This window comes from Macaca fascicularis, chromosome 3, assembly GCF_037993035.2.
Source record: "Macaca fascicularis isolate 582-1 chromosome 3, T2T-MFA8v1.1".
NCBI lineage: Eukaryota > Metazoa > Chordata > Mammalia > Primates > Cercopithecidae > Macaca > Macaca fascicularis.
The window spans coordinates 169,226,843-169,296,823 of record NC_088377.1 but is presented as its reverse complement, the minus strand read 5'-3'; the positions used below and the strand labels follow the sequence as shown (position 1 = coordinate 169,296,823).

The 69,981-nt window shown below is 46.4% G+C and overlaps 4 protein-coding genes across 4 annotated transcripts; 2 read left to right on the top strand and 2 right to left on the bottom strand.

Moving 5' to 3' along the window:
• Positions 1 to 6,912: 6,912 nt before the first annotated feature.
• On the top strand, positions 6,913 to 11,164 carry PAX4 (paired box 4). Its single transcript, XM_015448006.3, has 9 exons — positions 6,913 to 7,050; positions 7,356 to 7,571; positions 7,891 to 7,966; positions 8,570 to 8,695; positions 8,920 to 9,002; positions 9,363 to 9,432; positions 10,230 to 10,285; positions 10,552 to 10,693; positions 11,022 to 11,164. Exons 1-9 carry the CDS (start codon positions 6,931 to 6,933, stop codon positions 11,162 to 11,164), a joined length of 1,032 nt encoding a protein of 343 aa, XP_015303492.3. The 5' UTR covers positions 6,913 to 6,930.
• Positions 11,165 to 20,576: 9,412 nt separating this feature from the next.
• On the bottom strand, positions 20,577 to 30,429 carry FSCN3 (fascin actin-bundling protein 3). The gene is made up of 7 exons (XM_005550681.3): positions 28,153 to 30,429; positions 26,393 to 27,089; positions 25,941 to 26,059; positions 23,799 to 23,958; positions 22,822 to 22,992; positions 21,977 to 22,182; positions 20,577 to 20,751 (listed from the first exon to the last, which is right to left on the bottom strand). Exons 1-6 carry the CDS (start codon positions 28,294 to 28,296, stop codon positions 21,977 to 21,979), a joined length of 1,497 nt encoding a protein of 498 aa, XP_005550738.2. The 5' UTR covers positions 28,297 to 30,429; the 3' UTR covers positions 20,577 to 20,751.
• Positions 30,430 to 30,444: 15 nt separating this feature from the next.
• On the bottom strand, positions 30,445 to 33,711 carry ARF5 (ARF GTPase 5). The gene is made up of 6 exons (XM_015447255.2): positions 33,556 to 33,711; positions 32,957 to 33,037; positions 32,523 to 32,632; positions 31,986 to 32,057; positions 31,050 to 31,175; positions 30,445 to 30,928 (listed from the first exon to the last, which is right to left on the bottom strand). Exons 1-6 carry the CDS (start codon positions 33,620 to 33,622, stop codon positions 30,842 to 30,844), a joined length of 543 nt encoding a protein of 180 aa, XP_015302741.1. The 5' UTR covers positions 33,623 to 33,711; the 3' UTR covers positions 30,445 to 30,841.
• A 2,805-nt stretch (positions 33,712 to 36,516) lies between these two features.
• Positions 36,517 to 41,513, top strand: GCC1 (GRIP and coiled-coil domain containing 1). The gene is made up of 2 exons (XM_005550679.3): positions 36,517 to 37,952; positions 38,830 to 41,513. Exons 1-2 carry the CDS (start codon positions 36,921 to 36,923, stop codon positions 40,123 to 40,125), a joined length of 2,328 nt encoding a protein of 775 aa, XP_005550736.1. The 5' UTR covers positions 36,517 to 36,920; the 3' UTR covers positions 40,126 to 41,513.
• Positions 41,514 to 69,981: the final 28,468 nt, after the last annotated feature.

Below are 69,981 nucleotides of genomic sequence, written 5' to 3'. Positions count from 1 at the left end.
CATCTTGCAGTTGCAGAGAGTAAAGAAGTGCAAAAAAAAAAAAAAAAAAAAAAAAAAAAAAAAATCCCCAAAAGACCCCAAACTCAAGAAACAAACAAAAAATTCAAACCCTACCATAATGGGGACATGCCAAAGGACACAGGAGTCAACTGAAAGGGTTCCCAATTGTCAAACCTGGAATAATTTGATCAACAAAATAAAGTAATATATTGTATTATAACACTCCAAAATAAAACACATTTCCTTAGAATAAAATAAGTCCATATTGATATAAATACATGAGAGAAAAAAGGGAAATCTCCCCAGCAGAAGAAATCTGAATGATTTATGCAGACACTCCACTGTCAAGTAAGTGGAGCATAACTCCTCACTCCTTAAGTGTGAGCTGTGCACAATGACTTCCTTCAGAAAAGTACCATTAGGAAAGGGGGACATAGTAATGTTAGTGAACAGATCTGAAATACACTACCTTAGCCAGGTGCTCAAGATCACCATCAACAGTGATAGATATACCATGTTGATAGTATGTACCCTTAACGCGATGTGATGACTCAGGAGTTGACCCCAAAGCCCCAGGTATGATGTGATGAAAATGATACTTTACCTCTTCAGTCTTCTTCTCCCAAATCCATAACCCCAGCCTAATCATGAGAAAAGCATAGATCCTGGTTGAGGGACATTCCACAAATACCTGACTCCTCAAAACTGTCCAAGTCATCAAAAACAAGCAAAGTCTGAGAAACTGTCACGGCCAAGAGGAGCCCCAGACATGACGGTTAATGGAAAGCAGGCTCCTGGATGGGATCCTGGAATAGAAAAAGAACATTTGGGTAAAACAGAAAATCTGAAGATAGAATGGGCTTTAGGTAAGAATAACATATTTACCATTAGTTTATTAATTATAATAAATGTACCATACCAATGTAAGACGTTAATAATAACAGGAATCTGGTGTGGGGCATATGGGAACTGTCTGTACTATCTTTGAAGTGTCTCTGTAAATCTAAAACTCCTAAAAAATAAGATTCATTGAAATAATGTTTACTTAAAAACAAACATCCCAGAGTCAAACCATAGAGGTCTTTAAAAAAAAAAAAGAAAAAGAAAAAAGAAAGAAAATGAAAGAAGAACAAACTGCAGCTGCCTCCCCAGATCTTCCACCCCATGCAAAGTGGGGCACAGTGGGGTGAGGAAAGCTTCTGGGAGCGCAGAGCTGGCAGATCTCATGGAACAGACGAACTTCAGGTTTCCAGTTTCCAGTTATCAGCGTGAGTGTGAACATTGCAGCCCTGAAGCAGCACCTTCCCCACACAGGCAGGGTTGATGCACAGGCCGACCCGAGGAGGAACTCTCCAAGGGCGGTCAGAGGTGCACGGTGGCTGCAGGTCCTGGTGGCTCTGGGCTGAACTCTGCACAGCCTGCCCTTCACTTCCCCACAGACTTCCTCCTGGCCTCCTTAGGCCCTAGGCTCTAGCCCCTGAACAACCTAGCTCTGTTGGGAGTTAGTCTGGGGAAGTGCAGATTCAACATCCCGCCTCATCTACCCTAGTCCTGAGAGAAATATGAGGCAAGATTGAGCTCAGAGTTTAGAGGCTCATGGTGAAAAAGAGGGGGAAAGGGAGGGCTCTTCTGTGCCCCCAGTTCAAAGTCACGGTTGGGAGGGTGTGCGCCTTCCTCCCTCCTTGGGGCGTTCCGAGGGAGGGATCCGGGTGCTAGCCTCCTAGAAGCTGAGCAGGAGACTGCAGGGATTTGCGGGGAGGGAGTTTTGGTGTCAGAGCAGGGGCTGGGCTGGGAGAGTAGGGTAACTGCATAAAGCTTTACGGGGGTGGCGCGACTTTAGCGTGAGGGTCTGAAGTTTAGAATTTTCAGGGAACTCGAAGAGCCCCCGTGTTTTTGTAGCAAGGAAATCACTTTGACTTTAAGGTGGGAGGCACAGGCCGCCAGAGAGCTGTTTTGGACAGGTGGCGCGTGCGCTCTGGAAAGCTGAGGGCTGGCAGGAGACGGCGCTTTCCGGATACAGAGAAGGGGCCCAGGATCCCACAGCCTACGAAAATGCACCATAGGGAGGGGTGGAAACAGCCTAGAGCTGGTGTTACCTCCCACAACAGGTGCCTAGAGCCCAAGACGAGGTGTCAGACCAACGACAGCGGGTCTCTGCGCTGGCCGCGCCCAGTCCTCTCCAGCTTTACGCACGGGCTTGTCTCGCCCTCTGGTCCCTTGAGGAAGGCAGGGGAACTCCAGCCGCCTCTCCTGAGGACAGGACTTTCCCTACAGACACGGAACTTTCTACCAGGGACTCCTAAGGGCAGAAGAAGCCAGCGATCAGGGCTCTACATCAGGGCGAGGGAAAGGCTGGAATGGCCATGGCTGGCCCCGGAGAGGGGCGCACAGCCTGTTGGCGGGTGGCAAGACCTTTGAGTTAATGTATAATTGTGAGCAGATGGCGGGGGCTGGCGGCAGCCCGGGGCCTGGGCCCAGCTAATGAGGGACAATTAGCCCCAAACCCGGTGGGGGTAGTTGAGAGAGTCAGACAGTCAAGGCAGATATTTGCTCCTCAAACAGTCTAGCGCGCTGGGCAGAGGGCTGAGTGGCAGAGCCTTTGGGCTCGCTAGGCCCCCCTGCCAGGGCCCTTTACCACTTTTCCCTCCCCCATCACCTCTGGGTCGAAAGCCTCTGTTTGTTCAGACCCAAGAGCGCGTCATAAAGGCGGAGGGAGAGGGTAGTTTATGGGGTAAATCGCTGCCACCACCATCTGCCAGGGCTTGTCCCTGTTCCCCCTGATACCCCTATCTCCACCCTCATGCAGCTGTCTATAGGAATAGCCGGTCAGGACATGAGCCCGGAGCCCTTAGATGCAGGGGCAGATCTAGGGGGGAGGGATGAGGCAGGAATTGGGGACTAAGAGCAGGGCTACCACAGGTCTTCCTGGGGACCTCTTCCCACCCAGGCATGGCTAAGTAGAGTGACCAGCAGTCCCCAGCTGCCCGGGAATGGAATGGGCTGTAAGGACACTTGGGCAAATGCTGTCCTGCCCGAGGTCCTGAAATCACCCTCTGCAGTCTCCCCTGTACCCCAAGACCAGCCTGAGGATGCCGGAGGAGGGTGGAAGAGGAAGAGAGTATGTGTCAGGGTGAAGTGGAAAACTCACTTATGTGGTATTTGGCCTTTGAGAGCAAGAGTTCCCAACCTTAGGATCAAGCTGAATGCACAACAACCACTTTCATCCCTAGAACTTCAAAACATTTACCCATGAAATAAGTCTTCCATTCTTTGATTTCTGGGTCTAGTCCTATTGCCCTACACCCTGCTTACTTCCAGTCTGACTTTTGCAATGGCTTCAAAGACTCTGAGGTGTGGAATGGACCCAAAGACCATCTGCCCAAGACCCTGATGACTGGCAACAAAACTTCCATGCACTAGAGGCTGTGTTTCACTTCCAGCATCCCACTCCACAGGCACCACCTGCCCAGCTACCGATGCCTCTTGCCTCGCCAATGACCCAGATAACCTGTGGTGTCTTTTGTGGAAACAACAGTGCCATTACTAACTTAGAGTGTAAATGCACCAAATCCCTAACAAAATGGAGTCTGATAACATCTAAAGAGGGAAGAAGGAAAACCCTGCTGCAAGTCTTCTTATAAACACCCATATGCATCTCTGACTATCCCGAGGCTCACTTCCACCACCACTACCATTGTCAGTGTTCTTAAGTCCAGGATCCTCCATTTCCAGGCAAGAATTCACCCTTGGTGTCACCTCAGTCAAGGAGTCAATTGGAGAATTGGTGAGGATACTCTCTGGGGACAGCTGGTGCTAAGCGACACACACTCTTCACACTCTTCTCCATTCACTCTCATTATCTCAGAGTGCTAGGAGCCAACTCAGTCAGTATTTAGGCAATAGTCTGTATACTCATTTATCTTTTATAGCAACACACATAACTCAGGAGTTGACCCCAAAGTGCAGGCACGTGCATTCTGGCTGGGAAGGTGTGTTGGTGTTTTGGGAAGGCATCTTTTGTTTCTGTACATTCAAAGCCTTAAGGACACAACCTGAAGTTCCCCATCTTCCATGCCCAGCATACCCTTCAGGAGTACTGGTGCTTGTGTGGGTGCACTTTTGCCTGCATGAGAATGGCTCTGTCCCTGCTTCAGGGTGGTAGGTGGACACAAAGTGGGCTCTGAGGATTCCCCATGGAAGGACACAGTGGGTCATTGGCTGTGGTTTGCCCTGCCTCAGGGCTGGTGTCAGTCAGCCCATGCACACCTCCCTCCTCCTCTCTCCTCTGCTCATGGCCTGTGACATCATTGGCTACTCCCAGAAGGCTGCCCTCTGCTCTTGAGCACGGGCTCTCTGTAGCTCTGGACCCCCTGGCAGCACTGAAGCAGGAGCAGAGTGGAGGCTGTGACCAAGACCAGACCATCACCACCCCTGAAGCCTGCAGGGGTCTCAGAAGTTGAGACTCCCACTGAAGCTCCCACCTCATTTCCTCCACAAAGGTAGTTCACCTGCAGGCTCATTGTCTGCCCTGCCCCTTATGCTGTCTCCATGCCTCTGTGTGGCCAAACCCAACTTCTCTCCCACTCTGTCTTTGTGGCTACCACCCTCCTGCCCCTTCCACCCGCTTTCCTGTTTTTCCATCTTGCAAGCACCAGTTATTTTTTCAGGCATATTAGTATGAATGTTGGGAATGTGTGGTGTGGCTATTGGGAATGGGGTTTCTGTTTGTGAGTTGGGACATAATGATTTAGGTTTGAAGATTATTTAGGTTTGGATACTGAACCTGCATCCCTACTGCTCCTTTGAATTCTGGTCATGTAGAACTGAATCCTATCAAGGATTTAGGGTTTGGCTGATATTTTGAGCTCCTTCACCTGTCTTGCCACAGCCCTTTACAGTCCCTGCTTGACTCTCCTCTCTCCATTGTTTTTGAGGCAATTGCACAAACATGAAGCAGGGGCGGGAGCAGAGAAAGAGAGCCCAGGATTAGGAGCCAGAAATTGTAGCCTCTGGTGAGGAACTGACTTCTGAACCTTGAGTTTTATTCTCTGGACAGCCCCTGACTTGTGGGAATGCCAATCTGTGCCTCAGTTTTCTCTTTGGAAAACCTCTGCCTTACTTCCCAACCTTTTGGAAAGATGAGAATTTGAAGGGGTCTGTGCCTCCACCTACCTAGAAACAAGTGAGTAAAAGCCAATTTAGCTACTGAACTTAATAAGTAGACTCTGGATTCCAAACTCCTTGTAATTCTTTGTTTCACCAGAGCTAGTCTCCTTTCTCCAGTTGCTCTGTAATCTGTTGGAGAGCAAAGACTTTACCCTTTTCTGTTTACTGCCTTCATCCTGAACGACCAGCAATGTGCTCATGCTTCATATCTTATTCAGCATATAACTGCAGATGAATTAACTGAGCCCAGATGGCACACTTATTACAAGAAAATTCTATGCATAAGTTGTTCCTTGGGGTGACCTCCAGCACTACCAGGGTTCCAGGCATGAAAGGAGGCATCTTCAACTCCCATTCATTACTGATGAAAGTAGAAGAGGTATGGTGGCCTGTGGGACCTGTGTCCCTTGCTGCTCAGAGACTCTCTTGGGCTCATGACGGTTTCTGTATTCATCAGCAGACAGTCCTCTCCTGCTTCCCGTTCCCTTCAATATGTCTTTGGTAAATGTTAGTTGAATGAATGAGTGTCTGATACCATAAAGGTGGTCTCTGAAATTGAAGCTTCACTTTGAGATCTAGAACTCTTCCGAGTTAACAGGAATGAACAATCTCAGCAGGTTAGAGATGCTAAGAGATGTGCGTCCTAGGAGAAGCCGGCTCTTCAGGCATGTTCATCTCTATGCCCAGTGTGTAGGACGAGAGCCTCAATGCCTGGGGGGTAGAGCTGAGTCCCAGTTTCTTCAGAGCTTCCTGGAGAGTATAAAAAAACAGGAGCAAGTCTTTCTGAAGTGCAGCATTTGGCTGGGCATTTTGGAGAGCCCAAATGAGGACTGCCTAACAGTGAAGGTGGACCCCTGAACTTGAGGACCCCAGAATCTCTGGCTCAGGTGTGTCATCCAGGGCTGAGAAACTTAGCAGCAGTTGGAGACAACAGCTGTCCATTTGGAAAGGGGAAAGCTTGAGCCTTTGAAAGCATCATCCCTTTCTACCTCCCCAACCTTTTGTAATGAATGTGTGGGAAATGAGAACCCTCTCAATCCTCCCAGCCCCTTATCAGGACTTCAAGAAAGATCCAGTCCTCAGCCAACCTGCAGTGTTTTAGTTTTTATCACACAAAGGTTTAAATTAAAGGAATTAGAATTTTCTAATTTTAGCCAACTCACTGAAAAATTTTAGAAACCTGACCCTCTATCACAAAACACTACCTCCCAGGACCATTTCAAGCAAAAGACCTCACCCAAATAACCCCCCGTTATTGCAGAGAGCCCCCAAGCTGAAAAAGGAGCTCCTAGAAGGAACTTCCCTTCCAAGGCTACTTTGCTGGAGTCTCATCCTTCCGAGGAGGGTCAGCCTGGAGCATGCAGCAGGACGGTGAGGAGCCTGGGGGAAGTGGGAAGACACGGAGGACGACAGAGACAGGGGAAGACCTCAGGGCTTTGCTTCCATCAACTGTTTCATCTGCCATTGGCCAATGTTCTGGAGAAGTTTTTTCCAGCCCCTCACTTCCTGCCCTGTCCTGCTTCCCTTAGATCAGGAGAGTCAGAGGTTATGGGCAAGGAACAAAGACTCACCCATGAGCCAGCTCTCAAAGAAAGTGGCTTGCGTTGACAGCCTGGGGGCAGCAAGGATGCAGTCTCCCAGGAGAGGATGCACTCAGCGTTGGGAAGCCAGGCTGGAGGGGCCTGAGTGACCCTCTCCGCATGTGGGCAGGGCAGTGGGAGGTGGTGTGTGGATACCTCTCTCTCACGCCCAGGGATCAGCAGCATGAACCAGCTTGGGGGGCTCTTTGTGAATGGCCGGCCCCTGCCTCTGGATACCCGGCAGCAGATTGTGCGGCTAGCAGTCCGTGGAATGCGGCCCTGTGACATCTCACGGAGCCTTAAGGTAATGGGCCAGCATCTTTACCCAGTGATGGGGACAGGAAGCAGGGAGAAAGGGCTCCTCTGAAGGCAAGAGCCTGGGGCTGTTGCAGGCTCTGAGGGCTTTTGGGACTTGGGTCACTTCCTGGCAGACCCTCTTGGAGGTTGAAAAGGGGAACTTCAGACCCTCAAAGGTGAGGCTGGACTCCCAACTCCATGGCCTGGTCCAGTAAGTCTTGGCTTTGTCTTGTAGCCTCCTCCTGTCCCAGGGACACTCTCCCTCCTTCTGCCCATTGTGCCTCACCTGTCCCTGCTTCTCACCTGACTCAGGTATCTAACGGCTGTGTGAGCAAGATCCTAGGGCGTTATTACCGCACGGGTGTCTTGGAGCCCAAGGGCATTGGGGGAAGCAAGCCACGGCTGGCTACACCCCCTGTGGTGGCTCGAATTGCCCAGCTGAAGGGTGAGTGTCCAGCTCTTTTTGCCTGGGAAATCCAACGCCAGCTTTGTGCTGAAGGGCTTTGCACCCAGGACAAGACTCCCAGCGTAAGTACCCTTCCCTTCCAACAATGGGGCTGGAAAACAGGCTTTCTGGGGAGACAAATAGCCTTTCTTATTTGGCAATGAGGGCATCCCAGGCTGGTGACAGGGCTCCTGGGCTCTTCTGACCCATACGTTTTTCTTTTGAAAAGTGGTGGTAATAAGATAATTGGGAAGGAGAAAGCATAGAGAGGGAGATGAGGCTGCCCTTAGGAACAATGTGTGGGTGGAGACAGACAGGAAAAAGGATATTAAGGGGAATGTCCTCAGGGTATAGCCCTGGGTCTGAGCACCATCTCTCCACTCAACACCCCGACACTCCTAGGTCTCCTCCATCAACCGAGTCCTGCGGGCGCTACAGGAGGACCAGGGACTACCGTGGACACAGCTCAGGTCACCAGGTGAGTCTTGGAGTTGTCCCCAGGGCTAATCAGAGCCGAATCTCCAACATTTTATGGTTCTCAAAGCCTTTTCTCGTTCTTTCTTGGATCATCTTCACAACAACCCAATAAGGAGGACCAGGCAGTGAGTCTTATTCTCTCCCAGCAGAAGAAAATTGACATCCAGAAAAGTGAAGTGACTTACCCAAGGTCACCAGCTAGTTGATGGCAGGCCCTGGAACAGAACCCAGGTCCCCCAGCCCCTGGATTCACAGGATCTATTGAAGAAGAGGCAGGACTGAGTTTCATACCCTCCCTCTGCTCTGTGCATAGCTTCTTAGAGCATCATTCATGTTCTTTGGGACCACACACACCTGGCCCAAGCCTGCTACTGGTCCCTCCAAAGCCCCGCACATTAAGCATACACCCCACCATGGTATTGAGAACCCTTTCCACCAAGTGACCCTGCAGTGACCTCTAAGTAACTGTGAATGCCCCGCCAACTTGGCTCTGCTCTTCTACCCATGGTGAGACACCCAGCTGCAGCCCCAGGGACTTAGGGACCCCATCTGACCAGAGGAATCAGCATCGCAAACCACCACAGACTGTTGTCTTCCTTTTCAGCTGTTTTGGCTCCAGCTCTCCTCACTCCCCACAGTGGCTCTGAGACTCCCCGGGGTCCCCACCCAGGGACCGGCCACCGGAATCGGACTATCTTCTCCCCAAGCCAAGCAGAGGCACTGGAGAAAGGTGCTGGGCTGGGGCAGATGGAGGGTCAGAGAGTCCTTGGTGTGACACAGGGACAGTGGCCCTGAGGTCTGTGGGCAAAGGCTGAGAGGTGCAGGCTGTGAGTGACCCTGCCTTGAGGAGGAAGGTAGTTTGGGATTGTAGCAGGTGGGGAGTGTTGCCTGAGGGGAGACCCATGTCTTGCTCCTCTCCCGGTGCCCTTACTTTGTGACCCTCAATCTCCACAGAGTTCCAGCGTGGGCAGTATCCTGATTCAGTGGCCCGTGGAAAGCTGGCTGCTGCCACCTCTCTGCCTGAGGACACTGTGAGGGTGAGTGAGCTCTGCAACACTGTGCACAAACCACAAGGAAGAAGAGTCTGTGCTGGCCAGGGCTTTGGGTTCCAATGAGGTGGAGAGGGGAGGTGAGAAGGTGGAAACAAACTTGTTTGGAGCAACAGTCAGAGACGAGACCCTCCTTGTTCACCTTCTGCTGATTGCTCTCCTCTCTTCCCCAACCCAAACCTTTGAGTTGAGGAAGGGGCCAGACAGCAAAAGCTAGAGCATGGAGGGAGGATGTCAGGCCCAAGGAAGGGCCAACATTCTGAGTTCGGGCTAGGAATATGTGGTGAGATCAGCAGGTGACAGGCAGCGTAAAGTACATCCAGCTGCATTGTCCCTGTCCTCGCTCAGGTCTGGTTTTCCAACAGAAGAGCCAAATGGCGCCGGCAAGAGAAGCTCAAGTGGGAAATGCAGCTGCCAGGTGATTTCTCTACACCATCATCCATCTGCCTGCTCATTCATCTATCCATCCATCCATCCAGCCAGCCAGCCAGCCATCCCCCATTCATCCATCCATTTATCCATCCACCCATGTATCCATCCATCCATCCATCTGTCTATCCACACATCCATTCATCCATGCATCATCCACCCAGCCATCCACCCAGGTACCCATTTATCCACTCATCTATCCATGCATCCATCCCTCCATCCATCCATCCATTTATCCATCCACCCATCTATCCATCCATCCAACCAGCCAGCCAGTCACCCACCCACCTGCTCACCCACCTATCTACCTATCCATTTATCCATCCATCAATCCACCCATTCATCCATGCATCTCCCCATGCATCCATCCATGCATCTGCTCATGCATTCATCCATTCATCCGCTCATGCATCCATCCACCCACTCATGCATCCATGCATCCATCAATTCATCTTTCCATTAATCTATGTATCCATCCACCCATCCATCCAACATTTACTCAGCATCTCCCAAGTGCCAGACCATGTGCCAGATGCTGGGCACACACAGTCCCCGTTCTTAAGGCTGCACTGTCCCCAGTACCATCACTGGAATTTAATCATTCTTCTCCAGTTTCCCAAGGACCTGTCTTGGGGAAGAGGACAGTTTTGGGTTAAAATATCCATCTCCTCCCACCCCTTCTAGAAGTGGTTGTTTCCTGGCATCCAACCTTCCTGCCTGTCACCACACTCCTCCCGTACCCGGCCCCAATTCCTCCTTCTGAGTGGATTCACTCTTATTTTATAGGTGCTTCCCAGGGGCTGACTGTACCAAGAGTTGCCCCAGGAATCATCTCTGCACAGGTACTCGGGAGGAGAGGGGAGTCTGTGCCGTGGGAAGACTGAAGGGCTCACGGGCTCTCCCATTTCTGGCCTGAGTCAGGATCTCTGGCTCTCTAGGGCCCCACAGAGTCCATGTTGAGAAAGTACTATCCCCAAAGTCTACTATGTGAACAGTGCCTTCTGCTGTTGTGCAGGATACAACCTGGGTGGCAGGCAGCTCTGGGGTCCCGGCGTTCTCTACTGGAGGCATCACTGGAAGCTGAGGTTCTTCTCTTGCTTTCTTTTAGCAGTCCCCTGGCAGTGTGCCCACAGCAGTCCTGCCTGCCCTAGAACCGCTGGGTCCTTCCTGCTATCAGCTGTGCTGGGCAACAGCACCAGACAGGTGTCTGAGTGACACCCCACCTAAAGCCTGTCTCAAGCCCTGCTGGGGTAAGAATTCAGGCCAGGCCTCAGTCCTGCAGGATGTGGGGGAGGGCTGACTGATCCAACCTCCAGGAGAGCATGGATCTCCACTGGGGGTCATCAAAGGAACTTCAATACAGCTTTTCTTATTCTATGCATGGTACACAAAGTTAGGGAGACTAGTAACCCTTGAGTCTATGGTATCACTGACAGCCATAGCAGGTAAGGGTGTGAGATTGGGATTCAAGTGTGTATATGCAGGATGGGAAACTGATGTCTCAGTCTCTCTCCCACAGCGACTTTGAGAGGTGGGATGGGAACAATAACCCCAAGCTCTCTCTATTTGTCCCCACAGGCCACTTGCCCCCACAGCCGAATTCCCTGGACTCAGGACTGCTTTGCCTTCCTTGCCCTTCCTCCCACTGTCCCCTGGCCAGTCTTAGTGGCTGTGAGGCCCTGCTCTGGCCTGGCTGCCCACTACTGTATGGCTTGGAATGAGGCAGGAATGGGAAGGAGATGGCATAGGGAGGATCTAATACCATCCTGCCCATTGTCCTTACCATCTTGCCCATATAGACTGTGGCTCCTTCCTCTTTCCTGTGATTGCTCCCTCCTGTGTGGACCTTGCCTGGCCCTGCCTCGATGCCTCTCTGGCATATTACCTGATTGGAGGGGCTGGTGAAGCAACACCCACCCACTTCTCACACTGGCCTTAAGAGGCCTCCACTCAGCAGTAATAAAAGCAGTTTTTATTAGCAGTAGTTCTGTTGTCCATCATGTTTTCCCTGTGAGCACCCCTATGCCCACTCTAATATTTAACAATTATAGACAGTTTGCCCTATCATTTATTTACATCTACGTATCTTATCCTCCAACCTATGCATGTATGTATGTATGTGTGTAGGCTATATATGTATCTAAACAATGTATTTGTCAATGCATCAATTTATCTACTCTATTATGTATGTATCTATATGTGTATTATATATGTATCTATCTTGGTGTTTGGGGGCTCGTATGTCTACGTGTATGCACAAGTGTGTGTGTGCACACACACACACACACTGATATTATATCATGGCATTTTATTCCTAAATCTTCCAGCATGCATCCCCAAAAAACAAGAAACTTGTCTTACATAATCACAATATTATATCCGCATCTAAGAAAATTTACTGTAACTCCTTAATCTAAGAAAATAGACATTCATTCCCTAATTGCATATGTATTTTTGTCATAGCAGCAAGCAGAGTGAAATGCCATTTTTCATATTTTGCTTTCCATTTATATGTGCTTCATTTATACATGCTCCAGGGGCATGTTTGCTTCGTTCTTTGGGCAGTGAGTTCTAAATCTTCTCAATTCTGTCCCTTCAAATAAGGTCTAGGCCCTTCCTGAGAAGTCTCAGGATGTGGAGAAACGGAGGAATATGGGGGAAAGGAGGTGAAGAATGGGATATTCGAAAGGAGGATAGGCTTATCCTTCCAAGTTCTTTCCCTTTTGAAAAGCAGGGAATGGATAATGATGGTGCAATGCTGGTGGAGGTGGGGGGGTGTTGTTTACTTCTATCTGGGATAGGTACTGATCCAGAAGATGTCATTCAAGAGGCCTCTTCATTATCAAATACCGTGCTGTGCTGAGCTGTGCTGTTCTGAGCTGTGCTGTTAAATAAGTAGCCACCAACCACATGTGGCTATTTAAATGTAATTCACATTAAAAAGAAGAAGAAGAAGAAGAAGAAGAAGAAGAAGAAGAAGAAGAAGAAGAAGAAGAAGAAGAAGAAGAAGAAGAAGAAAAACAATGCAGTTCTTCACTCACACTAGCCACTTTCCAAATGCCCAATAGTTACATGTGGCTTGTAAAGACTATAGAGCATTTCAGTCATTGCAGAAAGTTCTATGGGACTGCACAGCTCTAGAATGAAATTTTGAGGGTAATAGAGCACATCCTGCCCCTGTCTTGCCTTCTCTACTTTCCAGCTGGAGGTCCTGCTAGGCAGAACAGAAAGAGATGAGGTTGACAATCTGCACAGTGCAGTCTGAGAACAAGCATTCATTCACTTCAACGACAGGACCGACATCGGTCACTGAAGGAGCTGTCTCAACTGAGGCCTCATGGTTGTGATGGTAGTGGCAGCCCATCTTGAGTCACTGCTGTGAAGATGCTGGCTTCAGAGGGGGAAGCACGGCTGGGGTTGTGCACTCTGCAGGGACAGCGGGAACCCGGAACAGGCAGGAGCCATGCCCCCAACAAAGTTGGCAGGGTGGGAGCCCAGTGCTCCTGGACACAGCTGCAGCTGCCTAGCCATAGATCCAAACCCAGGCATCCCTGCATTCTCAGGGGCCCAGGAAGCCCCTGCCCCACAGGCTCAGAAGTGCCTGTTCCTACTCCCTGTCTTCTCCTTGCCCCCAGAGCCCACTCGGGTGTGGAGTAAAGTTGTGGCTGCACCTGGGTGCTGTCACGACCTGGCTGGGTGTGTGCATGCTCTGGGTGGTACAGAGACACACCAGCCCCCCTACCACCTTGGCCCCCTCCAGACTTTGGGTGCCAACAAGTGCAGGAGAAAGGCCAGAGGGAGGGGACCGAGGGCATCTTGGTGTGGGCCTGCAGGCACCCCTTAGGACAAACAGCCTGGGTGCCATGGATAGCATGTTGATAGTGGGAGGCAGGCAGTTTCCTAGATGGAAAGGGGCAAGTCCCCAGTGAAACCCCAGTTTTAAGCCAGGAATGGCCTGAAGCCTGGGGGCCAGGCTGCCAGTTCTGGGTGAAGTAGGAGGCCCAGAGTGAGGACTTCACTGATGACCCTTTGGCCAATCGGATGGTGCTTTTTCCAGACCTACCCATGGCCACCTATGGACCAGTCAGCACACACTCCTCTCTTCTGAGCCCATAAAAACCCCAAGACTCAGCCAGAGTCACACAGACATCGGGACTACCAGCTATGGGAAGGAGCTACCCATTTCAGGTGTCCTCAACTATTTGGAATGACCTGCCAGCAGAAAGGAGCTACCTACTTCCTGTTCTGGAAAGGAGCTGTTCTGTTGCTCAGTGAAGCTCCTCTCTACCTTGCTTACCCTCCAGTTGTCCACATACCTCATTCTTCCTGGACATGGGACAAAAACTCCAGATCCACCAAATGGTGGGACTGAAAGAGCTGTAACACAAACAGAACTGAAACACTCACACACACACTCTCACCATGTTGTGGGTGATGAGAAAGAGAGAAGAGCTGTGGCCCTTCAGGGACCCCAGACCTAGGGGCTCCCCAGGCCAGGGCTGTGATACCCTCTTTGGGGCCCTGCAGTTCCTGGCATCTCCAAGCTTCCAGGCACCACTGCATTCTCCAGCACCTGCAGTGGATGCTGCTTGTGGTCCTGCTGAAGCCTTGCACAGAGCCGGCATCTGTACCAGCACCTGGAGCTGCCTGCCCCCCACAGCCAGGATGTCTGACTGTGCACAGTGGCTACACCCCCCACTTGTTCACATAACCCTCACTGCTCCACTCCTGGCTCACTCTGGGCAGGTGTGGGATCCAGGACAGTAGTACAAGCTGAGTGCAGCCTGCCACGCCGAGTTTGTGGAATGAGCCCAGCAGCCTGAGCAAAACTCAGGCAAAGGCACCACCAACCACAGAGGTTTCCAGCCAGAAAAGCAACACCTGAAGTATCCTGTGACAGTTGGCCATGTGGGGAACAGGGCATAAGATTGTGTGTGTGTGTGTGTGTGTGTGTGTGTGTGTGCCCATGCATCTGAATGTGTACAGTATTCCCCCCTTTATCCATGGTTTTGCTTTTTGGGTTTCAGTTACTTGTGATTAACTGCAGTCTGAAGATATTAAATAGAAAATTCCAGAAATAAGCAACCCATTGATTTTAAGTTGCATGTCATTCTGAGTAGCTTGAGAAGTCTTGTATCTCCATGTTGTCTGTGCTACCTGCTCACTAGTCAGTGGCAGTCTTGATTATCAGATAATTGTCTTGGCATTGCAGTGCTTGTGTTCATGTAACCCTTATTTTACTTAATAATGGCCCCAAAGTGCAAGAGTAGTGATAGTGGCATTTGTGATAATCATTCTATTTTATTATTAGTTATTGTTTACTTCTTACTGTGCCTAATTTACAAATTAAACTTTAGGTGTGTATGTATAGGAAGAAAGAGTGTATGTATGATATGGTACTACCTGTGGTTTCAGGTATATGCTGGAAGTCTTAGAACACATCCCCTGCAGGTAGCTGGGGGGATTAGAATGCTGAGGGAGAGATTCGGCATTAAATGACCTCCAAGGTCCTATCGCTCTGAAGAGTGTATCCCACTGCACATATGTGGATATGAAATTTCAAGGTTAATAGAGCACTATCTTTTTTTTTTTTTTTTTTTTGAAACAGGTTATTTCTCTGTTGCCCAGGCTGGAGTGCAGTGGTACAACCTCAGTTCACTGCAGCCTCAACCTCCGGGCTCAAGCAATCCTTCTGTCTCAGCCTCCCAAGTAGCTGGGAGTATAGGAGCACACCACCATGCCCGGCTAATTGTTTTGTTTTTCGTAGAGACAAAGTCTCCCTGTGTTGCCGAGGCTGGTCTTTAACTCCTGGGCTCTAGTGATCCTCCTGCCTTGGCCTCCCAAGGATTAAAGGCGTGAGCCACTGCATCCAGCAAGTGGCCTATTCTTAATGCTTTCTAGGAAAGGAAATGCCCTGAACTCCAGTGTTCTACTTTTCACTTACCTCACCTATTACTGGACTGAAATTTAAAAAAAATTCTTTTATATCTCTTGAGGGGTGATATAATTACAAAAGATAAAATCATTTTCCTCTATCCAAACTGAATCTCTCTCATGTTCCAGTTTCAGCCTTCTGTTGTCAACAGATTTAAAAATCATTCATTCATTATGGTATGGGGCAAATTTTCCAAAGTGGGGAATAGGCAGCACTGTTGGTATTTAAGAACACTTCAGGAGGCGTGTGTATGTTGATTCAAATAATATTGAGTCAGAAGTGAGAAAATTATTCCCTTTTCAACCCCCTTTCAATTCTGATTGTATCAAGGAGAAAGTTTCACTTTGGTCCTAGTCTTTGGTGTCACTTTAACAGTTGTTGGCCGGGCGTGGTGGCTCATACCTGTAATCCCAACACTTTGGGAGGCGAGGTGGGCTGATCACTTGAGGTCAGGAATTTGAGACCAGCTTGGCCAACATGGTGAAACCCCATCTCTACTAAAAATACAAAAATTAGCTGGGCATGGTGGCAGGAGCCTGTGGTCCCAGCTACGTGGGAGGCTGAGGCAGAAGAATTGCTTGAACCTGGGAGGCGAAGGTTGTAGTGAGCCCAGATCGTGCCACAGCACTCCAGCCTGGGTGGAGTCAAAAAAAATAAAAATAAAAAAGTTCTTCATCTCTTTTATTAGTAAAGGGTAAAGGGAAAAGGAACCTCAGGCTCTGAGCCTTGGGCAGGGAAGAAAAGTTTAACTAGGATTTGGTATCATCACTTTATTTTCATTACACAAGTGCACCTCATTTTAGTGCACTTTGACTTTGCTTTAGTGCATTTCACAGATACTGCTTTTTTATTTTTATATTTTATTAAACAAATTGAAGGTTTGAGGCAAGTCTGTTGGTACCACTTTCCTAAGAGCATGTGCTCACTTTGTGTCTCCATGTCACATTTTGGTAATTTGGTAATTCTTGCAGTATTTCAAACTTTTTCATTGTTATCTGTTATGGTAATCTGTGATTAATGATCTTCGATGTTACTATTGTAATTGTTTTGGGGCGCCACAACTCACATCCATATAAAATGGTGAACTTGGCTGGGCTTGGTGGTTCACGCCTGTAACCTAGTACTTTGGGAGGCTGAGGCAGGTGGATCACCTGAGGTCAGGAGTTTGAGACCAACCTGGCCAACATGGTGAAACCCCATCTCTACTAAAAATACAAAAATTAGCTGGGTGTGTCGGCACATGCCTATAATCCCAGCTACTTGGGAGGCTGAGGCAGGAGAATCCCTTGAACCCAGGAGGTGGAGGTTGCAGTGAGCTGAGATTGCACCACTATACTCCAGTCTGGGTGACAGAGCGAGACTTTGCCTAAAATAATAAAATAAAATAAAATAAAATAAAATAAAATAAAATAAAATAAAATGGTGAGCTTAACTGATAAATGTGATGTGTGTTCTGACTGCTCCAGGGACTGGTCCTTCCCACTTCTCCCTCCCTCTCCTCGGGCCTTCCTAATCCCTAAGACAACAATATTGAAATTAGGCCAATGAATAACCCCACAATTCCCTCTTAGTGTTCAAGAAAGGACAGCCACACATCTCTCCCTTTAAAGCAAAATCTACAAATGATGAAGCTTAGTGAGGAAGACCTGCTGAGAGCTAAGATAGGTGGAAAGCGAGGCCTCCTTTGCCAAACAGTTATTAGCAAATTGTGAATGCAAAAGAAAAGTTCTTGAAGGAAATTAAAAGGGCTACTCCAGTGAACACACAAATGATAAGAAAGTGAAATAGCGTTATTGCTGACAGGAGAAAGTTTTAGTGGCCTGGATAGATCAAACCAACCACAACACTCTCTTAAGCCAAAGCCTAATCCAGAGCAAGGCCCTAAACTCTCTTCAATTCTATGAAGCTGAGAGAAGTGAGGAAGCTGCAGAAGAAAAGTTTGAAGCTAACAGAGGTTGGCTCATGAGGCTTAAGGGAAGAAGCCATCTCCATAACATAAAAGTGCAAAGTGAAGCAGCCAATGTTGATATATTATAGAAGCTGCAGCAAGAGCCAGAAGATCCAGCTAAGATCACTGATGAAGGTGGCCATACGAAACAACAGATTTCAATATAGATAAAACAGGCTTCTATTAGAGGATGCCATCTGAACTTTTACAACTACACAGAAGTCAATGCTTGTTTCAAAGTTTCAACAGACAGCTGTTGACTCTCTTGTGAGGGGCCACTGCAGCTGGTGACTTTAAGTGGAAGCCAGGGCTCATTTATCATTCTGAACATCCTAGGGCCCTGCAGAATAATGCTAAATCTACTCTGCCTGTGCTCTGTAAATGGAACAGCAAAGCTTGGCTGACAGCACATCTGTTCACAGTGTGGTTTACGGAATATTTTAAGCCAGCTATTGAGATCTACTGCTCAGAAAAAAATATTTATTTTAAAATATTACTGCTCATTGACAATGCCTTAATTGAGAGGTCACCCAAGAGCTCTGATGGCAATATATAAGGAGACTAATGTTGTTTTCACGCCTGCTGTCCTAACATCCATCCTGCAGCCTGCAGATCAAGGAGTAATTTTGACTTTCAAGTCTTATTATTTAAGAAATACATTTTATACAGTTATACCTGCCTTATATTAGTGATTCCTCTGATGGATCCAAGCAAAGTAAATTGAAAACCTTCTGAAATGGATTCATCACTCTAGATGCCCATTAAGAACATTCATGATTCATGGGAGAAGGTCAAAATGTTAATAGTAACAGGATTTTGGAAGAAGTTTATTCCAACCCTTATGGATGACTTTGAAGAATTCAGCACTTCATTGGAGGAAATCACTGGAGATGTGGTGAAACAGCAAGAGAACTAGAATTAGAAGTGGAGCCTGAAGATGAGACTGAATTGCTATAATCTTGTGATAAAACTTGAACTGGTAAGGAGTTGTTTCTTATGGATGAACAAAGAAAGTGTTTTTTTGCTTTTTGTTTTTTGTTTTTTGAGGCAGAGTCTTGCTCTGTCATCCAGGCTGGAGTGCAGTGGTGCTATCCCGGCTCACTGCAAGCTCCGTCTCCTGGGTTCACACTATTCTCCTGCCTCAGCCTCCTGGGTAGCTGGGACTACAGGCGCCCGCCACCATGCCTGGCTAACTTTTTGTATTTTTTGTAGACACAGGGTTTCACCGTGTTCGCCAGGATGGTCTGGATCTCCTGACCTCGTGATCCACCCACCTCGGACTCCCAAAGTGTGAGGATTACAGGTGTGAGCCACCACGCCTGGCCAGAAAGTGGTTTCTTGAGATGGAATCTACTCCTGGTGAAGATGCTGTGAACATTGCTGAAACGACAATGGAAGATTTAGAACATTACATAAACTTAATTGACAAAACAGCAACAAGGTTTGAGAGGATTTATTCCGATTTTTAAAGAAGTTCTGCTGTGGGCCAAATGCTATCAAACAGCATCACATGCTACAGAGAAATCTTCCGTGAAAGAAAGAATCAATCAATGCAGCAAACTTTATTGTCGTATTTTACGAAATCACCACAGCTACCCCAACCTTCAGCAACCACCACCTTGATCAGTCAGCAACCATCAACATAAAGGCAAGATCCTCCACTGGCAAAAAGATTATGACTCACTGAAGGTTCAAATGATCATTAGCCTTTTTTTTTTTTTTTGAGATGGAGTATCGCTCTTTTGCCCAGGTTGGAGTGTAATGGCACCATCTCAGCTCACTGCAACCTCTGCCTCCTGGGTTCAAGTGATTCTCTTGCCTCAGCCTCCCAAGTAGCTGGGGTTACAGGCATCTGCCACCACACCCAGCTAATTTTTTGTATTTTTAGTAGAGACGGGATTTCAACCATGTTGGCCAGGCTGGTTTTGAACTCCTGACCTTAAGTGATCTGCCTGCCTAGGTCTCCCTAATGCCTAACGTTAGGATTACAGGCGTGAGCCACTGCGCCCGGATGATCATTAGTATTTTTTAGCAATAAAATATTTTAAAATTAAGGTATGTACATTGTTTTTAAGACATAATGCTATTACATACTTAATAGACTACAGTATAGTGTAAGCATAATTTTTACATGTCTGGGGAAACCAAAAAATTTGTGTGACTTGTTTTATTGCCATATTTGTTTTATCACAGTGGTCTGGAACTGAACCCACAATATCTCTGAGGTATACTTGTATTTATTTTTATACTCATTTTCCACTTAAGGTAAGTGATTCTGGTTTTCCATTTTATGATAGTGAAAAAATATTCCTTTCTAAATAAATGTATTTAAGAGTCTATGTCAATAAGAACATTAATAGGGCAGATGGTAGGTAGATGAAGGCCAAAATCACAAAGACAGTGTAAGAATGACAGACATTTTGGAAATCCTGCTTTGATTGAAAGAATGGTGGACATTAGAGTTAGATTTGAGTCAGAAGTCTAGCTGTGTTGTGATTAGTCATGAGACCCTGGGCAAATAACTTTTGCTATCTGCGAAAGGTAAGAAGTCTGCCGGGTGTGGTGGCTCATGCCTATAATCCCAGGACTTTGGGAGGCCGAGGCGGGTGGATCACCTGAGGTCAAGAGTTCGAGACCAGGTTGGCCAACATGACGAAACCCTGTCTCTACTAAAAATACAACCAAGAAAAGTAGCTGGATGTGGTGGCAGGCGCCTGTAATCCCAGCTACTTGGGAGACTGAGGCAGGAGAATTGCTGGACCCCAGGAGGCGGAGGTTGCAGTGGGCCAAGATCATGCCACTGCCACTGCACTCCAGCCTGGGCGACTGAGCAAGAATTTGTCTCAAAAAAAAAAAAGTAAGAAGTGATGGAGGAAGTACCCACTTCACTGGAAAAAAGGTAATGATGGGTGGGCTAAGTTGGATAAATCGTGGTAGGAGGAGGTAAAGCGGCCTATACAGGCATAAGGTGTTATTACCATTATCCTGTGCCCACAGGATTAACAATCTTTCCTTTTTACCAAAAAGATATTTAAAGTCATAACTGGATTCTAAACCCTTCAGGGCAATGCTGGCTGCTCACGGGTTCACTGGAAAAAGTCTAGCAGTTCTGGACAGGGACAGGGAGGATCAGTGGAAGAACTGCTTGCCATTTGGTCTCTCCTGGATAGAACTTAGAGCAGCCTGGGGCCTCTGTTTCAACCCTCATCCAGACCCCTACTCTATACTGAGTCAGATGCACACAAGGATCTTGGGGGTGGCCTGTTGTGATGTATTGTTGCATAAAACAGGTGTTTTGCTAAACTGGGTAGGAAGAGTTGTAACAGATATTCTTCTCTTGGATCTTGACTCTGGGGTTCCTGTTCCATTTAGTGTAGTAGTTTTTCTTGGAGGATTTGGATTTTGGTAGGTGACATCCCATTGACCTGGAGAGGAAAGAGGAAATATAAATGGTCAGCAATCAAGTTAGTCATTTGCTGATCTCTGGCTTTTAGAATACTGGGTAAGATCCTGTGGGAGGAAAGAGAATAAAGTGATTTATCCCATTCTTGATGAGGGATCCACCCTAGATATATGTGAAGTTAACTTACAGGAAGAAGCTCTTGATTCCAGGTCTGCATGATGTCAAAAACAAAGCACTTTGCACAATAAGTCAGGAAAGTGAGGTCCATTAGGAAGGGACAGGACTAAGAGCAACAAGGTGCCCTGAAGAGTGTGAAAAGGGAATGATGGAAGGGAAGCAGCATGTTATAAAAGCAAACAGAGTGCAAATGAGATTGGATGTTAGAGATGAGATTGGATGGATGGATCTGGCAGCAGGAGGAGCCGTAGGCTTCGGGGGAGCCGTAGAAGCAGTGCTTCTGGAGAAAAGCCTGGAGCCAAGCGGTGGCAATGATAATTAAGAAGGAGCAAGCATGCAAGAGGCATTGTTAAAGAAGTAGCCAAGAATTTGCAGGGCTTGATGAAGGAAGTGAAAGAAAGAGTAGAGAGATGGTGCTGAGCTCTTGAGCCTGAGCATTTGGGAGGAGGAAATGCCCAAGATGGTCCTGGGAAAGGCAGGAAAACAGGATCACCTTAGGAAGGGAAGATGAGCAGGCTGATATCAACTATGTTGATTTTTAGGAACTGTCAGGATGAAGTCAAGTCAACTGTCTATCAGGAGGTTGGAGAGACATGACATTAGAGGTCAGGAGAAGGGTCGGAGCTGAGGACAAATATTCAAGAACTCCAGGGGTCCAAGAGGTAGGGATAGAAAGTGCAAAGGATAGAAAGCACATCTTTTTTTTACCTACATATATGATCAAAGTCGTCCATTTTCCCTAAAAAGAGAGTGAAATTCTGCATCTTAATGAAGATAGAGATGTACAAGAATACCTCACCCTGTCCCCTCCAGGCATGCTTGCAAGCCCACGAGTCAGTGTGGCATAGCAGTGGGAAACTGTCTCCCCTCTCTAGCAAACCCAGGTTTATAAGCTCTCAAGAAATGGCACAGATTTGGAATAAATGTCTGGAGTTGATCAAATTATGGGACAGACGTCAGCCTGGGAGTGCATTTTGGTCTTCCCATCATATGCCTCCCCACCCATCTCCCATCTCCTCTTGCCCCATGGCTTCTGCTCCCCTAGCCCCTTACCTCTTCTTCTCCCTTACCTAAAATTCCCAGATACACTCTTTGGTAATGTCTTCGCTGTCTGCCAACAGGGTGCCGCTTTGGTCGGCTCGCATGTAGAAGCCATTGGGGGCCAGTACGGTGAGTAAGTTGCTCCCCTGAAGCTCGATACAGAAGTTGAGGGCAAACTTGCCCCAAGGGCGAAAGGTACCAAAGGATGTTATTGACCAGAAGGATCCCCCCTGTGCTGGAGAAGGAAGAGCTCAGGTTGGTAGGCCATTCATAGGGGAGTCCTCCAGCAATCTAGCCTTGGAGGGGCTTCGTGGAGGCATGCCACCCTCCCCTGGCTGCCCCATCCTGCCTGCATTGGCAGGTCCTTCTTCGGAAATGCAGGAGGGCCAATAGGGATTCCACTGCTGTCTGTTCTGCCAACCCACCTGGGGCTTTGAAGTGTGAAAACAAACAGAGATCCTGTTTTTCCTTTTTTTTTTTTTTTTTTTTTTGAGATGGATTCTCGCTTTATGCCCAGGCTGGAATACAGTGGCGCAATCTCGGCTCACTGCAAACTCCGCCTGTGCCATTCCTCCTGCCTCAGCCTCCCGAGTAGCTGGCACTACAGGCGCCCACCACCACACCTGGCTAGTTTTTTGTATTTTTAGTAGAGATGGGGTTTCACCGTGTTAGCCAGGATGGTCTCGATCTCCTGACCTCATGATCCACCCGCCTCGGCCTCCCAAAGTGCTGGGATCACAGGCGTGAGCCACTGTGCCCGGCCTGTTTTTCCTTTTATAATGAGAGGCCCTGGGTGGCAGGCCCTGAAGTCTGAGCTGGGGCTAAGGCAGGGACTAGACTGTGAACTCTCAGGCGGGCAAGAGGAGCCACTCACCCTGGAAGTGGTAGATACCCTGTTGGCAGGGTAGTAGGTGAATGCGGTCGGGCTGATCCTGGTTGCACTGTATGAGGTCATGGCCTGATGAGGAGCCCACATAGCCATAACGACCTCGCAATACAAGGAAGGGGCGATTGGCAAATAAAATCCCAAATTCCTCATTTGGGCCTGAAAGAAATAGGAAGGATTATCTGGATGGGCTGCCTTTAGGTGTTTTTCCCAGTGGAAGCAGGAGTGGGGGACACTAATTGCAGAAGGGTGTGGTCAATATTTTAACACTGAATGAACACCTACTATGTGTCAGATCTTACACTAGGTGCTTGTGAAATGCTTGTGAGAGCACCTAGCACATGCGAAACCCAAGAAGCTTTAATATTCTTCCTTCCTTTGAGGTGTGTTGATGTGTTTAATCCTCACAACAATTCTGTGAGGCCGCAGAATTGTAGACAATGAAATGTCCATTTTTATAGACGACAAAACTGAGGCTCAAGGAGGTGCTTTGCTCAAGTGATGACAAAAATTCAGTGACTGAATGAGTACAGACCCAAATCTTCTGACCCCGACTCTAGTGTTTTATTTTTTTGTTTTTGTTTTTTTCCTTTTTTGAGATGGAGTCTCACTCTGTTGCCCAGGCTGGAGTGCAGTGACACGATCTTGGCTCACTGCAACCTCCACCTCCCAGGTTCAAGCGATTCTCCTGCCTCAGCCTCCTGAGTAGCTGGGGTTACAGGTATGCACCACCACGTCTGGCTAGTTTTTGTATTTTCAGTAGAGATGGGGTTTCACCATGTTGGTCAGGCTGGTCTCAAACTTCTAACCTTGTGATCCACCCACCTCAGCCTCCCATAGTGCTGGGATTACAAGCGTGAGCCACCACACCCGGCCTTCAGTGTTCTTTTTAACCATCATATTCCACCTCCCTCTAAAGTTCTCCGTGACTTGGAATCATCTGGCAGGAAGGCTGCTCCACTCACCTGGAAGGGTAGCATTGGCCATCAGCAGGCCATTGGGTGCAATGCCCAGGAAGCGCCCCCTGCAGGACTGCAGGATGATCCTGCCACAGTTCCAGTGCATTCGGAAGAACGTGTCAGACTCCAGGGGGTGCCCATCAGCCATCACTGCCCTGTGGCGCCTCTGGAAAGAATGTCAGGAACAGAGATGAGGAGTAAGGACCGACAATCTCAGCTTTCTAGGAATAAAACCAGTTTTATTCCTAGACTCTCTTTCCCACATCCCACCTATCAGCCTTTTTCATGCTCCCAGAGTTGATGAGAATCCTTTTGGAAGATGTACTGTGGCCTCAGCTCTCCCCGTTCCCCCAGTCTGTGCTGTCTCCCAGAGCACAGCATAAAAACTAGGTCAGGATATCACAGGGAGAGAAATAAACCTCAGTCTTGACTCCAAAATCATTTTGAAGTAGATCATAGGCATAAAAGTGAAAGGTAAACTATGAAACATCTAGAAGAATACATAAGAGAAGTTCTTTGCAAGTTTGGGGTAGGCAATGGTTTCTTGGGACAAGAAAAGCAGTAACCATTTTAAAAAACTGATAAACTGAACTTCACTGAAATTAAAAACTTGCTTCTCAAAAGAACCATTAAACAAATAAAAAGGCAAGCCCCAGGTTGGGAGAAAACTTTTGCAATACATATATTTGGCAAAGGACTTGGATTTAGAATACATAAAGAACTCTTACAACTCATTAATAAGACAAACAACCCAGTAACAAATAGCAAAGGATCTGAACAGATACGTTGCAGAGAAGATATACAAATGGCCAATGAGCACATGAAAATGGGCACGGTGGCTCATACCTGTTATCCCAGCACTTTGGGAGGCTGAGGTGGGCAGATCATGAGGTCAGGAGTTCGAGACCAGCCTGGCCAACGTAGTGAAACCCCATCTCTACTAAAAATACAAAAAATTAGCCGGGCACGGTTGTGCATGCTTGTAGTCCCAGCTACTCGGGAGGTTGAGGTAGAAGAATCTCTTGAACCCGGGAAGTGGAACTTGTGGTGAGCTGAGACTGAGCCATTGCACTCCAGTCCAGGTGACAGAGTGAGACTTTGCCTCAAAAAAAAAAAAAAATTCTAAACCTTACTAATTATAAGGTAAATATGAATTAAATCCATAAATTACGTACCCACTAGAGTGGCTAAAATAGAAAAGATAGATAATCCAAAAGCCGGCTTTACTGTTGGTGAGGATATGGAATTCTTAGAACCCTCACACATTATTGACAAGAATGTAAAATAGTATAGTCACTTTAGAAAACTGACATTTTCTTATAAAGTTAAGCACATATCTATTATACAACCTAGTAATTCCACTCCTACATATTTACCCAAGATAAATGAAAATGTATGTTCACAAAAAGACTTGTACATGAATGCTTATAGCAACTTTATTCCTAATAGCCCAGACTAGAAACAACCCAAGTGTTCATCAACAAGTGAATAGATAAACAAATCACATTTATGAGCAGCATTATAGAATACCATTCGGCAATAAAAAGGAATGAACTACTGATACACGAACATTATGAACGAATCTTAAAAACATTGTGCCAAGCAGAAGAAACATATGTACCATACATACTGTATGTTTCCATTTATCAGAAATGCTAAAGTAGGTAGGCAAATCTAATTCACAGAGACAGAACACAGATCAGTGGTAGCTGGGAGAGGGAGGGCAAGGGTGGAGGGAAACTGCAAAGAAACAAGAGGAAATTCTGTGGCGTTGAAAATATTCTCTCACTTGTGATATGCTTATGGCATGGTTGCATGGATGGATACATTTGTCAAAACTTACTGAATTTTACACTTAATAGGTGCATTTTATTTATAAAACATACATAATATGCATATTCGTATACAATATACATAATTTATACATATGTGTATTATATAATTTACATACATGCAAATTATACCTTAATACAGTTGATTTTTTTTTTTTTTAAAAAGGAGGCCCCATTGGGTAAAAATGAATGTTTATCGACACGTGCCTCCACAGCCCACATCATCCTCTCACCATTTGCCTTGAAAAAGAAGGAAGTCTAGGCAGGGAGAGCTCAGAGCTTAAGGTTTCTCTTGCTCAGGAAGCCAAGGTCTCACCTGGGCTAGGTAGTAGCCATTGGCTGAACGAAGCTGCACAGTGGGGCTCTCACTGTCACATTCAAACTGGAACAAGGACATTGGGGTTAAGCGCTCAGAAGCAGCACGCACCTCATCATCTGCAGAAGAAGCGCATGTCAGTAAAGCCTCACCCTCAGTCTTGGCCCCTTCTCCATGTTTTATGACCAGGGCTTCTGTCCCTCCTTTTTCCCTTCTCAACCTTCATCACTTTCTGTTGGACCATGGTAGGTCTGCACAAGACCCAGGCAACTTTCCCCTAAATCCCATACCCATGCTTTTCTGTCCTTCTCGACGGCACAAAAGATCCCCTTGGGACCCCAGGATCTTCCTTATTAGCAGACTCAAAAATCTATGCTGATCCCAAACACATTTTCCTCTTTTCAACAGCCAGCCCTTCCTCTCTCCACCGCTGTGTTGGGCCCAGCACTTACCGTAGATGACTGAAATGAACCGCCGAGTCTTTGACCTGAGTCTCACCCAGGTTGGGCAGTGCTGTAGGATGAACCACTCCTCACCCCTCACGGGGTTGCAACCCAGGCCCAAGAGCAGATGCGTGCCCTGTGGATATAACATGCCTCCTTCTCCATCACACAGTGCCACAAGCCCTCCAGGCCGCACTTGCATGTGAAAAGCTGTCTGTGATGAGGGTTGGGAGAACAGCCGGTCTACATGGGACAAAAAGTGGTGTGTAGAGGTCTCCAGGTGGTAGCATCCATCTCGAAAATGCAACAGGAAGCCACACTCCTCCAGGCAGGGAACTGCTGCATCCACCCAGATGCGGCCCATAGTGGGGTCAGCCCGGGCATAGCAGCGGTGGATGGGGCTGTAGAGGATCACGTGGACATGGAGGGCTGGTCGGGGGGTCCACATGTGGTAAGCTGAGAGGACCCGGGAAGTGCAAAACACGTCCTTGCCATTGGACTCCAGATAACGACCAGAAATTAGGCACTGGAGGGTCCACTTGCTGTTCCGGTGGAAACGCAATAGAAAGCACCCATGGTGGCTGGTCCTTGGGCGGCCATAACACATAGTGCCATCACACTCACACAGCAGGTAGAGGCCCTGCACACTCTTTAGTCGTACCACGGCCTGTGTCTCATGCTCATTGCTCACCAGGATCTCCCAGGTCTGGAGGCATCAGGAAGGAGAGGAGGGAAATCAGTGTCAACAAGTTACCAGACCAAGGAGCCCTGCAACTGTCATGGCTGGCATCATCCTGGCACCTTCATCAGCACCAACCACCTGCCCTTCCACATCAGCCCTGGTGTCTCCTTGCTGTCAGCTCTTCCACTTTCCCAATCTCCCCTCATCAAAAGATCTCTGGGCCCTTCCAACCCTGCAGCCAGATGGCAAGATCCAAAGATAAGTTCTTGATGTCCACCTCCTTCAGCTAACAGAAGGTAAACTTCCCTCCTTTCTTAATCCCGCTCTTCAATATCTAATTTTTAAAGAAATGCTTTGGTATAAGTCTTACTTTTTTCTTCCTCACTGTTGTCCACAGAGAGCACCCTTAGCCAATAACTCCATCCCCAAATGTTGCCTTCCAGCATAGCAAGACAGAAGCAAAAGCTCTTATAGGCAGGCCCTGGCTCCAGGGATGAAGATGGGAGCACGAACAGTTCAGATGCAACTGCCTGGTTCAGCTGTGATCAACCTTGTTATAAAAGGAAGAACTTCTCCCCTGCCTCACTCTGGCACCCATCCCAGAGGTGCCTACATTCCTCTCTAGAATGAAGACCAACACTGCTAGGGCTTCTGGAGTTCCCCTTTCTCAAACCACAACCAGAACAGAAACATAGGCTTTGCAATAACTCCACTGGTCCAACTTCCCCTGGATGCCCACAATTCTGCTTTCCCACCTGGGCTCTCCACTTCTCTTCTTTATGACACAACCACACTGTGCTGGGATGGGGAATAGGGGACAGTTAGAGCAGGACAAGGCAGCGAGGGCAAGGCTGAGGCTTCTTTTTGTGGAATAAGTTGAGAGGTGGGAGATGGGGCAATGGGGTCTGTGAACAAAAGCCTGGAGTAGAAAAGTCTCAGGGCTGGCAATGGCAGAACCTAGGAAAGTGATTAGGTTGAGAGTACATCCCACTTTCATATACAGGCAAGTGCATATACACACACACACACACACACAGACAGCTTGGCCACTCAGAAAACTGGTTACAGTATAGGTTTGCTTTGTCACCTGTCTCCTGCCCAAACTCTTCGCAGTTGCAGTGACTGTATTCTTGCATGCCTCAAAGGTGAGGTAAGTTCCTGCCCAGCTGATGAGCCCAACCCTTAGGTCCTCAGCCTTGGGATGTCTGTGTATCCACTCCATCTCATCCATGGGGCCGACACCACAGGTGATGACTCCGTCCGGCCCAGCCCTCCCCCCCGTAGTGAGGTTCCACAGGCCATAGGGCCTGTAGTACCCACCAGATGTTCCCAGAGAGAACTTCCCAGGCAGAGGCTGGCCTGGGGCCCAGCACCTCTGTGACCCGGGAGCATTGTGACTGTGAGGGCAGCCTCTTATCCCACTGTAGTGGGGAAAGGGCCCTTGCCCAGCAGCATTAATCCACGGCCTAGAGGAGGCGGGTCCAGAGCCTCCGGTGTTTGTCTTCCTATTCCCCTCTGGGCACCGAGGTAGGCTGAGCTGAGACCAGGATCTGGAACTTCAACCTGTGAATTTAGGCAAGTTTTCCCCTTTCTTTACCTCTGTTTCTCATTCTAACAACAGGATAGAAATCAACCTCTTTCCTCCCAAGGAAGTGGGTTCTGCCTGGCTTCCTTGCAGCTCAGGTATTTTGTTAAGTAAAAGATATCTAAGAAAAATCTATCAACTTTTATGGCCCTTAAGAGGATGAGGTCAAAATGTTCCAGATGTTGCTTTGCAGGGAGTATGAGGAAACCCTAGTTAATCAGCTGACATCAAATAACACATATTCATCACAAAGGCTGGCTCAGGACCTGGGTAAGGAGAAGTGCATAGGTGGAGAGAGCACCAAGCAGCCCTCCTCAACCCCAGCTGCTCTGCTGGTGGGTAGGACAGCTGACTGGGCAGACAGAGCTCCTGCAAGGATATCTTTCCCCTTCAAAGAATCTCCGAGTTATAGTCTCTTGGACTCACTTCCTGCAAAGCTTGAGGAGAAAACCCAGCTCAGAACCTGGAAAAAGTGACATGAAGGAAAAAGTGACATGAAGGAAAAAGTGACATGAAAGAAAAAGAAAGGCAAAAAGAAGTGATGATGAGTTCTGCCTAAGCCTGGCTAGGATTCAAGGAAAAATGGGCAGTCAATCACACTTGGAGAATAGGCCACTCTCCTGGTTCCTTTTTTTGAGACAGGGTCTTGCTCTGCTAGCTAGGTTGGAGTGCATCTCAGTTGACCGCAGCCTTGATCTCCCAAGCTCAAGTGATCCTCCTGCCTCAACCTCCTGAGGTGCTGGGACCACAGGTGTACACCTCCATGACCAGGTAATTTTTTATTTTTGTTTTTTTGTAGAGATGGGATCTTGCCATGTTGCCCAGGCTGGTCTTTAACTTCTGGGATCAAGCAATCCTCCTGCCTCAGCCTCCCAAACTGCTAGAATTACAGGCATGAGCCACAGTGCCCAGCCACCCCTGGTTCCTTACACCTGCTTTCCTATTCCCCATAGGTGGGGTCTTCCCAGGTAGCAAGAGTCTCAGTGGCGAGCAGCAAGGAACTACAAGCCCCAGACTCCACCCATGTTTTATAAAATAAGGATAATAGACTATTAGTGGCAGAATCCTCTGGGTAATTTTATTTTTTATTTTTTTGAGACGGAGTCTTGCACTGTCACCCTGGAGTGCAGTGGTGTGATCTCAACTCACTGCAAGCTCCGCCTCCTGGGTTCACGCCATTCTCCTGCCTCAGCCTCCCGAGTAGCTGGGACTACAGGCACCCACCACCGCGCCCGGCTAATTTTTTTGTATTTTTTTTTAATAGAGATGGGGTTTCACCGTGGTCTCAATCTTCTGACCTTGTGATCCACCCACCTCAGCCTCCCAGTGCTGGGATTACAGGTGTGAGCCACCGCGCCTGGCCTCCCCTGGGTAATTTTAAAGATTCATATTGTTGGGCATCAGACTAGTCCTGACGAATCACATTTTCTGAAATGTACCTCAGGATTCGCATTATTAACGCACATTCTCTCCCCCTCTAATTTTAATGTGCAAGGCAAACATTAAGAACTGCTCTAAGTAGCTACGAGAATGATGGGAAGAGTTACGTGGTTCATGGAACTATGAAGGGAGATCCTGTAATCTTCAGCAAAGGGTCCTTGGAGCTGGGAAGGAATGAGACTTCCACCACTGGAAACCCTACAGTATTTCCAGCCCAATAAGGAGGGAGAAGCTGAGCTGAGGTATGTGTGGGTGGGGTTGCCCTGCAGCCTTAGCTGCTTTGATCCTCTCCCATGTTCTCTCTTGGTACCCAGTAACCCAGTCTCCCCGTTGCAGGCTATAGACAACACCGTGTACAAACCACAGCAAATTTATTACTCAAGATCCAGTGCCACATTATAGCACCACCCGGAACCCTCACCTTCCCCCCCAACCTGGCCCCTAGAGTACACCCAAAACAGAAAAAAAAGGAAACCCAGATCCCTGCTCCTCCTCTGGAAGAGGGGGCCTTGGCCAGGAAGCCCCTTCCATAGGTCCCAGCAGGCAGGAGAGTGGACCCCTCTGTGCCCAGAGAGCAAGGCTCCAGGCTCCAACAACAGAGAGAACATGCAGGCAGGAGCAGGAGCAGAGGCCTGTGGCTGTGGGGGAGGAAGAGTGGGAGGAAAGGGCACTGCCTGAGGAGTCCGGGAGTCTGGTCATCCCGGGGATGCACGCAGGAGCTTCCGGGCATCAGGGGCCTGCCCCTGGCTGGTTAGCGCTTTGACAGCTCGTGGGACAGCCAGTCCAGACCATCATAGAGACCTGTGCCTTGGGTGGCACAGGTGGCCTGGACATACCACTGTGGGGAAAAGGAAAGAAAGAGGTCAGCAACCAGGAACAAAAGGGCCTTTATATCCCTGTCCCAGCCTGTGGCCTCCCTAAAGAGGCAGGATTCAGCACCAGGTGGGCAGGACCCTTACCGTGCGGCTGCGCAAGTGCTGTAGCCCCAGCTTGTCAGTCAGCTCGCTCACGGGCATGGCGTTGGGCATGTCTTGCTTGTTGGCAAATACCAGCAGCACTGCATCCCGCAGCTCGTCCTCCTGCAGCTGAGAGGGGAGAAGAGAAGATGGGACCCAGGCTGCGTCTTCTTTACTGTATGGGGAATTCCCTTTCTACCTCCTAGGATCTTGATTGGAAAAAAAAATATTGTGTAGTCTGCCACTGAAGACAAGACATAGTTATAAATGCGCTTGAGGTGACCTGAGCCATAAGTCCAGAAATGAAAGACCTTTTCCTAATTTGAGTACTTGCCTAGGCAAAATGACAACATTTCCAAATGGAAAAGGCAAGAATGTAAAATGTTTCTCTTTACCACATATAAGTCCCATTTCCCCTGCAACTTCTCAGACTCAGATGTAAAGACATGAGAATGCAGCTGGGCGCGGTGGCTCATGCCTGTAATCCCAGCACTTTGGGAGGCTGGGGCAGGTGGATCACCTGAGGTCGGGAGTTCGAGACCAGCCCGGCCAACATGGTGAAACCCTATCTCAGCTAAAAATACAAAAATTAGCTGGGCATGGCAGAAGGCGCCCATAATCCCAGCTACTCGGGAGGCTGAGGCAGGAGAATTGCTTGAACCCGGGAGGCAGAGGTTGAGCCGAGATTGTGCCTTTGCACTCCAGCCTGGGCAACAAGAGCAAAACACCATCTCAAAAAAAAAAAAAAAAAAAGACACGAGAATGCACAGAAAGTCAGTCCCATCCAAAACGGTGAGATACACAATGTATCTGTCCATAAAGAAAAACTTGTATTTCTGGTCTTCAATGCTTGTTGGGGGCTCCCTGACTTCTATAGCACTAGAGAGATCACTCTGTCCCCAACCTGAGGGTTCAGTTCCCAGGGCTCTGGGTACTTACCATCTTCTGGAGTTCATCAGCAGATTCTTGGACCCGCTCCCGGTCATTACTGTCCACCACAAAGATGAGGCCCTGGGCAAGAAGGAAGAAAGGAGAAGCAATCACTCCTGCCTGGGACATACTGTAGTGTGGCCCTTTCTCTTCTCTTGCCGTCTGTAATTGTGTCAATCCTTCTCATCTAGTAAACGCTACAGAAGTTTACAGAACTCCATAGAAGCTCTACAGAAGTCCCAGCACAAACTAGAGACCCCACCGCAAAGAAGTAGTAGTTTATCTAAAGAAGTGCAAGGAAATAAAGACATGTGATGAGGGCTAAATCAGGCAGCCTGGCCCCAGAATCCTGCTTCTAAAGAGAAGTTCAAGCTGGTGAAGACTAAGGTGAGCTCTGAAGAGTGAGTAGAGGGTAGCCAAACAGAGGGGGGAGAAGCGGGGAAGGGTTTTCTCCTTGGCCTGGGGGCCCAGCCCAGGCCAACAATTCTGTTCTCCCAGCCCTAACACCTTTTCCCGTGGGGTTAGAGTCCCCTCCCAACACTCCACCTGAGTGTTCTGGAAGTAGTGCCGCCACAGAGGCCGAATCTTGTCCTGGCCTCCCACGTCCCAGACTGTGAAACAGATGTTCTTATATTCCACTGTTTCTACATTGAAGCCTGCAGATAATTGGGAAAAAAAAATATGAGAAAAACTCCTGAAAGGAGGGAACTCACTGAAACTACTTAGATCTCAGCAGGGACACAAAACCAGAAGGCAATGATCAAGGCCCAGGGGAACAGAACCCCAGAACTGCCGGTCAACAGGGCGGGGCTAGGTCACATCCACCCCGCCTCCGGTATCCACGTAGAGATACCCTGACCCACTTCTCAAATAGCTGTATCTGGTGTCAGGGTCAGCTCCAGAAAAGTGGCAGAACTGGGAGCAGACCCCGAGAGGGCCCGCCGCGGCGCTCCCGCTCCCTGCTTCGTCCCCGGGCTCACCTATGGTTGGGATGGTGGTGACAATCTCCCCCAACTTCAGTTTGTACAGGATTGTGGTCTTGCCAGCCGCATCCAAGCCAACTGCAACGGAGAGGGGCACAGGGATGGAGATGGGAGCGAGGGAGCCCCCTAGAGACCAGGGAAAATGAAGAGGCCACAACAGCTGATGGTGACGGGGGCGGAGAGCGGGAGCGCCTCCAGGTGCGCGTCGTTATCTACCTTCGGGGCCTGGAGGGCAGTTGGGTGGCGTGAGCCAACTCCAAAGAGGGCGCGGCGCGGGAAAGGGCTGGGATGCAAGGGGCACGGGGGGTAGGCCGCGCTCCTTTTAAAAGTCGTCTCCAAGGGCGGAATCCTCCCTTCTTATCAGCCGGGCAGGGGCGGAGGGAGCTTCACCCCACCCAGGCCCGCAGCTCCGGGTGTCAGGCCCCGGGGTCGGCGCTGCAGACCGGGACCCGCCCGAGAGCTGAGGCCCCGGGGCGTTAGGAGGTGGGTGACTCGGGGCCAGAGCCCCAGGTGAGCGGGGCTGGAGGGACGCGGGGGCGGAAGGGCTGCGCCGGGGCCGGCGCCCCGGTCCGGGCCGCGCGCTCGATCTGCCTCACCCATGAGAATCCGCATCTGCTTCTTCCCGAAGATCCGCGAAAAGAGCGCGGACACGGTGAGGCCCATGGCGGGGCCCGGGGAGGGGGCGCGGGCACCGACGCGGGGTGCGGGCTGGAACTGGCCGGCCGCGGGGGGATGGGGCGCAGCAGCAGCAGGAGGAGGCTCCGCCACCGCCTCCGCGCGTCGCTGCCCTCCCGACGTCACCGCGGGCCCGCCCCCACCCGGGCCCCGCCCCCGGCTCTGGGCCCCGCCCCACCCCGGGCCTGGCTGCTGGGGAAGCCGAAGCTCCGCGAGTAGCCGCCTCTGGCCTGGGTCCCGCGCTGCCCTTATTTGGGAACGGGTCTGGGTCTCCAATGTGCCTGTCAGGCCTATGGCCGCCAAACCGGCAGCCCGAGCGCGGCTGAGGAAAGGCTTCATCGCTCCGCATCGGCCTCTGCCCCCATTTTCAGTGGCCGGCCGCTGGGCTTTGGTTTGTGGCGTCCAGGCCGCTAGGGCTCCGGTTTTAGCTCTTGGGAACCAGTAGCACTGAACGTGCGCACCACTCTCCTTTGGGGAGCGGAAGATGCGCTTAGGGGTCTTGGTCCTCCCTTTACCGCCTCATCTTCCACTGAGGATCTTGCGCGTAGGAGGTGGTCGTTTGAAGAGTGCGCCGGAGGTAGGGGTAGGTGCCCAAGTGCTAGCTAGCTTCCATGGTTCCTCAAAACGCCTACTTCGTAATTCCCAATCAGCGGAACCAGTGTAAGATTCCCGGCCTTGGGCGGCGTGGTCGCAGACCCACTCCTGGGCTGTTGAAGTCCACCTTCGCTTAGATCGCCCTGCGGGCCCCGCCTCTCAGTCCAGGCGCTGGCCGCTTTGCTGAAGGGCCTCATTTTGCCACAGACTGGTGGACCTGGCTTATTCTTGCACACCCATTCAGGATTTTGTGAGGATCTTGACTCCCTAGACCCAAAGAGCTTCACATGTCATTTCCCTGCCTCATTTTAGCATCTGAGAGGAGAATAGCAAAATAGGAATGAAATTCTTCTGCGGTGGAGACTGGCTCAATGCCATGCATTTAATATAGGCCTAACAAATGCTTGTTCAGTTGAACTGGACTGATAGATTCCCAATGGAGCAAGGGCAGGTGTTATGCCTACTCTGGGTTCCCAGTGGGCTTCTAGGATCAATTGTTTATGGACTCGAGGTAAACTGAGCTGGGAATAAAAAACCCTTCATTCATTCATTTGCTTTTTCAGCAGATATTTACTGTGCACCCACCACATGCCAGCACGTGGTTTCAGGCTTTAGTTCAAATCTTAATTCTGCCATTTCTTGAGGATTTGGCTTCAACACTCCTCATAACTCTTCTGTTATTTCGTCATCTATAAAAGGAGACTTGTTCTAACTTAAGGGGTTATGGTGAATATTAAAATGATGAGATAATGTGACTGAGTGTTATGTATAATACAGCTTGATGTTATTTGGGCCACTGAGAAACGGGGTCTGAACAGACCTCCAGGTCCTGCCCCATCCTGACCTGCAAAGTCTATACCAAGGACAGACTTTGGGAAACAGATAGGAGTGAGTGCATGACTTTCCTTTTTCCTTCAGTCATAGATTTGCATCACTAAGAAGGCTTTTATGAGGCTGAAGAGTACATTTTAGAGAGTTCCAATATAATAACAGAACTAGTGTTCACCAAGTTAGATCAATTCTACATTTAGCTCTTTTATCAGCCTCTTTGTTTCCATCTCTGTTGTCACTACCTTCTCTTCCCCCATGACTGAGTCTCCTCAGAGGTCTCCTTGCCCCTTGTTCCCTCCAACATGTCATACAAGTCTTGATGACATCCCACTGTTCAGATTAAAATCCATTTAGGGCCTTACTATAACCCAAGATAAAATTTAAATGCTGTAAGTTGAGCCCCTACCTATTGTGCCAGCCCCTCTGTTGTCATCTCCTTCACATACCCTAAGCTACTGAATGCTTTCTGGGTGAGTCAAACTCTGATACCCTACAGGTCTTTGCATTTTTTGCACCTACCTGGAATGCTAGTTTCCCTGATCTCTGGTTAGGTGGACAATCAGGACTCATTCTTAAAATCCCGAAGTATTATTCCCAAGAGCCTTCTATGCCTCACCTAGACAGGCCTCTTTCCTCTTAACTTTCATGCCACTTTGAATATACTCAGACATACTGGTGTGATAGCAGGACATATTTGTATATCTGGTTCCTCACTAGATTGTGAGCTCCCTGAGGGCAAGGTTGTGTCTCTTAATGGTGTTACCATCTAGCACAGCACGTGATATGTTGAGAATCAGACTGATTAGGATAGAACTCCTAAACTTACTAGCTGTGTGACCTTGGGCATGTTACGTATAACCTTTCTGCCTCATGTTTTCATATCTGTAAAATATTGCTAATGAGTATAGTGCTTACAAGAATTATTGTAAAGACTAAATAGCAAAACTCTTGTGAGCTTCTGGTATATAGCTGGCACTCAGGATAGACATGGCTATAGAGTGCCCTCCATAAATATTTGTTGAATCAACTCGGCAGAACTAAGGAAGGGTACTATTACGCTGTATGCCTACTAGGTACCAAGCACTGTGCTAGAGAGGAGTGCAGTTTTCGTGGTCTAAATGGGAGTCTTAATTGTTGCCTTTTAGGGATATGGGTCCTGAGCTCCCAAATCGTTGGATGTGTGGTTCACCTGGGTGTTTGTTAAGAATGCAGTGCGACGTTGCCCTCTGTCGCTCGCTGATCGTAGCCCGAGGTCAAGCTTGGGCGCCCTCACAAAACCAGTACCACTCTGGTGTCTTCGACTTTGCTGGCTTCACCCTTCCCAAACCTGTTGTTTGCCGCTCGCGGCCCCACTGCACATTCTCAGCGGGCCGATGTGGCCCCGCCTACCTCGCGCCCACTGGGGGCGGAGCCTGCGGCGCATCGCTGACGTCACTTCCAGCGGACACGGAAGCGCCGTTGTCGGCAGATGTAGTTAGGAAGTCGTGATGGGTCAGCGTAAGCCTCTGGCCGACGTGGGCCGAGGGGGCCGGCCCGGGCTGTTGTGACCCAGACGAGCGGAGAGTGCGGAGCGGCTTTTCGGCCAGCGCTGACGAGCCCTGGCAGTGCGCGCGCCTCTGGTGCCAGTGTCGCTCCGCCTCCGGGATAGAATCCGCCCCAGCCCTCTGGGCCTGGGACCCGGCGGCCGCTTTCTCCAGTCCTTCCCGCCGATCCGCATTAGGTCCGGGATAACTGGGTGGAGTAGGTGTGCGGCCCGCCGCCGGAGAGCCCGCTAGCTGTTTCTTTAAGCCCCCCCTGCGTCTTCGCGGCCCTCTCCCGTTCTGCCGGAAAGCTGACGTGGGGCAATCCGTTCAGAACCTCCATGGAGAAGTTTGGGATGAATTTCGGAGGCGGCCCGAGCAAGAAAGACTTGCTGGAGACTATAGAGACGCAGAAGAAGCAGCTTCTCCAGTATCAGGCACGGCTCAAGGATGTGGTCCGTGCCTATAAAAGCCTACTGAAGGAGAAAGAGGCGCTAGAGGCCAGCATCAAGGTGCTGTCGGTATCCCACGAGGCAGATGTGGGCCTCGTAGGTGTCCAGCTTCCAGGCCTCACATTTCCTGACTCTGTGGATGACCGGTGCTCCACTCACAGCGAGGATAGCACTGGGACCGCCACTAGCTTGGATACTGCGGCCAGTCTCACCAGCACCAAGGGTGAGTTTGGGGTAGAAGATGACAGACCGGCCCGGGGACCACCACCTCCAAAGTCCGAAGAGGCCAGTGGGTCCGAAAGTGGCGTTAGCAGTAGCAGTGGGGATGGACCATTTGCAGTTGGGGAGGTGGACAAAAGACTGCACCAACTGAAGACTCAGTTGGCTACTTTGACTAGTTCTTTGGCCACAGTCACTCAGGAGAAGTCCCGCATGGAGGCTTCTTACGTGGCTGACAAGAAGAAGATGAAACAGGACTTAGAGGATGCCAGTAACAAGGCGGAGGAGGAGAGGGCCCGCCTGGAGGGAGAATTGAAGGGGCTGCAGGAGCAAATAGCAGAAACCAAAGCCCGGCTTATCACACAGCAGCATGATCGGGCCCAAGAGCAGAGTGACCATGCCTTGATGCTGCGTGAGCTCCAGAAGCTGCTGCAGGAGGAGAGGACCCAGCGCCAGGACTTGGAGCTTAGGTTAGAAGAGACCCGAGAAGCCCTGGCAGGACGAGCATATGCAGCTGAACAGATGGAAGGATTTGAACTGCAGACCAAGCAGCTGACCCGTGAGGTGGAGGAGCTGAAAAGTGAACTGCAGGTCATTCGAGATGAGAAGAATCAGCCAGACCCCCGGCTGCAAGAACTTCAGGAAGAGGCTGCCCGCCTTAAGAGCCATTTCCAGGCTCAGTTACAGCAGGAAATGAGAAAGGTAATTATCCACATCTTTTTCAAACATCAGTCATTGACCTGAAGTGAGAACTATTAGGGTTTTTTTCCTCCTTTGCTAGTTAGAGCTAAGTGTCTACAGTGTCATTTTTGATGCTGCCTGAGAAGTTCCACTAGAGAACCTGGGAAGTCCTTTTCTATGTGGTGTTGACGTGTGTGCTTCCAGGAGGATGTGGAGCTTCTCAGTGGAGGCTGGGTTGAAGCCAGACAGCTCTGCACTTCTGGGCATTGGCATCTTACCAGCTGTGGTCTATGAAACAGTATAGCAGCATCTGTACAGTAAAAGGTAATGTGTCCAGTAAAAGGTAGTGTGTCCAAATGTTCTGTTGGTATGTGCTTCTAGGGAGGGTGGCTGAAGGCAAAGGGGATTTTCTCAGAAGTAACCTCTTGTCATTGCCTTTACTCGAGATTTACCTGTTTTGGAGAAGTGCTATACCAGAACAGGTATTGAAAGGGTGCCTCCTTTCAATGTGGAGAGGGAAATCCGGCTCAGTTTTGAACTTCCAGGAATATTGGATAAGGAAAAGAATGTTGTATGATTTCTTAATAGGATTTGAGGAAGCACCAGAAAAACAACAGTAACACACATTACATGTGAGTTAGGTGGAAAGCAGAACAATAGCAGATATACCAAGGTGCTTAATATTGTTCGGTATATGTGTTTTGCAGAACCCAAGCAGGTAATAGGAACTTTTGTTAGCTCCTGAAGCAACCGAAAAATCCCTAGTTCACATTCTTGCCAGGCCATCCCAAACCTGTGACCCTTTTGCTCCCCTCTCCTTCGAAACCAGGAACTGGTTTCTCGAAGTTTGCTGTGGGGCTTTTGTGGATGCATTTTTGTCTGTTCCCTTGTTTTCCAGACAGCTCTTGCAGAGGATCAACTCCGTCAGCAATCTCAGGTGGAAGAACAGAGGGTGGCAGCCCTGGAAAATCAAATATCCGAGGTGTCTGAGCTGCTAGGCACCTATGAGAAAGCCAAGCAGAAGGACCAGCTGGCCATTCAAAAGCTGAAGGAGCGCATTCTGCAGCTGGACCTGGAGAACAAGACACTGGCTCTAGCAGCCTCCAGCAGGTCCCCTTTAGACAGCCATGGAGAGGAGTCCAGTCTGGATGTCAATGTCCTGAAGGATAAGATGGAGAGGCTGAAGAGGTTGCTGCAGGTTGCAGCCAGGAAAAGCCAGGTGACCCTGGATGTGGAGAAGCTCTGTGACCTGGAGATAATGCCTAGCTCGGAGGCTGCTGATGGGGAGAAGGCTACTGCACTCTATTACCAACAGGAGCTGAAACAGCTGAAGGAAGAGTTTGAGAGGTACAAGATGAGGGCCCAGGTCGTCCTCAAAAGCAAGAATACCAAAGATGGTAACCTGGGAAGGGAACTAGAGGCAGCCCAGGAGCAGCTTGCAGAGCTGAAGGAGAAGTATATCTCCCTGCGGCTCTCCTGTGAGGAGCTGGAACAACAACACCAGCAGGAGGCTGAAGACTGGAAGCAGGAGCTGGCCCGGCTGCAGCAGCTCCACCGGCAGGAGCTGGAGCGGTGCCAGCTGGACTTCAGGGACCGCACACTGAAACTGGAGGAGGAGCTGCACAAGCAGCGGGATCGTGCCCTGGCTGTTCTCACTGAGAAGGACTTGGAACTGGAGCAACTGCGTTCTGTGGCCTTGGCCTCTGGGCTGCCAGGACGCAGAAGTCCTGTGGGTGGTGGTGGTCCTGGGGACCCAGCTGACACATCATCCTCTGATAGCCTGACCCAAGCATTACAACTTGCAGCGGCCAATGAACCCACTTTCTTTCTGTATGCTGAGCAGCTGGCCCGCAAGGAGGTGGAGATCACATCACTGCGGAAGCAGAAGCACAGGCTGGAGGTCGAGGTGCATCAGCTGCAGGATCGGCTGCTGGAGGAGGGCGAACGGCATCGCGAGGAGGTTGCAACCCTGCAAAGCCACATCGAAAAGAACATCAGGGATCAGAGCAGAGAGGGAGCCAATCTGGAGTACCTCAAGAACATCATCTACCGCTTCCTAACCTTACCTGACTCCCTGGGCCGCCAGCAGACTCTCACAGCCATACTGACTATCTTGCACTTCAGTCCGGAGGAGAAACAAGTGATAATGCGACTCCCAGCCAGTGCCAGCTGGTGGCCTTCTGGCAAGAGATGATGCCGTTTTCACGAACTCCTGGAATTTCTGTGCCTCTTTTATGTGGGAAAGGGCGGGTTCTGGTTTCTGCTGCCCCTTCTCTTACATTATCATTTATTTCTTCACTGTGTTGAGCTGGGAGGAGTCTTTAATGTGGGATGGGATTTTCTGCCAAATGCCATTAATGCTGCTTTATCCTTAGGCCCTAGAGATAACTGAAAGTGCTGGGGCAGTATCTTCTGATGGTGTGCATGTGAGGAGAAGATGAGGTTAGGACTGAGAAGTGCAAAAGTTGGAACAGTGGTAAGGCTGTTTTAAAATAAGATGTTTTGTTTTAATAATATGCTCCTGGCACAAAGCTAGGAGTAAATGTGACTCCAAAGGGAGTTCAGTTAATCTCTGAAATGCACAAAACCCAGCTATTTTCTCCCTCTCATCACAATCTGAGTCTGGTCCATTGCTGCCCCAATTCTCTGGGGACATAAAGCCAGGCTGGAAAGGGACCAGAAAGTTTGAAATAGTGCCACATCATCCACTAGTCCCAAGGGCTAAGGAATAGTGAGTTTATTCTGGAAGGAACTGGGAAGCTTAGTCTAGTTAGGGCCTGGGAATGACCTATGCAATCACACTGCTTATGACCATCCTAGAGAGGGCCCTGAGTACCAGCTTGATCTTAGGGTGTTCCTGAGTAACCTGCTTTTGGCCTGGATAGGGTTAAAATAGACCTCTCTTGCCTATCCCTGCCTTAACCTGTCTGCGTGAGGTTGGCCTGAGATTGTGAGTCAACGACTTTGCTGTCTTTTCCTCAGTGTTGAACTTTCATTAAGAAATAAAGTCCTAGCTTTTTACAGAGAGGGGTCCAAATGGCGAACATTCATCCTGCCTGGATAAAAGGAATTAGCTCAGAATTGGCCCCTAGCTTTTCTGCTTTTGTAGGGACAGCAAAAGGGGAAAACTTGCTGCAGAAAATTCCAAAAGATTGCTATAGCTGTCACAGGGAAGTTGTAAAGATCAGCTAAAGTTGGGTTGGGGTGCTTTCTGCCCAGTGGGTCTTGGCATAAGTAGATTAATCCTGCTCTTATAAGGAAAGGCAGCTTATTCAGGCAGTCTGGAAAGGGGGTTCTCAGAAAACTCAGTTTCTCTGTTCCTTCTTTTCTCTCATCTACTCTTACTGGTTTTAGAGGTCTTTGGACTCTAAAGACCAATGTTTGGCCACTAACTAGACTAATATGTGTCTCTCTGTGATTTCATCATAGAGGTCTGTTTTGTGAGGGTTTGGGGTGCAGAAAACTTTGATTAAATCTTCTTAATGGGAGGCTGGGTGACCTGGATTATCTACAGTGAGCAGACTTAAATGAACAGAAGTTTATGTGTCCAAATGATGGAATCATTAAACCTGAGTGACTTGACCTGTGTGGTTCCTTAATGGTATCTATATATCTAGACAAAAATAGATTGTGAATGTAAATGGTGAATGAAAAGGATGGAAATGATGTTTTCATATGTTAATCCATGAGCTTGAATCCAGGGAGGAAACCTCAGTGCTTTAACCGTCTTAGTTATAACACGTATTTCTTAGCCTGGAATTGTGTGTGTATGTGTTTGTGTGTGGCCACCTATGCTGGAAAATGCTTTCTTACGGGTTTAGTGGGCAGGCTTAAAACTTCCATAATTACACTTCAAACTCTATAAATAATCTTTATGAATGCTTTATTATCCTTAAAATCCGAATTCATAGTATCCTGAAAAAGTGTCTCAGGACATCAAGCTAAACTAAAAAATAGTAATAAACTTGCCTAATTTTCTTACTTTATTCTCTCTAAATGTAGGATGTCTTGTAATTGCTATTTCTAGGTTGCTGTGGACAGAGTAGAAAGATCCATAGTCACAGTTGCTTTCCTAGGACTAATAATCCCTGTGCTTTTGACTATTGAGAAGATACCAAACAGGAAAAGAAGCAAATCAATTTCTGATTAATAATTTTAAGAATCTGGAGATACATAAAGCTGTGAGGGCTCCCAACTGAAACGAAAAGACTCCCTTCCTACCCTTGACACAGCTTAGAAACAGACAAAATCAATGCAGACATGCCAAATTCAAAATTCCTTGTTTCCCACACCCTTCCCTGAGACAAGTTTTTCAGTTATTTGGCTGGTTTGCCTGTGACAGATACTCTAAGGAAGGAAAGGGAGAGCGAGGGTGAAAGAATTGAGATCAGAATTAGAGAAAAATATGTTATCCTTGGGCCCTGGTCCCAGAATATCAGACAGTATATGAGATGTGTCAGTAAGGTAATGAGACTGAGCCTTACGTGATTAACCATTACCACACAAGTCAGAGGAGGACTGCTGTGAAGAAGAGATAGATGGAGAATGTGGAGGGAAGGCATTCTGACCCCTTCTTGGGCACCTCCCATCTGGGGAATAAACATGTCCCTATATCATGCCCTGGATGTTGTTAAATCCCTGTCTGTTACCTAGAACTCGGGCTCTCAACCTTGTTTTGAGAAACTACTGCTACTCACTTTTGCTCATTCTTGTAGAGGGTCCTGGTGTCATGTTGAGCCGTTTACACCCATTTTTATCATTTACTCGTCCCAGGGACTGTTATCCCCCCATCTTACAGATGTTAAATTTGTGGAAGATCATGTAGCTAGTAAATGTCTGTGTCAGGTCTGATTAGCCCCAAAACCTGCTTAATCTGGGTATGCTCCTGCCTTCTCAGCCCTTGAGGGGGTCAGGGCCTCTCCCTAGATTTCTAGGGATGGGGAAACTGCTCTGTAGGCTGGACTGGACTGGCTCAAGTGGAGAGAACGTCTCCAGCTATAAGTTGAAGCCAAGCAAAGTTGCTACGCTATAGGGTTGAACAGGCAACAGTGGTTCTTCATAAGAGCCCTAAAGCTGCTCTGTCCCCAGTTTCTAGATCATTGCTAACTTTAGAACTTGGGTAATTCTAACACAATAAAAGAGGACTGGGTACTAGCTGGTGTTACAGTATGTTCCAACTATCACCTCTGGAAAACCTGGGGAAACAGTTTTGGGAATTGGAAATAGAATCCTAATGGATGAGTCACTTTACTCTCCCCTTCCCACCTCATCCCCCTTTTCCCCCAGGCAGTCTGATGACCTCAGATGGATGGTTTTTGGAGCAAAAGAACCCCTAATTACATAAAAAGCCAGCATAGTGTCTGAAACAAGGTAGGTGCTAAAACACTCTTTTTATCTCCACCAGGAATGTTAAATAGCAGAATTAGCAGACTGAGACCTTCTGGATTTAAATCCAGTATTTCTTAGTCACAAGCGTGGCTGTAAACAAAAGGAAAAATGACGACTGTCTTTTATCCAAATGTCTGCTATGAGGGAGACTACTAACATTTCCCCTACCTTATTTAAATCACACAACAATCTGAAGCATCTGTTCTGCAGATGAGTGAGTGGAGACTTGGCAAGATGGGATGAATTGGCCAAGGCCCAGAGCCAGTCATGGCAGAATCAGGAATCAGACATGTTTATATGGACCAAAAGGCCCAGGCCCTTTCCGATGTCTGTGCTGTCTCCCAGCAGAGGGCAACGTGGAGCACTGAAGAAGTATTGCTCCCTGAGAAATTTAGGGGGCTGAGTTGCTAGCATGGGCTAAGGAAGAAGGGGTCCTTGTTCAGGTGGTCCTCTCTTCAGTGCCAAATGACTGCCTCCTAATTTCTTGGAAACCTACTTTCCTAGCAGCAGAGCTGTTACACACTGAAATTTATGAAATGGACTCTAGTTACAAGTCAGTTTTATGAGAATTTGAATAGTGACAGACTTTTTCCTGGGATCCAGATCTCCTGGATAACCTAAATATTGAAGGTGCTGACAAACTCACACTGCAGGGAGCCCATAAAAGCAAAGGCTGCCTAGAAGAAATGACCCTCCTAAGAAGAAATGCCCCGTCCCTTGACTTTAGCAAGGAAAGCATCTCTGGTTCAGTATAAATTCATCCATTGCCATGATCTACTTCCATATCTCACAGAAGGAATCTGAATCCTGATACAACTTTACATGAATGAGTTTTTAAATGTAGGTTTACGCATACATTTCATACTTTTTTTTTTTTGAGACAGAGTCTCCCTCTGTCGCTCAGGCTGGAGTGCAGCGGCACAATCTCAGCTCTTAGCTCACTGCAACCTCCGCCTCCCATGTTCAAATGATTCTCCTGCCTCAGCCTCCCGAGTAGCTGGGATTACAGGCATGCACCACCACGCTTGGCTAATTTTTGTATTTTTAGTAGAGATGGGGTTTCACCGTGTTGGCCAGGCTGTTCTCGAACTCCTGATGCCAAATGATCCACCTGCCTCAGCCTCCCAAAATGCAGGGATTACAGGCGTGAACCACCACTCCTGGCCCATACATTTTATATTAACTGAGGCCGTGCTGTCCACAGTTGAAATATATGAAGGGGTTGTATTTAGAGTAGAGTCCATTGTCTTTCCCTTAGTTCAACAGCTACTCGGCTTTTGAGCATGAGGGAAGTCTCAGTCTAAGCAATTTCACAGGCCCCTTGCGGGTATTCTGCCCTGGTATCCTGTTGACTCCACTAGAATAGCTGCTCAAAATGGAACCTGAGCCAGCTGAGATGAGATTTGAGCTAAGTCTGGAGGCCAAGCTTCTTTGGTGTTTTTGAGTGCCTGCATTGTATTACCTGGCAAGTTTAAATTTTTCACATCTAGAATCCTCAGGCACATTGTTCCCTCTGCCTTCAAAGTCCTTCCTCACCCCATCCCAAACCTTTGTAGTGTGATCTTATCCTTTAAGACTCACCTGAAATGTCACTTCCTCCATCCTGACTTTTCTGATACCCAGGGACTTCATCCTGTGAGGTCCTCCAGCACTTTGCTCATGTTGACCTTGGACACAGAAGTGATTTCTTGTGCTTTCATTTTTCAAGTTACTTCTCTGTCTCCTTGACTGCCCTATAAATCCCTCAAGGTCACTCCCATGCCCCATTCATCTTTGTGCTCTCAGGACTTTTCATATCTTGGCACATAGTAAGTGCTCAATAAATAGCTGAATGAATCAACAAGAAACTGAAAAATATTAACCTTGTGCCTTCAGAATGAGAGATTTAATTTTTGCTAGTATTGCTTTCTCCTACTGGGCTGCTTTCCTGCTAGTTTTTTCGTTAACCATATTAGTGAATGTGCTTTGTTAATGTAGGTCTCTGGGAATATGACTAGAATTGATGTTAAGTAAAATAGTTTCCTTTGGTTGTTAGAGGACTTGGGGAGCTAGTCCTGGTCCCATCAGGGAATTCTCTTCAGAGCTAATTGGAAGATCACTGAGAAAAGGAGAAAATAAGATGTGGTAAGGACTCTAGGCTCAGGCACATAGCCAAACTTTGTGTCTCAGGTCTTATTATTTTTTAAATTTTAATTTTTTATCCCCATACCTGGAGGATGATTTTTTTTTTTTTTTTTTCCTGAGGCAGGGTCTTACTCTGTTGCCCAAGCTGGAGTGCGGTGGCATGACCATAGCTTACTGCAGCCTTGAACTCTTGGGTTCGGGTGATCCTCCTGCCTCAACTCAGCCTTCTAGGCAACTAGGACTTCAGGTGTGCACCACCATGGGTGGCTAATTTTTTTTTTTTTTTTGAGATGGAGTCTCCCTCTGTCCCCTAGGCTGGAGTGCAGTGGTGCTATCTCGGCTCACTGCAAATTGTACCTCCCGGGTTCAAGCAATTCTCCTGCCTTAGCCTCCTGAGTAACTGGGATTACAGGTGTGCACCACCACACCAGGCTAATTTTTGAATTTTTAGTAGAGACAGGGTTTCACCATGTTGGCCAGACTGGTCTCGAACTCATGACCTCAAGTGATCTGCCCACCTTGGCCTCCCAAAGTGCTAGAATTACAGATGTGAGCCACCACGCCCAGCCTTTGCCTAATTTTATTTTTTAGAGATGGCGTCTCGCTACATTCCCCAGGCTGGTCTAGAACTCCTGGGCTCAAGCAATCCTCCCACCTTGGCCTCCCATAGTGCTGGCATTACAAGTGTGAGCCATTGCACCTGGCCTCTCAGGTCTTACCCTTGATGAGGACTCCAACAATAAGCTTTCCTGATGGGGAACCTGTATATCAGAGGCCCCTGGACTTGAGGACTGTGTAGAATAAGCACTTCCATTACCTGATCTCTCAAGGGATTAGGGATTGTCCCTTCTTGGCTTTCTATGACTGTGGCAAACTTCTGGACAAATGGAATTTTGTTCTGTCTCTGATACCTAGGCTCAGTCATAGACAAAAAAAAGTTGATATTTTTCTGTGAGCTGACACTTGCTCTTTCAGACCAGTACCCAACTTCTGAAGAGGGACCAGGTGAGATACGCTTCTCTGGCATGAGGTAAGAGTCAACTGTGGTGTGCCCTTTCTCTTCCAAGTCTTACCAGGGCACTTTCTGGGAGCCCTTCTAGTGCCTTGGTCAGTATTTGTGAATGGTTGGTGGTCAGTGAGTTCCCTGGGTACAGAAGGAAATGGTATTTTCAGTGGTTAGTGAACCATACTTTTGAGACACCTCGGGCCCAAATCACTCAAGGCAGCAGCCCCTGGTCATTCAGCCCTGAGGTTGACTCTGGCTGTATCTGGATGTATCTTTCAAGTTGTGGTGGCTGACTGGGCCAACAGCCCCAGGGAATCAGAGCCTGATTTCCCAATGAGAGGAGATTTGCTAACCCAGTATGAGTGATGCGGCTGTACCCGTCTCTCCTCCTCTCTCCATTTCAACCGTGTTGCTTCTTCAATATAAATCATAATTCCTTCCCTGAAGTTGTTTACAGTCTGTGGAGGGTCACAGCATGTGCCTCCAGGCTGCAATCCCAGGAGGACTCTGTATGCTGAGAGTGGTTGATCAATGGATCATATGAGGGTGAGGAGGCAGGGAGTGATCCAGGGTGATGAAGAAAGGCTTCAGGACATGAACCTGGCTGTGAGTGATGATCTGATCTGCATAATATGGCTTAGATGGGGAAGTGCATCCACCACAGTGGAAAAGCATGGACGAAAGGCCCAGACTGTGCAAGCCCATTGTATTAATAGATTGGATATTAAGGGAGAATAACATTTATGGAATCACAGGATGTTAGATCTGAAAGGGATATTAGAGCATGTTTGGTCATGCCCCTCTTTTAAAAAAAGAGGAAACCAAGACTCACACAGGACAAATTGGCTCTATCACTGATCTGGCTTAGGAGTAGAGTAGAAACTCTTGTCCAGAGTGATGGGTCGTGGCTGGATGGCTAGCGGAGTAGGATGCCAGGTTCGTGGGGGGTTTGTGCACTGTCAGCCTGGGTGAACAGAGCAGCAGTAGGTACAGAGGGAGAGGGACAGCAAGGCAGCAGCTCCATTGATGTGCCAGCCTTCCCTTTCCTCCCCTGCCACTGCTCCTGGGACTCTTAACGAGATACAAGAAGAGAAGCCAGGTGTGGTGGCTCACGCCTGTAAATCCTACCACATAGGGAGGTGGAGGCGGGTGGATCACTTGAGGCCAGGCATTCAAGACCCGCCTGGCCAACATGGTGAAACCTCATCTCTACTAAAACTACAAAATTTAGCTGGGCGTGGTGGCGTGCACCTGTAGTTTCAGCTACTTGGGTGGCTGAGGCAGGAGAATCGCTTGAACCGGGGAAGTGGTGTGAGCCAAGATCGTGCCACTGCACTGCAGCCTGGATGACAGAACGAGACTCCGTCTAAAAAAAAAAAAAAAAAAAAAAAAAGAAAAAAAGAAGAGAAAGGAGAAAGGGGAAAAGGGGAGACACCAGAAGGATGATGCTATTGATTTGGCCAACTAAGGGTAACCTATCCAGGAACTCCCACCTGTGAGGGCTAGTGTTTGTGGGCCAAAATTTTAACCCTATAGGTGGAGCCTGGAACATTTAGGTTATATAGTCATGTGTTGCCGAACGACTGGAATGTGTTTTGAGAAATGTGTTGTTAGGCGATTTTATCATTGTGTGAATATCATAGAGTGTACTTACACAGCCTAGATGGTATAGGCTACTGCACACCTAGACTATATGGACAACCCGGTGGTCTTAGGCTCCAAGCCTACATGGCATGTTACTGTACTGGATACTATATGCAATTGTAACACAAGTCTAAGTATTTGTATATCTAAACTTGGAGAAGGTATGGTAAAAAACACAGTACTAAAGGAAAAAAAAAGTTATAAGATAAAAATGGTACATGTGTATTGGGTACTCACCATGAGTGGAGTTTGTAGGACTGGAAGTTGCTCTGGGTGAGTGAGTGAGTGAGTGAGTGAATACGAAGGCCTAGGAATTATTGTACGCTTTATAAACACTGTATACTTAGGCTACTCTTAATTTATAAAAATTATTATTATATATATTTTTTGAGATGGAGTCTCCCTTTGTGGCACAGGCTGGAGTGCAGTGGCATGATCTTGGCTTACTGCAACCTCTGCCTCCTGGGTTCAAGCAATTCTCCTGCCTCAGCCTCCCGAGTAGCTGGGATTACAGATACATGCCACCATGCCCGGCTAATTTTTGTATTTTTAGTAGAGACGGGATTTCATCATGTTGTCCAGGCTGGTCTTGAACTCCTGACCTCAAGTGATCTGCTCACCTCAGCCTCCCAAAGTGCTGGGATTACAGATGTGAGCCACCATGCCTAGCTTATTCTTTCTTTAATAATAAATTAACCTTAGTTTACTGTAACTTTTTTACTTTATGAACTTTTACATTTTAAAAACTTTTTGACTTTTTAATAATAATACTTAGTTTAAAACACAAACCCATTGTAGAGCTATACAAAAACATTTTATTTATTTTTAGAGACAGGGTCTTGCTATGTTGCATAGGCTGGACTCAAATTCCTGGGCTCAAGCAATCCTTCCAAGTAGCTAGGACTATAGGTGTGTACCACTACACCTGGCCTTTTATTTCTTTATATCCTTATTCTAAGAGCTTTATTTTAAAGCTCTTATTTTAAAATTTACTTATTTTAAAAATTACTTATTTTTTTACTTTTTAAATGTTCTTGTTTAAAACTAAGACACAGGCCAGGTGCTGTGGCTTATGCCTGTAGTCTTGGCACTTTGGGAGGCTGAAGCAGGCGGATCACTTGAGGTCAGGCGTTTGAGACCAGCCTGGCAACATGGTGAAACCCTGTCCCTGCTAAAAATACAAAAATTAGCCAGGCCTGGTGGCAGGTGCCTGTAATCCCAGCTACTCGGGAGGCTGAGGCAGGAGAATAGCCTGAACCTGGGAGGCAGAGGTTGCAGTGGGCTGAGATCGCGCCACTGCACTCTAGCCTGGGTGACAGAGCAAGATTCTGTCTTAAAAAAACAATAAAAAAGACAAACACACACATTAGCCTAGGTCTATACAGGGTAAGGATCGTCAAGATTACTGTCTTCCACCTCTGCAACTTTTCCCACTAGAAGGTCTTTGGAGCAGCAACACGCCTGGAGCTGTCATCTCCTATGATAACAATACCTTCTTCTGGAATATTACTTAAAGAATTGCTGGAGGCTGTTTTACAGTTAACTTAAAAAAAAAATTTAAGTAGAAGGGGTATACTCTAAAATAATGATAAAAAGTGTAGCATAATAAATACATCAACCAGTAACGTAGTAATTTATTATTGTTATTCAGTGCTATGTACAGTATGTAATTGTGTATGCTGTACTTTTATATGACTGGCAGCACAGTGAGTTTGTCTATACCAGCATCACCACAAACATACATGGTGGTTTGGCATTGCTATGTCTGTGACATCACTGGGCAAAAGGAATTTTTCAGCTCCATTGTCATCTTATGGGACCACTGTTGTATAAGTGGTCTATGGTTGACCGAAATGTCCTTATGTGGCACATGACTGTGTTACTGTTTATTCATCCTATTCTATCCTGGGCACTATTCTAGTCACTAGAAATGCATCCTGTCAATGTTTAGCCCAGGATATAGTCTCAAAAAGTAAGGATTATAATTCAATGTGGCAAGTGCTATAATGGAGGAATACAAAGAAGGGACAGTACATGAAATTCATTCGGCAAGGAATCAAGAAACTCAAGTGAAAGTTACACTTCATTTTGCAAGCTTTGCAAGACTAGGCCCAGCTGGCATTAGCCACATGGACAGGCAGAGGTGGTGACAATGGGCAGGGGGGAATGTAGCAGATGGAGTAGATTAGCTCTTCCATTTGTTCCAGTCTCTTGTGATTCTGTTTTCCTGGATTGCAGAGACTAGCACATCAAGAACAGTATCAGTTGCTTTTGCAACTCGGCTTCCTGAGGTAATTGAAGCTACATTGGAGATTAGAATCAGGAGCTGATTTGAGTGGGAGAGAGTGGGTCACAAGCGAGGCTTCCATTTTTCTGGTGTGGCTCCAGTGTCTTCCTGTTCCCCAGATTGTGGCAAAGAGAGTGCAGCTCTCTTTGAGGAACCCAAGCAGCTGGGAGGAGAATGGTGCCCATTTCATAGAAGAAAGAAGATGCCTTTAGGATGGGGGTACGTTTCACCCAGGGCACATTTGGGTGGAGATGTCTAGAAGTGAGTTGAAAATAGAGTTTGGGAATTCAAGAGCACAGGTTGGAGTAGAGATAAAGATAGTTGTAGTGTGTGATGTAGGCATTAGCGTGGGTGAGATTACTCAGGGAATGTGTAGCATCTGGATACAAGAGGGCCAAGAGTGACATCTGCCCCCTTTGAGAAAAACTTTTTGGAAGTAATTTCACATTACTGCAAAGAACACTAATATATTCTTTACTCAGATTCATCTATTGTTAAAATTTTGTTCCATTTGCTGTATCGTTTGCTCCCTCTGTGCACATATATGTATTTTTCTGAACCGTTTGATAATAAATTATATATGTCATGGCTCTCTGCCCTTTAAATCTTCAGTGAATATTTCCTAAGAACAAAGATATTCTCTTACATAACCACAGTATAGTTATCAACTTCAGTAAATTTAATATCTACAATTGTATTGTAGCAGGACAAGCCGCAGACAAGAACCCCTCAAACACCAAGTTGTGGAAGGAAAGGGCTTTATTCAGCTGAGAGTGTCGGCAGACTCAAGTCTCCAAAAACTGAGCTCCCTGAGTGAGAAATTCTTGTCCCTTTTAAGGGCTTACAACTCTAAGGGGTCCACGTGAAAGGGTCGTGATCAATTGAGCAAGCAGGGGTATGTGACTGGGGACTACATGCACTGGTAATCAGAACAGAACAGAACAGGACAGGATGTTCATGATGCTTTTCCATACAATGTCTGAAATCTATAGATAACACAAGCAGTTAGGTCAGGGGCTGATTTTTAACTACCAGGCCCAGGGTGCTGTGCTGGGCTATCTATCTGTGGATTCCATTTCTGCCTTTTAGTTTTTACTTCTTTCTTTGGAGGCAGAAATTGGGTATAAGACAATATGAAGGGTGGTCTCCTCCCTTATTCGTATGATCTAATCTACCATCTGCATTCTAATTTGTTAATTAACCCAATAATGTCCTTTGCAGGATTATTTCCCTCTCTAGTACAGAATCCTGTCTAGGATTACATACCGCTTTTAGTTGTCATGTCTCTTTAGTTGCATTTAATGTGGAATGGTTTCTCACTTTTTCACTGTCTTTTATGATATTGACATTTTAAAAATAATACAGCTTACCCCCTCCCTTTTAATAGAAGGTTCTTGATTTTGGGTTTGTTAGATGTTTCCTCATGATTAGATTCAGGTTATGTATTCCCTGCTGGAGACACTGTGATCTTCTTAAGGTATCACATCCAGAGGCAAAGTATATCCATCTGCTCCTCATTGGGGATATTAATTTTGATCACTTGAACAAGATGTCTGATTTCTTGACTATAGTTAATATAGTCTGTTTTGCTACTAATAAGTAATATATGGGGAGACACTTAACTCCATGCAAATATTCTGCTCCTCATCAAAGTTCCCCCTCTAAATTTAGCATCTACTGATGATAATCCAATCTTTGCTATGATGGTTGCAAAATGATGATTTTTCATCTTTAGCATTGCACTGCATTGACCTTTTAGTCCTTGGCATCCTCTAAGCAAGAGCTCTGCCCTCTCTTCCATCCATCCATCCATCCATCCATCCATCCATCCATCCATCCATCAGTCATAAGTGTGGACTAATAGTTTCTCAATGGTTTGCAGTTTGTTATTTTACTTAATTATTTTGTGCTCAAATTTCCCTTTAAAATTGCATTTGGAGAACAAGAGTCCCTTCAAACTCTTGTGTTCTTGTGATATACCTCCATCATTTTTTAGAGTACTGTCTTACTTTCTTGCATAAAAACATGTTTCTGGAGCCAGGTGCAGTGGCTCACTCCTGTAATCCCAGCACTTGGGGAGGGAGAGACAGTTGGATCACCTGAGGTCAGGAGTTCAAGACCAGCCTGGCCAATATGGTGCAACCCCATCTCCACTAAAAAATATACAAAATTAGCCAGGCGTGGTGGCAGATACCTGTAATCCCAACTACTCAGGACGCTGAGGCAGGAGAATTTCTTGAACCCGGGAGGCAGAGGTTGCAGTGAGCCAAGATCATGCCATTGTACTCCAGCCTGGGCAAAACTCCATCCAAAAATGAAAAAGAACAACAACAACAACAACAACAACAACAACAACAAAAAAACCCCAAACAAACAAAAACATGGTTCTGGCTCATCTTACGCCTTCTGTGTCCAAGCCCTAGAATCAGCTCTTTGCCCACAGATTTCTGCTTCCTTTTAGTGGTGACTAGTATTAGAGACCAATACCTGGATGGTTATGTGAGCTCATGGCTACTGGGGTGTCTTGTTCCTAGGTTCCTATAGCAGACAGAGGTAAGAAATGTCTGTGTGTATTGTATGTAAGTATATAATACATATGTATGCATGTAACTATACATATACACATACACATGCACATTTTAGAAATCATGAATTTATACCAATATCTCCAATTCCAGTTCATGTTCACAGGGTTTTTCCTTACCACCTCCCATTCCATATTTGTATTTCTTTTCTTCTGTTGCAAGAACCCTGGGATGGAGCTCTTTCAGTCTTTCATTAGTGTTAAATGTCTCATTAACATTTGAAAAGTAGGCAGTGAGAAGAGCACACAGAGACAGACAAGAAACAACAAGGACCAACCAGAAAAGGAAGAGAAAATCAGAAGGATATTAAAGAAGTCCAGGGAGAAATGCATTTCAGCCCTATCAAATTTTATTTCCACTAAAATAAGGGAAGAGGAAGAAGGACACATTTTAGGGAAGATTTTGGCCATACTGAGATCAATCTTGGATGTATCAAGTTTGAGAATACTGAATTTAAGACCACTGTGGGGATCCAGGTAAAGTTGTCTAGAAATAATGCTCAAGGATAGATTTGAACTCAGGAGAGAACTCATGGCCATGAATGGAAATTTTGGAGCCTTCATTCTTTTCTTTTTCTTTTTCCCTCCCTCCCTCCCTCCCTCCCTCCCTCCCTCCCTCCCTCCCTCCCTCCCTCCCTCCCTTCCTTCCTTCCTTCCTTCCTTCCTTCCTTCCTTCCTTCCTTCCTTCCTTCCTTCCTTCCTTCCTTCCTTCCTTCCTTCCTTCCTTCCTTCCTTTTGAGATAGAGTCTTGCTCTGCCACCCAGGCTGGAGTGCAGTGGCACAATCATGGCTCACTGAAGCCTCAACTTCCTGCGCTCAAGCAATCCTCCTATCTCAGCCTTCCAAGTAGCTGGGACTTCAGGCAAAATCATCACTCCTGGCTAATTTTTAAGTTTTTTGTAAAGACATGGTCTCACTATTTTGCTCAGGCTGGTTTCAAACTCCAGCCTGGAACAGGAACAGGCCTCAAGTGATCCTTCTGTCTTGGCCCTCCGAAGTGCTAGGATTATAGGCATGAGCCACCATTCCCAGCCTTTATTCCTTCACTGGTCAAATATTTATTAAACATTCACTCTGAAGCCGCTGTGCTGGACCTTTGTGACACATCGAGGGGTAAATAAGGCAAGGACACTGGCTGTCATGGAGTTAATCTATTGCAAGGGTTGGTGGTGGGATAGGAAGGGAAACAGACCATAAACGTATAGGTAAATATGTGAGATATAACTTCAGACGGTGATACTGTGAAGAAAATAAAAAAGAACATTTAGTAAGGGATAAATTAGGGATAAATGGGAGGATTGGGTATTTACTTGGTTAAGGAAAAAATATTTTTTGAAAAAATTTTTTGTTTTTTACTGCTTTGTATCGTGTGTGTGTGTGTGTGTGTGTGTGCGCGCGCGCACGCACATGTGTGTGTATTAGTACCATAGTTATTGAAAAAAATACTGAGTATCCTGTGCCAAAACTGTGCTGGGCACTGGGCATACAGCAGTGAAAAAAGGAGACAGAGTCTCTCTCAAGTTGACCGTACAGTGTTATGGGAGACACATATATTAAACAAATTATACATAAGTGTGTAATTATCATAGTGCTATTAAAGAGGACAGGTTGTTATGCAAACATTTAGTTAAGAAATTCCTGGTGGACATTTGTTGTTTGCCTCTCCAGGATTCATCCTCAGACTTCCTGTAATTCTGGTTGGGGTTTGGCAACCTCACCCCACACATAATCTATCCATCAGTGTCAGGGAAGACTCAGTCCTGTTTGGTCAATCAGATCATTACATTTCCACAGCACCAATGGTTGATTCTAAAACAGGACTGTGCCCAGAGTGAAGTCACCCAAGCTAGTAAGAATAAGCTGTGGAGCTTTTTTTGGAACCCTCTTGGAGAAATAAATCCATTCTTCATGTTAGATTTGAATGTGAAGGAGAAAGCTGGAGACATGGCATCATCTTACCACTATGGAGGGTGAGCTTCTCTGAGGATGGAGCCAACACAGAGGAAATCGGGCCAAGAGATGGAGAGATGAGTAGTCCTGGTAACACTTCTTGAGCCCTGGATCAAGCCAGAAGCTAACTCTGGACTTTACAGTTACCTGAACCAGTTTGAGCTCTCACTTGTGAACAAGGCAATTTGGAACATAAATGAGTCAGGGAAGGTTTCCCTAGGGAAGGCATGTATAATCTGAGACCTGAGGGATGAGTAGGAATTAAGCTGGTCTGGAGCATAAGCAGAGAATCAAAGCAGAGGAAACACCACCACATGCCCAACAGGCATGAGCAGGTGAAGCAGCAGAAAGTAAGAGGAGCAAAGAGAGAGCCTGAGTGCAGGGAGAGGATGGATCCCTTAGAAGCCTTTTTATACAGAAAATTTCAAATGTATTTAAAATAAAGAGAACAGAATAATGAACATCCACATATCCATCATCTATCATTGACCATTATTATCTCAGGGCCGCTTGTTGTTTCATTTACACCTGCATCTCTTACCCCTCCCTGATTCTGGATGGATTATTTTTAAGTAAAATGGAATATGTTTTTGAGAACATGACAACTGAATTAAAATGTAAATATTTGATTAGAAGGAAGCAGCCCTTTGAAGATTTTCAGGAAGGAAAGATTTCCAGGCAGAAGAAAAAGTTGGTACAAAACCCTTGATATTGGAACAGACTTGATTTTTTTGTTGTTGTTGAGACAGATCTTGCTTTGTCACTCAGGCTGGAGTGCAGTGGTATGAACATGGCTCACTGCAACCTCAACCTCCTGGGCTCAAGCAATCCTCTAACCTCAGCCTCCTGAGTAGCTTGGATTATAGGTATGTGCCACCACACCAAGCTAATTTTTGTATTTCTTGTAGAGATGGGGTTTCACCATGTTGCCCAGGCTGGTCTGGAGCTCCTGAGCTCAAGGGATCCACCCGCCTTGGCCTTCCAAAGTGCCAGGATTACAAGCATGAGCCACCATGCCTAGCCGAATTCTTTGACAGACACAAAATTGGACCAGACTGGCCATAGTGGAAGGAAAGAGGAGGAAGGGAATAAGAGATGAGTCATATAAGTAGACTGTGTCAGATCATGGAGGCCTTGGGGTCATGGTAAGGAGTTTGGATTTTATTCAAATTTCTGTATGAAGCCCTTTAAAACAGAGGAGGCTGTATCCTGGTTTATCCTTTGAGAAGTCCTTTCTGGCTACTATTTGGAGGATGGAGTGGAAGGAGTCCAACAGTGGAAGAAGGGTGGCCAATTAAGACACTATTGTAACAGTCATGGGAGGAGTTGATGATGGTTTGAAATGGGATTTTAGCAATGGAAGTCATGAGACTTAGGATATATTTTGGAGGGAGCCTATATGATTGGCTGAGTGTTTGGATGTCAACTGTGAGGGAGAGAGAAAAAACAGTAATGACTCCCAAGGTTTTGGCCTGAGTAAGTAGGTGACGGTAGTACTATTTACAGAGATGGAGAAAACTAAGGAAAAAAAGCAGGTTTGAGGATGGAGGTGAATGTAGGGGGCAGCAAACCAAAAGTTTTGATTGTCAAAAGTTAAGTTTGAGATGCTCTTAGATAGGCCAAGTTCGGGAGTTGGGTTAAAAGTTGGTCGTAGGAGTTTGACTTCAGGGGAGAGGTCAAGACCAGAGACAGGTCTGGGAGTTGTGCTGTGTGTCTTCAATTTGCCCTTCAGAACCACTCTCTACTCTTTTTTACCCTGAACTGAACCCTAATATCTGACCTGTATATACTCAACAGGCTGTCTTGTCCTGTGGCTTCCCATTGTGTTTGGCCAATAAAGAGCCTTGGAAGAAGATCTGGACGAAGGGAGGGAGGAGAGTGAGGTTGGGCTATTTATTCCTTTAGCCCCCTGTTTATGTAGTATCACTTAGGGCTGACTGTGTCGTTCAACTGAAGATCACAGCTCCTGTCTCCAGGTTTCAGAAACTACTCCCTCCATTCCCCGTCAAGCCTAGGGGTGATAATGTATCTCACTGTTATTAGCCCAGTAGGGCTGAACTGTCCTTTGTGGTTTCCCTAAATCCCGCCTTTTATTAAACTTGTCTCATGACCCAGGGAGAGTGCCATACACTTCTTGCTAGGATCTTGACTTACGCTGGAGCTGTTGGCATATACCTGATAATAAAGCTGTGGGCCTGAATGAAAGCCACTAAGGAGATCAGAGGACAGAGCTTGAGGCATATCAGCTTTTAGAGGTGGGCAGGGAAGGAGGAGCTGGCATAGGAGATGTGAGGGGGGAGGCCCATTAATTAGAGATTAAACCAAGTGAGCATGGAGTCACCAAAGCCCAAACAAGAAAGCAATCAAGAAGCAGGGGTTGCTGTGTCAAAAGCTACCTGCTGAGGGGTCAGGAGATGTGGAAACAGAGAACTCACCATCAGATTTGGCCATCAGTGAACTTTAATGTGAATGGTATAGACTTTGCAGAGCTCAGCTGTTTAAATTTGTCAGAGTCCCACAGATTTGGCCATCAGTGAACTTTAATGTGAATAGTCTAGACTTCGTGGAGCTCAGCTGCTTAAATTTGTGAGTCCCACACCTTCAATCGGATTTATGGGTTCTTGTGTTGTTGGCCTTTAGTTTAGTCCTCCTGCCTCTCCTCCTCCAAATCCCTGCCAGTCACACTGCTCCTCAGCCCCTCAAAACCTCTGCTCTGGCTGAGGCCTCCAGGGCTTTGCTCTTGCTGTATCTTCTACCTGGGACACTCTTCCTTCTCCCCATCTGTCACTTCCCCTGGCTCTCTCCTACCTCAGGTCTCTTAGAACCCTCCTGACCCTTGAGTCAGGGGGAAGTGACCTCCTAAGTACAGTTGATTCTCATTATCCACAGTAGTTACATTCTAGAAAGTTGCCATGAGCACTGCATTAGCAAATACTGAGCCATGGTTCTTAGAGGTAATATAGAGTTAGGTTCCTGCAAGCTTCTGGTCAATGCATTGTCATTAACTAATTAAAGCATAACCTGTTCTACGTGTGTTTCTGTTTAAAGGCATAACCTTGTTCTGTGTGTATTTCTTTTTTAATATGTTGTTGATTCATTAACATTGAACCCATAGCCAACAGCACCATGAGTCATACCTGAATGAAGCTTATCCAAACACCTGTTTTTCTCCACAGGGCACATCACAGTTTTCTTAGGCTTAGGAACACTAGACAGTGCTTCAACACTAAACTGGGGGCCGTTATAAATAGTGAAATCACCAAGAAAAAGCACAAGGATACAAAAAAATGTGGCACTAAATGAACCTTGAAAAGGACACTTGTTTATAGTGTGAGAGTGGAAATAAGAAGTCAAAATGTCACCTCGTTCAGTCTCATTGGGAACACACACATGGGGTGACTTACATTTTTACTGACACTTTGTACATGTTTGTGAATGACCTTGACAGCACCGAGAGTATGGACTTGGGGGTTACAAATACATGTTAGCAAGTAGGAGAATTTGCAAATACAGAGTCCATGGTTGAGGATAGGCTATTCTCAGTGCATCTGTTAATTACCTCACTAAGACCCTTTCTACACTATAATAGCAAAAGATTCATTACTTACTAGCTGTGTGACGTTGGGCTAGTTCACCTCTCTGTGCCTCAACAGTATAATCAATAGTATGACAGTAATAATAATACTTAGCTCTTAGAGTTGTTACAAGAATTAAATTAGTAAGGACAGGTGCAGTGGCTTGCCTGTAATCCCAGTACTTTGGGAGGCCAAGGTGGGAGGATGACTTGAAGCCAGGAGTGTGAGATTGGCCTGGGCAACATAGCGAGACCCTATTTCTACAAAAAGTTTACATGATCTGGGCATGGTGGTACACACCTGTAGTCCCAGCTGCTTGGGAGGCTAAGGTGGGAGGATCACCTGAGCCCAGGAGTTTGAGGCTATAGTGAGCTATGATTATGCTACCTCACTCCAGCCAGGGCAATAGAGTGAGACCCTATCTCTCTTAAAAAAGAAAAGAGAAGAATTAAATGAGTGAATTCCTATGAATAACTTAATAAGTGTGTGATACATAGTAAGCACTTAGTGTTAGGTGTTACTATTACTGTCATATGTTTGTCTCTCTCATTGGATTATAAGCCCTGTGATGTGTTCCAAGACATTGCTCTTTTGCTAGTTGCTGGGAATGATAACACTAAAAGCTCACACTATATGTCAGGCACTGCTCTAAGTGTTTTACATTATTACTTCAGTTAGTATTTATGAGAGGCTTTAGTGGTGGTAGTTTCTATTTGTGATGGTGAATATTAGGTGTCAACTTGATTGGATTGAAGGATGCCTAGATAGCTGGTAAAATATTGTTTATTGGTGTGAGGATGTTGCCAGAGGGGGTTAACATTTGAGTTGGTGGACTAGGACAGGAAGGCCCACCCTCCATGTGGGTGGGCACCATCCAATCAGCTGCCAGCATGGCTAAAACAAAGCAGGTGCAAGAAGGTGGGTTAAGCTGGCTTGCTGAGCCTTCTGGTTTTCATTTTTCTCCCATACTGGATGCCTCCATCTGTTTCTCCTGCCCCTGGACATCAGACTCCAGGTTCCTCGACCTTTGGACTCTAGGACTTACGCTAGTGGTTTACTGGGGGCTCTTGGGCCTTTGGCCACAGACTGAAGGCTGCACTGTCAGTTCCCCTACTTATTGAGGCTTTTGGACTCAGATTGAGTCAGTACTGGCTTCTTTCTTCCCCAGCTTGCAGATGGCCTATCATGGGACTTCACCTTGTGACTGTCTGAGCCAATTCTCCTTAATAAACTCCCTTTCATATATACATACATCCTATTAGTTCTGTCCCACTGGAGAACCCTGACTAATACACTGTTCTTATCTTCAAGAATAGGAAACTGAAGCACAGAGAGCTAAGTTACTTGCTGAAGGTCACACAGATATGCAGCCCCAGAGCTGGGATTTGCACTCAGGCTTTCTAACTTCAGAATAAAGAGCAACTGGTTCTTGTCCACACAGAGCATTGACAGACTCCAGTTCCTCAGCCTATGCTTGCCTTGTTTTCATGAACACATTACTTTTAAAAAAAGGCTATTTAAACCAGTTTACAACAGTATTGTAAAAAGCTTTTAAACATTTCCCCATATTACTGGCATCTAATTCAGAGACTGTTTTGGTTTCTATGTTCCCTTCCAATGTCTGTCCATAGAATACTTTTCTTGATGCTAATTGTAGCATTATGCGTTATAACTGGGTGTTTTGCATTTTACCTGAGATTGTCTTGTAACATGTGTTCATTTTCCACTTTTCTGTGTCCCTTTCATTCTGGCCTGTTTTAATTGTTTTACCGATTAAAGAAAGGGAGGAAAACTTCTTCCTGCTTCTTATGGCCTCACTAGCTACTCATACCTTTGCCTCTTGCGTCTGTTCGCTCCCCCACCACCCTGCTGAAAAGCCAGTGATGAACATTTATATAGTGTTTGCTAAGATTAAAACATGGAGTTGCAGATGTTGCTATCAATCACTGACAACAGCAATTTCATATGATTTTCAATCCAATATGTGTCAGGTACTGCATTTACATATATTAACTAAATTATCAAAAACATCTAAAGTGTTGAGTATTATCATCATCATCTCCATTTACATATGAAGAAACTGAGGCAAAGAGAAGTTAAATAACTTGCCCAAGATCACATAGCTAGCAACTGGTAGATTCAGGATTTGGACCCAGGAAGTGTGGCTTTGGAGACTGGGTCCTTCAACCACTGCCTTCCTGGAATGGCATCACTGAGCTCAAAATAACCAAATCCAATGTTGTTAAGGGAGTGGGAGCCACTTCCCTGTTAAGTGAGTACCAGTGCCCGGTGCTTCTTCCTTTTAGAATGTATTGTTTTACATATAAATGCATTCAATAGCTGTATGGCCCAGAGGCTAGGGAGTGGGCCTGTTCCTCACCACAACATCCCTCATTCACTGTACAGTGCCTAAAATAAATATGCTCCTCAATATTTATTGATGGAAGAAAGGAAAGAGGGAAAGTGGAAGATGGAAGGTGGAAGGTGGGGGATTGAGGACTGAGATGGCGGGTGAGATAAATTGTATTATAGAATGGTCTGTTTGACTTGTATGAGAATTAGGCTTTGAGGGGCCACAAACAGGGTTGTATCTTCTATTTCAGGGGTCCAGAGTAGGATGGACTACAGGAATGAGTTCAAGTCAGACATACTTTTTTTTTTTTTTTTTTTTTTTTTTTTTGAGACAGAGTCTTACTCTGCAACCTCCGCCTCCTGGGTTCAAGTGATTCTCCTGCCTCAGCCTCCCAAGTAGCTGGGATTACAGGTGCCCGTCGCCATGCCTGGCTTATTTTTGTATTTTTAGTAGAGATGCGGTTTCGCCATGTTGGCCATGCTGGTCTCGAATTCCTGATCTCAGGTGACCCACCCGCCTCTGCCTCCCAAAGTGCTGGAATTACCGCGCCTGACTTCAAGCCAGGGATCCTTGATGTCAGTCAAGTGGTGAAGCTCCTGCCTACAGGGCTGGGACCAGGGTTCAGAAGAAGGTGGAGGCTGGGTGGAAGGAGAGGGAGAGTGAGGAGTAAATTCCTGCAGGAGAGAGTCTTTGGGTCTGACAGTTCCCTTCTGCCCTGGGAAGCATGTGTGGTGCAAATCTATGTCTGGAATATGTAAGCCCTGCCTTTCTACCTGATTCCAGGCCATTATCTAGAAGCCAGGTGGTTAATACTTTATGTTAATTTGATGTCTTGAAACTCTTTCCCTAGGTGCCAGATATGGCAGCAGAATACCTACAAATATACAAATGTCCTCAGGAAGGTGAACTTTTTGTTTCTTGTGCTCTGGGACCCAAGTTGTTTGATTGAGTAAGAGATAAAAGGCTAAGACAAGTCCTGAAAGAGATAAAAACAAGGTGCTGATTCTGTCATCACCTGTCTCAGGGACCTTCTTTGTGACTCATTGTTTTCTACCTGTCAAAATGGGAAGCAGTGTGTCTACATAGCTTCTCAAAGTTATTGTCGTGATTGAATGAAACAGTATGTTGAAAGTCTTTGGGAAAGTGTAAAATACCATAAAATGCAATTATTATTAATGCCTGACATAATTCACATTAGATAACATAAATACAATTAACTATGTTGGTGAACTGTCACCTAACCCCCAACTCCACCCCTGATTCCCCCATCTCACCGTCTCCCTAAGAAGTAGGTTTCACACTTTCAAAATGAAATGGGAAAAACATTATTAGTATATGTATTAATTTTCTATTGCTGCCGTAGCAATTATCACAAACTTAGTGGCTTTAAAACAATATACATTTATTATCTTACAGTTCTGGAGGAAAGAAGCATGGAAGGGGTCTGATTGGGCTAAAATCAAGGTGTTGACAGGGCTGTATTTCATTCTGGAGGCCCCTTGCCTTTTCCAGCATCCAGAGACCACCTGCATTTCTTTCCTCATGATCCCCTTCCTCCATCTTCAAAGTCATCCACGTGACATTGCTCTGTGCCTTTCTTCTGTGGTCACATCTTCCCCTCTCTTCTGCCTCTCTCTTCCACTCTTAAGGACCCTTGTGATTACATTAGTGTATTAGTCTGTTTGCATGCTCCTAATAAAGACATACTTGAGACTGGGCAATTGACAAAGGAAAGAGGTTTAGTGGACTCACAGTTCTACATGGCTGGGGAGGCCTCACAATCATGGAGAAAGGTAAAGGAGAAGCAAAGGTACCTCTTACTTGGCAGCAGACAAGAGGGCTTGTGCAGTGGAACTTTCGTTCATAAAACCATCAGATCTCATGAGACTTATTCACTATCACGAGAACAGTATTGGAAAGACTTTCCCCCATGATTCAGTTACTTCCCATTGAGTCTCTCCCATGACATACATGGGAATTATGGGAGCTACAATTCATGATGAGATTTGAGTGGGCGCATAGCCAAATCATATCAATTAGGCTCACCCAGATCATCCAGCATAATCTCCCTATTTTAAAATCAGCCAGTTAGCAACTTTAATTCCCCTTTGCCCAGTAACCTAACATAGTCGTAGGTTCTTGGGTTTAGGACATGGACATCTGTAACAGGCCATTAGTCTAACTACCTCAATATATATTTTTTGCACTTTCTATCCAGAAAGAACTTTGGCAAAAGCACAATAGAAAGCCAAAATTCTTCCTAATTTGCTTCAGGTGGAAGAATTGAATCCTAACAATATCCTTTTCATGGGTAACCAGCAACACCTAGTGTCTCTCCAAATAAATTTCAACAGCAAGCTTATTTAAGTGTCCTGTAATTAAGCTCAGTGACTGATGGTGGAGAAAAGAAATTCTCACTATTCAAAGAGAGAGAAGGCTAACACTTCTCTATTCTGCATGTCCTTTTGATTTATTTTGAGCCCCCACACGTGCATCCATCCAGAAGTATTTAAATTAATTCTTTTTGGGGCATGGCACCACAGTGGGCTCTGTGGAAGATATGGAAAGATAAAAATGGTCCTCAAATTGCTTCCAGTCTTATTGGGCAGACGAGACACACTCTAGTAATTAAAGCATATGTACTCATTTACAAAGCACTGAAGACTTAAGGGCCGAGTGTGCTAGTTATAATTAGGTTCAGTTGTACATAAAGCAACTGTACAACAGTGAAACCCCAAAGAATAGTGAATTAAATAGCAGAAAAATTTATTTCTTGCTCTTGTGAAAGAACTGGTGCAGCTACTTTGGAAAACAGTTTGGCAGTTCCTCAAAAAGTTAAATATAGAGTTACTATATGACCCAGGAATTCTACTCCTAGGTATATATCCAGGAGAATTGAAAATGTATGTCCACACAAAAACTTGTACATTAATGTTCATAGTCGCATTATTCATAAAGTCCAAAAAGTAGAAACAACCCAAATGCCGATCAACTGATAAATAGATAAGCAAAATGTGGTCTATCCATACAATAAAATATTATTCAATCATAAAAAGAAATAAAGTTTGATACATAATGCAACATGGATGAAAGTTGAAAACACTATACTAAGTGAAAAACATCAGTCATTAAAGGCCACATATTATATGAATCAATTCGTATGAAATGTCCAGAATAGGCAAAACCGTAGAGACAGAAAGCAGATTAGTGGATACTAGGGCCTGGGAATTGGGGAAGGGAAAATTGGGAATAACTGCTAATGGGTACAGGGTTTATTTTAGGGTGATGACAAAGTTCTGATATTAGATGGTGGTGGTTATTAGTCTGTTCTCACATTGCTAATAAAGACATACCCAAGACTGGGTAATTTATAAAGAAAAAGAGGTTTAATGGACTCACAGTTCTACATGGCTGGAGAGGCCTCACAATCATGGTGGAAGGCAAAGGAAGAGCAAAGGCACATCTTACATGGCGGCAGGCCAGAGAGCATGTGCAGGGCAACTCCCCTTTATAAACCCATCAGATCTCATGAGACTTATTCACTATCACGAGAACAGCATGGGAAAGACCCTTCCCCATGATTCAGTTACCTCCCATTGAATTCCTCCCATGACACATGGGAATTATGGGAGCTACAATTCAAGATGAGATTTGGGTGGGGACATAGTCAAACTATATCAGTGGTGATGTTTGCACAACTTTGTAGGTGTAATAGGAACCCTAAAAACCATTTAATTGTACACTTTAAATTGGTGAATTGTTTTATATGTGAATTATATCTCAATGAAGTTACTAAAAAATACCAAAAGGATCAGGGAAACAAAAAGAGTGATAAGTAATTAGAGGACGTGAAGGAGAGATTAGAAAAGTCCCTCCAATTAGTTTTTTGATCCTTGGGTTCCTTCTTCAGATCTCAGAGTGGTCCCTTTTTTCCCCATGTATTTCTTTCCCTCTCCTACACCCCTACTACAATCAGCTGAATGTTTACTATGTGAAGCTGACTCTGACCCCAGACAAGGAGAGAGATGGCAGTTCGATTCCTTATGCAGAGAAAATGGAGAATGTGCTGATGAAAATAGAGAATGGAATAGGATTCACGCCCCTTACTCTTGAGGGCATTCCCACATGAGTACCTCTGGCTTTGGGGAGCAAATGCCCTTGGGATGCCAGGCCCTGTGAGCCTGCCACACAGTTTACCTGTCTGTTTGGAGAGTGAGGAATCTTGGGGCGGGGAATGCTCAAAGCTAACTGTGTTCCTAATCTCTACAATGGAGAGCTAGTAGTGTCTGTCCTTGCTCCCTGACTGGCCTGCACTCAGGGCCCGCCAGCTGTCTACCTTCTCTCTGTCTCCTTTGATAGAGCAGTTACTCATTAACACACATTCTGATGTCTCCTTCCTAGCCATGTGGCTTTTTTCTTGATCTGTTTCTTGTTTCTCATCTTGTGCTGTAGAAACCAAAGTACTATTTCTTACAGGACTAGATACGACTCTTAACACCTTTGTAAAAGTTATTTCACTTGTTCTAGGAGGCCTTTAGAAGCTGTAGTTTGGATCAGGCTCCATGCATCACCCTGAGTGACTTACCTTCCTCTATGACCTTCCTCCCTGTGCTCATGGGTTCCTGGGGTCTAGGTGGTGTGGAGATGCTTGGAGGTTGAGTCTGAGATGGCGGAGACATTCTAAAGGATAGTGTCCCAACTGTTCCAGCTAAGAGAGGCCCAAGGAGACGTGATGATTAAATGTATTATAGTATCCGAGGACAGAAAAAGAACATTGGGTAAAAACTAATGATATTTCAGGGCTGGATATTGTATGAGTAAAGTATGGACTTTAATTAATAATAATATTATCAAGATTAATTGTGACAATGTGCTATACTATTGTAAGACGTTCATCATGGGGAAAGCTGGGCTTGGGTATATGGGCACTGTGTGCATTGTCTTTGAGTTTTTCCTGTAAATCTAAAATTATTCTAAAGTATAAAATAAGAACTTCATTAACTCCCTAGTCACCAACAAAAAGAATGTCCTCACCCACATCATAGCATTCATCTCTGCCCTGGCTGGACTATTGAAAAGATGAGTGTCATTCAATATGCCTTTCTTGATGGGTAGCAATCAGACATCACCTGTATCATCAGTGCTTTCTGGAAAGATTATATTTACCTGTCCAGAAAGAATAGAGTTTTAAAGTCCTGGGTGGGTGGCTAGGAAGATGGAAGTGACGGAGCAGAAGTACACATTCTGGTTCTAGAGTGAGTGAAGCCCTTAAGGACACTGAGTGGCAATGAGTGAGCCTGCAGTCAACCTGGCCCACGTCCAAATAGCTGTTAGGGAATGATTGATCCATGAAGACATCATCTCAGAGAGTCGAGGTAAGGTTTGCATCCAGAACACACAGCCGAATATCAGGAACTGAAGGTGTACCCACACTTCTGTCAAATATGAGAGTTATTCTGAAAATCAGCAGGAGCTAAGGCTATACAAGCCAGATCAACTGAGTCAATCAGGAGTGAATTCTGGAGCCCTGAGTCCCAGAATTCTGATTCTGAGCACAATGGGTAGCACACTTCCCATGACACACTGTTAAAGACAGGCAGCGAGGCTGAACAAGATGCCTCTGGAACTATTCTTCGGCCTAACGGGGCATTGATGAGAGAAAAGAGGGATTGAAGAGGTGGAAGGAGATGATTTGGCAGCCAGTCCTACTCTTCAAGCTGTGACTGGTTTTCTCAGGAGGTGCTTACACATTCAGTCTAGCAGGTTGAATCGTGTCCCCCAACATTCGTGTCTACCAAGACCTCAGAATGTGACCTTTTTTGGAATTAGGGTCTTGCAGATATAATCAGTTAAGATGAGGTTGTACTGGATTAAGAATGGACCTTAATCCAATGACTGCTGTCCTTATAAGAGGAGAGGACATGGACACTGACAGGGAAGAAAGCCATGTGAAGACAGAGGCAAAGATTGGAGTGATGCAGAGGTTGGAGTGATGCAGCTGTGAGTCAAAGAACACCAAGGATAGCTGGAGCTACCCATGCTAGGAAGAAGCCTCCCTATGCCTTTAGAGGAAGATGCCTCTGCCAACTTCTTGGTCTTGGATTTCTAACCTCCAGAATTTTGTGAGAATGAATTTCTGTTGTTTTAAGACACCTAGTTTCTGGTACTTTGTTATGGCAGCCCTGGGAAACTAATACATTTGATGAGGATGATCCTGGAAGGGTATGGGGTACTTAGCTGCATATGTCCTTTTGAGAGCCAGAGATTATGGGCATTCCTCTTCCCTGTAAGATCTAGAGATTGTGCCTCATACTTGTGGGTGCTGATATGGTCCAAAATCAATGAGTAATTAGTATAGGTAATAAAATAGGTTACTCCTTCCTTCGACTTCCTACAGTGAAGGCTCTCCCAAGGGGGATTTCTTTGTGAAATCCTTGTGCCGTTATCTGAAGGAACTAAGAAATGTAGATTCCTCCAGCAAAGACTGCCTCATGGTTTCATGGTTTGTGTCCACTTTTTCTTCTCTAGAGTTACCTCTCCTGCACCTCCATACAGAAGCACCTCTCCTTCAGATTCTTGACCCGTTGGATCCCTGTGGCCTCTGACACTATTAACCAGCCCTTCTGGAAACTTTTCTTCTAGGCAGCAATACCTCGTTCTTCTTTCTCCTGTAACTTCTCCTCTTATATGTATGACTTAATTGCCTCTTATTCCTCAACCTTGCTAAGAAACATGTGTTTGCTTGAGTTCTGTCTTTGGTCCTCTTTTGACAACTCTCTTGGGTAAGCATCCAGTGTCCTTGCTTTAATTGCCACCCACCACATGACTCCCAAATCTCTGCTCCAGTTCAGAGCTTTCTCTTAAGCTTCATCTTCAGGGAGTCAATGCAATGTCTCTATCTAGGAGTGCCAGGCACTTCAAACTCAGTGTATTCCAAGCCATTTACCAATTTAACTCTTCCCTTGGTTAGAATTATAGACTCCCCTCTTTCCAGAATGAATTCATGCAGAGTTTTAAATTAAGATTAAATAGATGGATATCGGGCAGTTTTGGAGAAAGTAAAAAAGAACAAAACCCCCCAAACCACACAAAGAATTACGGTTGGTGGCAGTGCAGGAATTATCCAATCAATAGACTATCAAAGCTTATCTGTACAAACTTTCAATATGATACGAGGGGATTTTGGGACACAAAATATACATAGTTGAGGAAATTGAGGTCAAAGTGTAACACATTTCATACCTCCTTCCAGATCTTTTCATCTTTCTCCTTTTTGATTCCCAGACCTGAAGTAGGGGCCACTCTTTTTGGCCACCTTGTTTCACCCTCAGGCCAGGCTGAGCTCTTTGAAGTCTTCTGATGAAAAAGCAGTCTTTTCCTGTCCCCTCCTCAACCCTGAAGCTAGGTTCTGCCCGTCCTCTGTAATGACACATTCCCAGCCTTGCCTTTGGTACATACCAGCAGGTGGATGAACCTAGAACCTCTTATCTGATCTATTATCCTGAGTCCTGTGCCTCAAGGCTGCCACACTTCTCTCTCCACCCTCTTGCGTCAGAGTCCAGACCAGCAAACATGTTCAGGAAATCATAAGAAAGATAAAAAGCCTACAATGCTCCAAGGACCAGATTTTCTTTTTTCTTTTTTTTTTTTTGAGACGGAGTCTCGCTCTGTCACCCAGGCTGGAGTGCAGTGGCGCCATCTTGGTTCACTGCAAGCTCTGCCTCCCGGGTTCATGCCATTCTCCTGCCTCAGCCTCCTGAGTAGCTGGGACTACAGGTGCGTGCCACCACGCCCAGCTAATTTTTTGTATTTTTAGTAGAGACGGGGTTTGACCATGTTAGCCAGGATGGTCTCGATCTCCTGACCTCGTGATCCGCCCACCTTGGCCTCCCAAAGTGCTGGGATTACAGGCGTGAGCCACCGCACCCAGCCCAGTTTTTCTTTTTAGAGTGTTTATGGATCCAGAATTGAACTGGAGAGTTGAGTGGTGGGATCATTAGGGAAGCAGGAGCCTAGGAGAGTGACAAGATTTTAAGTTCAGCATCATCTTGAAACTATCTAGACACATTCCTTGCCAGTCATCACCAATGGTCCTAAGATCTTTATAGTTGAGGAAGACCTACAAGGACACATTCCTACAACAGAAGAAAGTCCAGATGTCCTGATACCCATAACAATATATGCTTTCAAGATAATTACATTTATGCTTTGATGTACTCACACAGTAAAATGTCAAAGATAGTTTTCTTTAAATCGATATAATAATACATTTTGTTATGCTCTCTGCTCACCTGCATGTAGTCACAGCTTAGTTTAGTCTCTACATAGACAAGATGCCCATATAAGAAAAACTTAAAACAGAGATGATGTGTTCCTTGGCCTGCTTTCTGGAGATGCCCTACTCTGCAATGGAGTAGTTTCTGATAAATTTGCTTCTTTCACTGTGCTCTGAAACTCGCCTTGAATTTCTTCCTCTGTGAGATCCAAGAACCCTCTCTTAGGGTCTGGATCAAGACCCCTTTTTCCCGTAACTGGATGGAAACCCACATAATAAAATTTATTTCCAAATATGGTGTAAAGTTATCTAATTCCAGCATTTCACTGCTAAATATGTTGAGGTTCTGACATTAGTGGCTCGGGAATGTACTGATGAAGATACTCAGATGTATAACACTGGCTGTTTCCCCTGGTATATTAAGCACAGTTTGTTTTTGAGATATCCAGTAATGATTTGAAGTGTGCCCATGAGCAGCTTTGGGCTCAATTCTGGCATTCATGTCTTAATTAGGTGGGTTTTGACTCATCATGATTTAGTTACCCATTTTTCTTTAACAGAGCGCCTTATTTATTTTATGCAATTAGAAGGGAAATGACAGAAAAGACCATTAACTGTACCTTACTGTACAAATCCCAGAAGTAATTAGGGACTTACATAAACAGCACATCTTAAATTATTTATTTGACAGTCTCTAATAACAATGCCAGCAGTGTCGTATACTTTATTCTTCATTAAAGCAAAAGTGATTATCCTGCTATATAACTCAATCATCTGAAAAATTTAATTCCCATAACAACATTTGTTATTACTGTTGTGTAAAAAGGCAGATTAAAGACAGAATTTTGACACATCAAATTGGAC

Excerpts from the sequence above, each read along its gene's own strand:
- PAX4 (XM_015448006.3), top strand. The coding sequence starts at position 6,931 with ATGAACCAGCTTGGGGGGCTCTTTGTGAATGGCCGGCCCCTGCCTCTG. Across the intron at positions 9,003-9,362 it reads TGCCTGAGGACACTGTGAGG|GTCTGGTTTTCCAACAGAAG; the intron begins GTGAGTGAGCTC and ends GTCCTCGCTCAG. Across the intron at positions 10,694-11,021 it reads CTGTCTCAAGCCCTGCTGGG|GCCACTTGCCCCCACAGCCG; the intron begins GTAAGAATTCAG and ends TTGTCCCCACAG.
- FSCN3 (XM_005550681.3), bottom strand. The coding sequence starts at position 28,296 with ATGGATGAGATGGAGTGGATACACAGACATCCCAAGGCTGAGGACCTA. Across the intron at positions 23,959-25,940 it reads ATGGCTACTACCTAGCCCAG|AGGCGCCACAGGGCAGTGAT; the intron begins GTGAGACCTTGG and ends CATTCTTTCCAG. Across the intron at positions 22,183-22,821 it reads GGGTATCTACCACTTCCAGG|CACAGGGGGGATCCTTCTGG; the intron begins GTGAGTGGCTCC and ends TTCCTTCTCCAG.
- ARF5 (XM_015447255.2), bottom strand. The coding sequence starts at position 33,622 with ATGGGCCTCACCGTGTCCGCGCTCTTTTCGCGGATCTTCGGGAAGAAG. Across the intron at positions 33,038-33,555 it reads GCAGATGCGGATTCTCATGG|TTGGCTTGGATGCGGCTGGC; the intron begins GTGAGGCAGATC and ends TCTCCGTTGCAG. Across the intron at positions 32,633-32,956 it reads CACCACCATCCCAACCATAG|GCTTCAATGTAGAAACAGTG; the intron begins GTGAGCCCGGGG and ends AATTATCTGCAG.
- GCC1 (XM_005550679.3), top strand. The coding sequence starts at position 36,921 with ATGGAGAAGTTTGGGATGAATTTCGGAGGCGGCCCGAGCAAGAAAGAC. Across the intron at positions 37,953-38,829 it reads TACAGCAGGAAATGAGAAAG|ACAGCTCTTGCAGAGGATCA; the intron begins GTAATTATCCAC and ends CTTGTTTTCCAG.